Below are 72089 nucleotides of genomic sequence, written 5' to 3'. Positions count from 1 at the left end.
ACCAACAAACAAAGGCCACTCAATATCTATGAGAGAATATATAGTCTTAAGCTTATACCTCTTTAATGTTTAGAACTTAAGTATTTACCTCAACTTTATTTCTCTCTATTACTTTGGGAAGCATTTAAGATCTTTATAACCACCATAACTTAATACAAAACAATCACTCATTACCCCGTGGACGTAGATGAAAGTCGAACCACGTAATCTCTTGTGTCTCATGATAACTTAGCAACGTTTATATTATCTTTGCATTCTTAGTTGTTATTGTGATCTTGAGTACCCTTTATTACTTAGCACTATCAGTTCAACAGAAGCATCATTACTACTTAGTATTTGATTCTCTGAGATGTACACGTTACGTAGACTACGGGAAAACGAGTAGTCACATTTATAAACTCCTTGATGAATGCATTTAGCTCCGGCTATATGATTGCATCTAAACAAATTTGAAATGTGGTTCTCTTTTGGTCATAAATTATCTCTACGGAAATTTCATTAGGATCCCACTAGTTTTCTTACCTTTGCCAATTTATATTGACAGTTCACACTATAAATACACATGCTTTATGGATCATTATATAAGGGGGTAGTTTTTGTTAGAGCACTGCTTGGTCGAACTCGCAAACGTTGCTATCTCAAGCTTGTTTGTCAATGTTAGTGATCAAAACTATAAGTCTTGATTTCTAGTCTACTTATAGTGATGTCTCGGACTAGGATATATTGTGTAGTTGAGCATTAGACTTCACGTCGTTCATCAGTTGAAGACGAAGAACTACTAAGGTAAGATTGTGGAACTTCATCAACAAAAGGTATGTGGAGACTAAAACTCGTCTGTCACTCGGAAAGTTTATTTCTACTCTATCTCCTATATTGAGACATAAGTCGTATTACTATATGGTTTTCGTTTATGCACATTTGAGATTTCGAGATGAGTTTAACTCGCTTACATATTTATCGAAATATGTGTTGGTAATCTTTCGCTTCAACCAAGTTCATCTTATATTCTTGAAGAAAGTCAAAAGATGATCATGTGAAAATCGCCGAGTAACATCTTACATGGTTTGTGTGACACAATCATTTGGTGTAGACTTGGAATGTTTCGTTATGATTATTTCAATAACTTGAAAATTGCTTTGATGCTAATAGTGTGTGAAAATGGCTATTGTCATCCTCTAAGAAAGTTTCAATGTTTGAAATAGAGTTTAGAACACTTAACCAACATTGGACTATAAACATGTTATGCACTCCTGCATATATGTGATCCATGTCTGGGAACCATAGTATGCATACCCGTATGCGTACCTGTTGGTTTGAGAAGTCCGGGAACCTAAGTACGCGTACCCATACGCATACTGGCGTAAGGTTCATGTCCGGAAAATTCTGCTGGGTTTGGAGGTATGCGTACCCGTTAGCATACTGGCGAAAACCAAACTTGGTCCGGCTATTCATGTATACGTACCCGTTTGCATACTTGAGTGGATAATGTTCTAAAATAAGTTTGTTCATGAACTAATACATTTATATAATAAGGAATGCAATCTTTTGCAAACCGTGTCTATAATGTTCATGACTTGATTCAGGTGAATCAAAATCGATTTTTTTTCAATTGTGTCTTGTATACTTCTATGAGAATATAAACAATTGAACAACTCTAGAACTAGCTTCATTTGAGTCATTTGAACTAGTTATGGTTAAGATGAACATGGTTGATATGAAAGTGTTCATATGGCTAACTTCGGTTAACTATTGTTGACCTAACAAAGGTGCACACGTTTAGGTACAATTACTCATACCTAAATGAAGTCACTTTTAATTTGTGTGTAACAAGCTAAGTTCGATCTAACGATTGAAAGATATTAGCTTGAGTCTAATTTCATCTAACAATGAATATTGAATGCTTTGTTACCAAGGTAACATCGATTGCAAACCTTGATTTGAAGACTATATAAAGGAGAACTCTAGAAACTGGAAAGCTAATCCCACACCTCCTGTGTGATACTAGTTGCAACTAGAGTCGATTCTCCTTTAACCTTAGGTTTTTCACGAAACCCTGTAGGTTAACGACTTGAAGACTTCATTGGGATTGTGAAGCAAGACCCAACTATTTTCACTGTAGTTGGGTGATCTGATCTTGCTGTTTTCTATTATGATTGAGTACTATCTTCTCTAAAATTGGCTCGAGATTTAATCTCCAATAGGCAAGATAAAAAGTAGTCACAAACATCTTCGTCTCATCGTTTGTGATTCCACAGTATCTTGTTTCGCTACCATACGATTAAGATTACTGTGAGGTGATTGATATTACTAGGTTGTTCTTCGGGAATATAAGTCTGATGTATCAATTGGTTCATGTTCACCTTGATCTACCAAAAGACGGAACAAAACTCATAGGTTTATCTGTGGGAGACAGATTTATCTATACAATAGACTTTTCTGTGTGAGACAGATTTGTATATCAAGTCTTCGACATTGGGTCGTAGAAACTCTTAGTTGTGGGGTGAGATCATCTAAGGGAATCAAGTGTGTAGAGTCCTGCTGGGATTCAGAGACGTAAGGGGCGCAACTGTACCTTGATCATTGTGAGATTGGTTAGGGATCAACTACATTCCAGTCTGAAGTTAACTTGGAGTAGGCTAGTGTCTGTAGCGGCTTAATACAGTGTGGTGTTAAAATCTGTACTAGGTCCCAGGGTTTTTATGCATTTGCGGTTTCCTCGTTAACAAAATTTCTGGTGTCTATGTTATTTCTTTTCCGCATTATATTTGTTTATATAATTGAAATATCATAGGTTGTGCGTAGTTCCATCAATTAGATAATACAACCTTTGGTTGTTGATTTAAATTGATTGACACTTGAATATTGGTCTTTGGTACCATTCAAGTTGTTTCACATAATAATCAGGCGCACGGATTTCTATCTGTTTGATTTGCTGATTACATTGTGAAACAAAGATACAACTCTTGGATATATTTTCATTGATTGAGTATGATTGTCTAGTTGATTCTCTTGGAATTATATTGGAGTTGTCCATATAGATTTCTAAGTGAAATATTGGGTGCGGTTATTGTACCCCCGCTTTTTCAGGTGATCTCCTGGGAAGTTGCAGCCAAATGACCACAACGATGCCCGTTGAGAGCCCCATACTGCTGAATAAATGCAGTGTCTAAGTGGGGAAAGTAGCGGTGGAGGCAATGGATCATACCAAATGGTATTAGAGTCGACGACGGGTCGCCTACCTAGGTAGAAAGGTACGCTGGATGGATTTGGTTCAGGTGCTTGTCTCATGAGGGGAAGGGAACGTCGGAGATCTAGGTTTGTTATATATTTCGGAGTCGAGGACGTCTCCAATTTAAGGTGGTGATAACATATGTTAAGCATTGCCCGGTCGAACTCACAAGTGTTGTTATATCAAGCTTGTTATGAAATTTAGTTGACCAAAACTATATCTTGATTTCTAGTCTACATTTAGTAAAATCTCGAATTGGGATAGAAATGTGTAGTTGAGGACCAGACATCACCGCGTTCTACCATTTGAAGACGAAGATCAACCGAAGCTTTTGGAGAACTTCATCAACAAAAGGTAAGTGAAGACTGAACCACATATTTCTCAAGTTTTCACCTTTCTATCTATGAGACAATATCGCACGACTAAATTGGACTTTACATACACAACAGAAATTTCGAGTCAAGTTTATCTTGTTAATCATTCTCGAAATATGTTGATTAAGCTTAAGAGCATTTGTTCATACTTGATGAATTCAGAACAATTTATCGTTTATGACCTAAATCGTGATTCAAAATAATCATTTGAAAATCCTGGAATAGTGACATGTGTCATTGATGTTATTCGGGAATGTTTCAAATTGATTATTAGAGACTGGACCACCTATTTCTCAAGTTTTCACCTTTCTATCTATGAGACAATATCGCACGACTAAATTGGACTTTACATACACAACAGAAATTTCGAGTCAAGTTTATCTTGTTAATCATTCTCGAAATATGTTGATTAAGCTTAAGAACATTTGTTCGCACTTGATGAATTTGGAACAATTTATCGTTTATGACCTAAATCGTGATTCAAAATAATCATTTGAAAATCCTAGAATAGTGATATGTGTCATTGATGTTATTCGGGAATGTTTCAAATTGATTATTAGAGATATACAAAACCATTGTAAATTTGGATACATGACAGCGCATGTACCAGCTTACATACTGGCGCAACTGCTATATGTCCGGAGCCGTAGTACATGTACCTAGTAAACGTACCGGCGTAGCTATAGTTCGGAAACAACTTTTGGTACAAGTACCAAGTATGCAAACCCAAAAAGTCTTGTTAACTCGTGAACTCATGTTGGTACACATACCTAGCATACTTACCGAAAAAGTTCTTTGGACTCCTGAACTCTTTTTTGTCTTAAGGGTATACAAACCCGGTACATGGAAGTAAGTACACGTACATACCCTATTGAATATTTTCAGATGCATCAGAATTATTTCTATGAGATAATCGGCATTTGAACAACTCTCTAAAAATACCTCTAGACATGTTTGATCACATTATTGTGACCTAAGATTAAAGTCATAAAGTGTTATATCAAAATGGTTAAACTTATAGTTCGTCTGGCTAGTTTCGGCTAACCTTTCATGAACAAGTCATTGTACACGGATCGGTTACGGTTCATCCTAATCAGAGTGTATATTTTGTTCTTAAATCTAACGTTGAATATTGATTTCATCTAACGCTGAATATTGATTGCTTGATTCCAAAACTACTTTATCTTAAATCTAAAGGAAACTTGATCTTGAAAGTCCATATAAGGAGAACCTCAAGAAACTGGGATTCTTGAATCCTCGATACTTTTCTTGTGTGTCCTAGTTGTAAACTAGAGTCTTCATCTCCTTTGAACCTTTTTAGGTTTAACGACTAATACTTCGCTTAGGGATTCGTGAAGCCAGGTCCGACTATCTTTATTTTAATAGTTCGTGTATCCTGATCTTGCTACAAATTATTGAGTCTCACACCGATCAGGCGAGATAGATAGAAATCGCAAAGTTTCTTCGTCTCAGACTTTGTGATTCCACATGTATATTCCTCTATAACGTTTCTTTATTGAAACCGGAGTAGGTTTTACTTGTGAGGTGGATAATAATCTAGGATGCTCGTCGGGAGTCGTAAGTACCTAATTTTGAGGTTTTCTATACTTTATGTATTTCAAATGATTTCCTATTTCACCTTGATCTTTGATCAAAACGGAAATCACATATAGGCTTATCTGTGGAGGCAGATTGGTTTAAAGTCTTCAATTGAGTTGAAGAAACTCTTAGGCTGTAAAGGACGTCAGCTAAGGGAATCAATTATACAGAGTCTTGTGGGATTCAAGAGGTGTAAGGAGTGCGACTGTAACTGACTTACCGTGATGGTTGATTCAGTCTCAACTACATTCCAGTCAGAAGTAATTTGTAGTAGGCTAGTGTCTATAGCGGCTTAATACAGTTTGGTGTTCAAATATGGACAAGGTCCTGAGATTTCTCTGCTTTTGCGGTTTCTTCGTTTAAAAATTTCTGGTGTCTGTGTTATTTGTTTTTCCGCATTATACTGTTTATCTTTATAATTGAAATATCACAGGTTGTACGTAAATCAATCAAAGTAGATACATCCATCGTAATTATTAGATTCGACTTGATTGATTTGGATATTGATCTTTGGAATCGTCCAAGTACTCTCACGGTATAATCAGGTTCACGGAATTTTCTTCGTTTACATATTGATTATGAGAGAAAGAGATGTAAACTCTTCATATAATTCCTGATCGAGATTCATTAAGTTGTAACTCTCGGAATTGTATTTGAGTTTAGTCCATACAGGTTACCTAAGAAAAAATCGGTGGTGTATTTTGGTACTCCCGCATTTTCATTATAATACCCTGATTCGTCAAGTAGGGTTCGTCGATTGGAATATAGGTAATGGTTTGTCCTTTCATAAAATATATGCCTTTTTTCAGCACAATTGGTTCCAGAGTTGCCAGAAAACTCTATAATTAAGCGTGCTCAGGGTGGAGGAATCCAGGAGTGAGTGACCTCGTTGGAAGTTTCTACCGGATGACCGCACCGATGCTTGTTAAAAACCTCACATTGCCGGAGAACCGCAGTGGATAAGTGTGGACAGTATCGGTGGAGGGACGGATCATTACAATCCTAGTTGAGGACAGGTTGTACAAAACAAAACTACTCATGTGGAGTTAATTCTTGGTGCTTTCTATGTTCTGGTTCTGTTTTTCGGCATGGGGAGAGGACGTCATCTAGCTCCTCGACCGGGCATGGATTCATATGTTTGCAGGTGTGGTAATCTTGCTAAGCGGAGATCCAACCAACACACAAGAACCAAAACACCACTCATACACTATCACGTATTATCCAACAAGCAACAACTATTTCGAATAGAACTAACAACACAAGATATTTAAGGCAAGGGAAGCACGAGCACCACAGATAAATTGTTCCAATTAACACACCATGTGTATCAAATTTTTAAGTGGGGCCATCAATTAATATTGCTTTCGCAATCTTTTGGATTCAATATTTGCTTTAGATATTCTCTGAAATTCTTACTCGCTCTTATAGTTACATAAAATCGGTGAGAGGCTAAATTGGGATTCTAGGGTTTTTGAAAGTGAGTTACGGAAGGTTGAGCACGAACAGTCTTCGCCTAAACCACGCACAGTAGCCGTTCAAAGGATGATTCAGTCACAAGAGAGGTTGGGGCTGGTCTTAGGGAGGGGAAGCAGATGAAGAGAGAGATCAGTCTAGGGTTTGAAGAAGAATTTCTCTGAGAGGTTATGAGAAAGATCGTGATAGCTTGGAGAAATAAAGGACCTATTTATAGCTGAATTCTCTAATCTGAGGTCGGTGAAGATAAGGATTTCTTTCCGTGCCGTGCGGAGCAATTCTCACGTCTCTTCAGGAATAGATATAGATAAACTAGGTTGAGTTTATCTCATTATTCCACCGCTTTACTCTCTTCTGCAGTAAGAAATAAGCCGGGTATTTCTCACACGTTTCATAGACCCCAAGACCAAAACCCTAATTGTTATCCCCCTATTTGTGTGAAGTTGAGTCAGCCATTGTGATGATGTGCTGAGAGAGAGAAATATTCTCTTTAGCCGAGTTGGCCAAGATAGAGAGGTATTCTCTCATTTGTGAGAATGACTAGGATAAGTCACGTGAAAAAGCATGGAATGCCTCAGGAATCGTGTGCAAAGAGGAGCTGAGGTTGATCTACCTCTATCCATGGCCGATCACGTATGTCATGTGGAGATCGTATTATTTCTTTTGGCCCTTTGTTGAGCATGTAGAGCTCAATAGAGCTTATCCACATTTTTGGATAGACATGTATAGTTCAGGCTCAATTTACTAGTCGTGAGTGTGTTTGAGAGGCTGAGAAATAGTCTTGAGCCATAGGTAAGGCGTGTGCCTATTATGGGGAATATTCGACCATGTCCCCAAGACATTTAAATATCACAGAGATTTTGCGTAGAGATGTAAATCTCTCCTGGATTGTGAAAAGAGATGTGAATCTCTTTTAGATTTTGTGGAGAGATGTGAATCTCTCCGGGATTTTGAGAAGAGATCTGAATCTCTTTGAGATTTTGCAGAGAGTAGTGAATCTCTCCAAGATTTTGCGGAGAGATGTGAATCTCTCTGGGATTTTGCGGAGAGATTTGAATCCCTCCAAGATTTTGCAGAGAGATTTGAATCTCTCTGAGATAGATTTTTTAGAGAGATGTGAATCTCTACGAATATTTTCTTAACAGATCCAAATCTCTTTGTGGTCAGATGGGACTCGTCCTGAAGGGAGAGAAAAGGCTTTGTATGCCCAATTGATGTCACCGCGCGACTTTGGCTCACTTTTCTTTGACCAGCATATCTTGCAGAGATGTGCTAGGAATCAATTGTGTTCGTATTTATGGGGTTGACAAGACCAGTGTATCTCGAAAGGATGTTCTAGGAGTATTTTGAAAGGGCCCGGAGGAAGAATAACTAATGTATCTCGCGGGGATATACTAGGAATTATTCGGAAGCCTCGGTAAGTCGAGTCAGAGCCTAAAGTACACATGACCAGTGTATCTCGCGATGATGTACTAGGAATCAGTCCTTGAACTCAAATAGGGTGAGTCGTGCTTACAGGAGATATATATGTCTCCGCTCTGGGTCATAAGTCCTTCCTGGACGTTTTTACCTACAGAGCCTACATGACCGGCAGTATCTCGTCGAGGATGTATACTAGAAATTATGGCATCACAATCAGCTGCGTCTCTGGAAGACATGCGGGAATTTTGGTTGTTATGGTTCATAAGTCTACTGGGGACGTTTTACGCTCTACAGAACCTACGTTACCAGCAGTATCTCGTCGAGGATGTGTGCTAGGAATCATGACATCACGAACAACAGTGTCTCGTGGGGACGTATACTAGAAATCATGGATATGGATGCCTTGAGGACCAATGGCTTAATCTCTCCCGTGAGAGTTGAATTTTGTCTATGGTATTGAAATAACACTTTTTCCCCTTATCCAAATTTCACCATCTACAACTCCAAATTTGGAGCCTTGCTACTTCAATAGAGTTTTTGTAAACAATAATTGATGTTAACTTCAAAAGGTCAAAATTTGCTACTTAAATTGGAATTTTGGGAAACAACAACTAGTGTTGACTCCAAAATTGGACCAACACCGACTACCGACTCTGGTTTGGAGTCAACAAGAAATGTTGACTTCACTGTTTGGAGTCAACATTAGTTGTTAGTTGGGATGTACCTCGGTAAGCTTTCAAACTTGGTTTCAGAAACCAAAAAACCCAAAAAACGAGAAAAACTCTCACTTTATCGTGGTTGGTTTTGAATGTATTTACAAACAAAGTCATAAAACAGATAAATGTATAACTGCATGTTTATATACGATTAGTTCATGACATACCTAAATGGCTTAATCTTCCAAACTTTTGTTGGATGATCGTTTACTTTTGAATAATTATGTACCCATAATTATATTTGTAAATCTTGTGCCAAGATTCAACTATTTATGTGTATAAAACATATTAATTCTTTTTGGATGTTGGATTATTACTTTTTTTTACTTATGTTATTACATGCATCGTTCATCCATAACGACATAACCATCATAACATGTGAAAATGAGAGGATACCAAGTTCACCATTAACTTTTTCTCTCGGCAACCTCTATGGACAAAACCTAATACAATCACAAGTAGGTCAAATTAAGCAAAGATTCTTGAAGAAGACTGTATATAGAGGTTCTCTCTTTCTCTTCCACGGTCAATATGTATAGACCAAAGGTCGGTATACCTGATTGTGTAGAAGAGTTCTTGTAAGATCTAAAAAATCAATATCCAAGATCATTCTAGTCGTATCCGAATTAACATGATCCGAGTTCTAACAAGTATAAAACTTGCAACCTATCTTCCAAGATATGAATTCGACGAGAACAAGTGTTGTTTTTGTTCTCAAATAGTAAGGACTTAAACTGTCTAGATTGATTAACGTACTACTTGTGTTATTCCTATTATAAAGATAAACAATATAATACGGAAAAGGAAAAACACAAGGCACAATAAATTTTGTTAACGCTGTAGAAAAACCTCGAGAACTTGTCTATATTTGAACACCACATTATATTAAACCACTACAGACACCTGCCTACTATCAGACTTCGTATTGGAATACAATTGATACCGAATAAACCCTCCAAGCAATTCAGCTGTAGTCGTGTTCCTTACTTCTCTTGAACCTCGCAAGATTCTACGTACTTGATTCTCTTAGCTGCATTTACATCCTAAGAGTTGCTTCAACCTTAGTGAAGACTTCTAATACCAATTTGCCTCTAACAGACAAGCCTATTCGACTTCTATTTTGATATATTTCAATCTATGTTTGGAAATATGTTTGCAGTAGGCAATGTCCAACAAACATCACGAATCCAGAACACTTACACTCAGTTAGTTGAGAATCCCGGATCATTAACTACCTCTCAAGAACAATCCAAAAAAATCAAGAGTTTAGATATCTATCTTGAGGAATCAGAAAGTCTAATACGAAGAGAGCTTTGTGATTTCAATTTATTTTGTTCCCGATCCAAGATTATGAAAACCTCAAAGATCAATAAGAAAAAGATCTGAATTCATGAACTATCAGGTAAAAGATATCCTGACCGGGCTTCACGAATCCCTAAGTAAAGTTTTCAAAGTCGTAACCTAGAATACAGTTCTATAAGAACCTAGGTATATAGGATGACTCTATCTTAGAAACTAGGACAAAACAGTGCCAGGGATTAAAAAATCATATTACAAGAGTCTCTCTATTTATTGATTTTCAAGGCTCTAGATAACTTTGAATTCAAGCTAGGGTTGCTTGGAATTCAAGCAACAATTTCTCAGTTCAGATGAGATTCCTATTAGGAATTCATATAAGCATGTGAGATGTATGCCTTGAAAATACACAAAAAGAATATGCACTATTTTCCAGGGTTTTGGAACCGTGCACAATGATGGTTCATAGCAACAAAGTAGCCTTTGAACTTACAAGCACAAGCGATGTTCAATAATACTCAAGACGAACCAATGATCCACAATCACAAAGTGATTTTGTGAATAAAGTTGTCTTAGAGGTGTCTATTAGAGTTGTAGCAAAAGCAAGCAAGGTCATATGATACGGTTCTTGTATCTTGTATCTGGAACTGGAAATGTTTGAATACCTTTTGGTAGTTCACGAAGTAAGGCTCAAGGGGTACGCAAGTTCCTAAAGTAAAGATCCAAGGGGTGTGCATACCTCCCCCGTTCCCAAACTCAGATCCGAGGGATATACATATCAAGTATGAGGCTACAGTTTGAGGAGTATTTAGATCGAATAGGTATGAATACTAGGTATGCGTACCTTGCACCAAACAGTTCTGAAATCTCTCATTCATAGATTTGAAACTTTCCCAATAACCATAGACAAAATGCATTATTTTTGGGGCAATTTCCACCCGGCAAACCTTAAAGTTGGAACACACTATATTTAATTTCTTAACTCAAACTTATGTTTGTAATGGTTGAGGTATGGCCTTAGAAAGGGTTGATACCCTTGTCCATATACTATTGTGTATATATGAAAACGACAAAGACTATGCACGACTGGACAAAGATAACCTACCTAATCTAGATCACGTTGGGGCCTACTAGTGAAAGAAACTAAACTTGTTAGCTAAATCAACCTAAACTTACGTGTGGAAATTAAAAATATATCCTCCCTTTTAGTGGACCTTCATAATTATCCCTCCCAACAATAATAATATCCCTCCCCTTTATAGAAGGAAATAATTATATTTTTAATATCAAAAATATCAGTGATACTTACAAAAACAACGTTCCTTTATATTTAATTTCAGATCTAAAGTTTCACTTTGTTTTTCCTCCCAAAAACATCCGCTACCATCACTGTTGTTTCTCCTTGTTTTCTTTGCCTTCATTAATGGTGATGACGTTGGTGGTGGAGGATATCAGATCTTTTTTCTTACTGAATTTCATAAATATCTATTTTAATAGCTGATTATGATGATGGTGGTGGCGGCGATGGTGGTGGTGGAGTCGAATATTTGTACTTTGTTCCGCCAGGTGTTGTTGATGATGATGGCGACGATGATAGAGGTGATGGTCATGGCGGTGGTGGAGGAAGATATAAAATCTTTATTCTATTAGATGATGACGACAGTGGTGGTGGTGGTGGAGCAGGAGGAGGAAAATATCAGATATATGATTAGAATGATGGTGGTGACAGCGGCGATGGAGAAGGTATGCATTTCAATCCATGATTGTTTCAATTGTATAATGAATTGTTGTTTCAACAGACAAATGAGAACTCCTTCACTGGTCTCACTATTACATATTATGGATTAGCTTTTTAATGTTGTAATGGAGTTTTTATATGTTTATGAAGTTGTTGTTGTTTATGAAGTTACATGTGATGATCAATTATTTATATGTTTTTATGGGATCAATTGTTGTTGTTGACCCAATTTTTATGGATCAATTACGGCTGTTGATCCATTTATGGGATCAACTCCTGTTGTTGACCCAATTTTTTATGGGATCAAGTACAATAGTTGATCCCATTTATTGGATCAATTTCTGTTGTTGACCCAATTTTTTATGGGATCAACTATTGTTGTTGATCCTTTCAACTCCTATTGTTGACAACATTTCCTTGGATAAGTATAATCATGCTTGTAGTTTAAATCATGCTTGTAGTTTAAATCATGTAATTTTCTTCCAATGTTGAACTTGTGGTGCAATGGAAGCATGACTGACTCCATGTCAGATGATGCCTGTTCGACTCACGCCAAGTTCACTCCACTTACATGGATCAACTTCTACTGATGATCCTTTTTTTTTGATCAACTACCGTTGTTGATCCCTAAATTGGATCAACTTCTATTGTTGGTTCTATTTTTTATTTGGATCAACTCATATTGTTGATACAAAAATATCTGAACCAGTGGTGGCGGCGACGGTGGCGGTGGACTAGTGGTGGTGGCGGCGACGGACTAGTGGTGGTGGAGGACTGTTGGTGGTGTAATGGCGGTGATGAAGGAGTGGTGGTGGAATATTGGTGGTGGTGTTGGTTGGTAAGTCGTGGTTGTTGAACGATGGTGGTGGAATGGTAGTTGAATGTTGGTGGTGGTGGTGAAGTGGTAGAGGAAGAAATTTGTTGCATTTGAAATAAAGAAAAATATTATATGGGTGAGGGTATTAAGGTAATCTAATTTTAAATGAATAAGGTTATTAAAAAGTAGGGACATATTTATTGTTATATAAGGACATATTTATTGGGTGTCAAAAGTAGGGACATATAAATAATGTAAGGGAAATGTATAAAAAGGGGCTACTATTAAGACCCGATTCACAAAAGGGTCATACTGTTACAAACTATTTACAAAGTAGTCACACTTTCGTTTGTAGCAGGGTTATATCGCTGGGGCCCGCAAAATCAGAGTTAAATCAGGTGATTAATTTACCTGTTTGTCCCTCACAGGCTTGGCCTCGGGTCGGGTTAACTATCATCAAGATATATTTACATCTCGGAGAAAAATGGACGGATGGATGAAAAACCTAGGAAATTTTACTCTTTAAACAAAATCGATCCCCTTTTCCTTCTCATTTTACCACCGCCTCTCTCTCAAACTTATTCTCTGCAACTGGTTGAAGAGGGAGACCTAGATTTCGTATAAAGATAAGGTTTTAGAGATGATGTTATTACAATGAATATTAGTGGTTTATTGTGTTTTCTGAAACACGTAAAGAGAACTGGTTGCTATTACTTTCACTTGGAGCAAAACGGGAGATTGGAGATGCAAAACTACTGCAGACATGAACAGGTAACTATTCTTTCACCCTTTGAAGCAGTTTGAATCGTTTAAAACTTAGGTATTTTTTAAGAAATCTTTCAATTTGGAGACCCTTTTTTAGAAACCTAATTTCGATTTGGGGATTTTTCAGAAACCCTAATTTCTTGTTGATGGGGAAAATTTGATTTGTGCGATGGTGTTTAGTATTATAATTAGGGTATCCTGTTAACATTGAGAGATATTAACAATGTCTGAAAATGGTTGTTTGCTTTTGTTTCACTGTTTTTGCTGGTGTTGGAGACTGAAAGATATATGGGTTGATAATGGTTTATGTTTTTTTTCCCCTTTGTTTAGTGATTTAATCTAGTGGCTTTAAAGAGCTCGATGGAGGTGGAAATTAAACAAGCTGTTAGCTTCTGTTGTTGCTGCTGCAGTGATGGTTTTGAAGATGTTGGTGGAGGTAGTAATGAACCAAATGGTTGTGGTGGTTTTAAATGAAGTTGTTGTTGGTTTTGAAGATGTTCATGGAGGTGGTAATGGAACAAATGGTTATGGTGTGGTTTTGAAGATGCTGATGGAGGTGAAATGAACTTATTATTGTTGTTGTTTTAGTGGTCCATGGCATTCAGAACATGAGAAATTGATGTCTCCTAAAGGTTCGCCATTCCAGTTTCAGGGTCTACATGGTGGCATCTCTCTATGGTTAAAAGGGGCACCGGAGGAAGAGTAGCTGCATCATCTTCATCTGCTGCTGATGCAACATCATCTGCAGTGATGGTTTTGAAGATGTTGGTGGAGGTAGTAATGAACCAAATGGTTGTGGTGGTTTTAAATGAAGTTGTTGTTGGTTTTGAAGATGTTCATGGAGGTGGTAATGGAACAAATGGTTATGGTGTGGTTTTGAAGATGCTGATGGAGGTGAAATGAACTTATTATTGTTGTTGTTTTAGTGGTCCATGGCATTCAGAACATGAGCAATTGATGTCTCCTAAAGGTTCGCCATTCCAGTTTCAGGGTCTACATGGTGGCATCTCTCTATGGTTAAAAGGGGCACCGGAGGAAGAGTAGCTGCATCATCTTCATCTGCTGCTGATGCAACATCATCTCCACCCACAAAGGGTGTAACACCATGTCCACCTGCAAAGGCTTCAACTTCACTGGTAACACCACCAGCTGCAAGTTCATCTATGAGTGGAAGAGGATTACTGAGGTGTGGAGGTTCAAGACGTGGTAGAGGTTCTAGGGGAAGAAGGTATGGTGGTGGGACTACAAGTGTATCAGAAACCGTCTCAGGCCATTGCAGGTGAATGAAAGAACATGAAGATGAGTAAATGGTTTTCATGCTCTATGGATATTAATTTTTTTGAAGTGGTTGCTGCAGCAGGTTGAAATTGCAGTGTGCAAGTGATGTTGTTAAAGACGTTGTGGTGTTGGTGTTCAAATGGTTAGGAGTTTGATTGAACCGCAGGAATGGTAATTCAGATCGATGGTGTTCATTGTGGGGTGTGTTCGAAGGTCTAAAAGTATCGCTTGAGTGAATTAAAGAAATGGAGGAGCTGAAATGCTAGATGTATGCTTAAGAATGGATTGCAGATAAGGATATTGCACCATGATGATGCGAACTGAAGCTGTATTGCGCCATCTTGGCGCAACATTGAGTTCAGCTTGTGCAAAATTTCTCAAGCAGTGCAACTCAGCCCACTCAGTCGAGTCAGATAGGTTAACTGCAGTTACATAACTAGAGTTAAGATGGAGGGTATTTTGGAGAAGTTTGACAATGTTTTTTTCATTAGCAGTCATGTCGGCCAAAGTATGACCAATTTGTAATCCAATTACAAAAGTATGATGATTTTGTAAAGCAATTAACAAAAGTATGACCATTTTGTAATTGGCCCTAATGGTCCTACTATTAAGACCCGATTCACAAAAGGGTCATACTGTTACAAACTATTTACAAAGTAGTCGCACTTCCGTTTGTAGCAGGGTTATATCGCTGGGGCCCGCAAAATCAGAGTTAAATCAGGTGCTTAATTTTCCTGTTTGTCCCTCACAGACTTGGCCTCGGGTCGGGTTAACTATCATCAGGATATATTTACATCTCGGAGAAAAATGGACGGATGGATGAAAAACCTAGGAAATTTTACTCTTTAAACAAAATCGATCCCCTTTTCCTTCTCATTTTACCACCGCCTCTCTCTCAAACTTATTCTCTGCAACTGGTTGAAGAGGGAGACCTAGATTTCGTATAAAGATAAGGTTTTAGAGATGATGTTATTACAATGAATATTAGTGGTTTTTTGTGTTTTCTGAAACACGTAAAGAGAACTGGTTGCTATTACTTTCACTTGGAGCAAAACGGGAGATTGGAGATGCAAAACTGCTGTAGACATGAACAGGTAACTATTCTTTCACCCTTTCAAGCAGTTTGAATCATTTAAAACTTAGGTATTTTTTAAGAAATCTTTCAATTTGGAGACCCTTTTTTAGAAACCTAATTTCGATTTGGGGATTTTTCAGAAACCCTAATTTCTTGTTGATGGGGAAAATTTGATTTGTGCGATGGTGTTTAGTATTATAATTAGGGTATCCTGTTAACATTGAGAGATATTAACAATGTCTGAAAATGGTTGTTTGCTTTTGTTTCGCTGTTTTTGCTGGTTGTGGTGACTGAAAAATATATGGGTTTCTAATGGTTTTTGTTTTTTCCCCTTTGTTTAGTGATTTAATCTAGTGGCTTTAAAGAGCTCGATGGAGGTGGAAATTGAACAAGCTGTTAGCTTCTGTTGTTGCTGCTGCAGTGATGATTTTGAAGATGTTGGTGGAGGTAGTAATGAACCAAATGGTTGTGGTGGTTTTAAATGAAGTTGTTGTTGGTTTTGAAGATGTTCATGGAGGTGGTAATGGAAAAAATGGTTGTGGTGTGGTTTTGAAGATGTTGATGAAGGTGAAATGAACTTATTGTTGTTGTTGTTATTGTAGTGGTCCATGGCATTCAGAACACGAGCAATTGCTGTCTCCTAAAGGTTCGCCATTCCAGTTTCAGGGTCTACATGGTGGCATCTCTCTATGGTTAAGAGGGGCACCGGAGGAAGAGTATCTGCATCATCTTCATCTGTTGTTGATGCAACATCATCTCCACCCACAAAGGGTGCAACACCATGTCCATCTACAAAGGCTTCAGCTTGACTGGTAACACCACCAGCTGCAAGTTCATCTATGAGTGGAAGAGGATTACTGAGGTGTGGAGGTTCAAGACGTGGTAGAGGTTCTAGGGGAAGAAGGTATGGTGGTGGGACTACAAGTGTATCAGAAACCGTCACAGGCCATTGCAGGTGAATGAAAGAACATGAAGATGAGTAAATGGTTTTCATGCTCTATGGCTATTAATTTATTTGAAGTGGTTGCTGCCAGGCTGAAATTGCGATGTGCAAGTGATGTTGTTAAAGACGTTGTGGTGTTGGTGTTCGAATGGTTATGAGTTTGATTGAACCGCAAGAATGGTAATTCAGATCGATGGTATTCGTTGTGGGGTGTGTTCGAAGGTCTAAAAGTATCGCTTGAGTGAATTGAAGAAATGGAGGAGCTGAAATGCTAGATGTATGCTTAGGAATGGATTGCAGGTAAGGATATTGCACCATGATGATGCGAACTAAAGCTGTATTGCGCTAACTTGGCGCAACATTGAGTTCAGCTTATGCAAAATTGCTCAAGCAGTGCAACTCAACCCACTCAGTCGAGTCAGATAGGTTAACTGCAGTTACATAGCTAGAGTTAAGATGGAGTGTATTTTGAAGAAGTTTGACAACGTTTTTTTCATTAGCAGTTATGTCGGCCAAAGTATGACCAATTTGTACTCCAATTACAAAAGTATGATGATTTTGTAACGCAATTAACAAAAATATGACCATTTTGTAATTGGCCCATAATGTAACAGGCCCCGGTTAAGCCGGTCACAAAAAAGTTGAGCCCGGCCCAGGTGATCCATTACGTTGATGAGATAAGCAGCGGAATAATTCTTAAGATTTGTTATTTCAAGCGGAAGCGTTAATTTTCTTGTTAATCATGAACAATGAGGCTATGCTCATTTAAACTAATACCTTCTGTTGGGAACCTAATTTACAGTATGCTCGATGAGAACAGTATTACCATGTATACTACTGTTACAAGATTAACGTGTAAATTCAGCCAGCAATTAACTAATTAATACTGCTCGAACTTGGCCATCCTCGCCAATTCATCAACAGCTTCAACCAAGTGATCAAGTCGAGCCACAAACTCAATCAATAATGAAGTGAAGGTTGCAAGTGACAACGCTGCAGTACTCTCTAGAGCTCTCATCCTTGGTAGAAAATCCTTTTCTATGCCACCCTCTAATTCAAAATCATCAACTTCTCTTGACGGCCATGAGTACAACTTTCGTTGTTGTTTCTTCATTGTTTCATGGTATGATTCGCCAGTTTGAGTTGGTGCAAGAGTGGGAGTTCGAATTGCGGTTGGTTCTCGACAATCATAACCATCATTTTCGCTTACGTCAGCCAAGCATTTGGAGAAGTCACTGCTAAGAGTAGATGAAAGAGTGTGAGAGATTTTGGAGGCTACTGGTTTAGATGAGTACTCTGCCGAGGCTTCTTGATTTGCTGCCGTAAGGAGATATGAGTGCATATCGATAGCACGTTGGAGGCGTTCCGTCGAGGCGTGAAGTTTTATGAGTAAAGTTGTTTGGAGTGTGTGTTTCATATCGTTGATGTCTTTGCCTAAACATCTCACTACTTCTGCTGCTTGATTACTTACTTCTACAATCTCTGATTGAAAGGCAATTCGAAGATTATATGACGCCTGAATCTCAGAATGTAGAACACCATGGAGAGCCATAACTTCATATGCGCAATACCGTACAACCGCACCAACTCTAACGTATTCTGACCAAGGATAGAAAAAATGGCAGAATCTCCCATGCGGTGGCTCCCATTTTGCGGAATTGGCCTATGAAAGAAATATACGATATGGAATCATTTGATCGAACACAATACTCAAAACCTTTTTTTGTCTCATAATGGAAGGTTTGATGAAATTATACATTACCAGTGTTTCAAGTTTCGCGGATGAGTTTAGTGTAGCTCGGCATTTTCGATAAGCAGGTTCATCTGGAAATTCATCCATGACTGTCTTGGAGAACTCTGGGTGATACGATCCATCGTCCTCTAAATATTTCTTAACGCATTCTAATGTCATCACAGAACATTGTTTATTTAGCAAAAAACCAGACACTACGGCAGACACAAACTCGAAAATAACACGTACGTGTTCGTCAAAATACTCATAATATATTAAGGTGATGGTAATGGAAGCTGACCTTGGAGGGAATTGGCGACAGAGTCAAAGTGGTTAACAAGCTCCTTGTGTAGTTGTTCCCCAGCCCATATAGGGAAAATGAGGACATTAACTAAAACCGCTACAAACGCTCCGATAGCAATAGAATAAAGTCGTTCCATAGCAGTTCGAACTGGATTTCCCATACGGTAACCAGAGACTACGATCAAGCAAAAGGTGAAGAGTATAACCCGAAACCCATACTCATATGGTACCAGAGATGGCCATAGCTTCATGAACGAAGTTAGAGCTCCTGAATATAAACATAAATTAATTATGATAACAGAATTTAAATTATTATATTTAATGAAATGAATAAAACGTGTACATACATACCGATAAGAAAAATGCTGATGCCAATGATGTAAGGCTCGGCAACCCGGCCACTGGACAGTGCTGCTTGAGCAACAATAATTGCGAAGACTCCAGCAAGTAAGCTTCCAAGAGCTCGATTAAATCCACGATTAAATGTCGCACCTAAAAAGAAAATATATATAGCAGAATGAACACAATATCAAAAAATATATTCATAAAAACCCTGGCCTGAAGCTAGCCCGTGCTTTTTGCATGATAAAGTATGTAAAAATAAGTTTTGGATTCACACGTACCGACAGTGTATTCGAACATAATGGCGACGGTAAGGATGGACCATATTATGTTGGTACCGAATACTGCATAAGGTGCTTGGAACAGTATAAGCAAAGACACCAGCAATACAGCCAATCCTACTTTGAGTGAGAATATTACTCTGTTCATATCTTCTTTAGCGAATTCCCAGACATCAAGAATCCATCCCATACAAGCAGCAGAAATAGATGATAAACCTCCATCCCCGCTTGGATTTTTTTTTCCTCTCTCTTTTGTTTCTTTAGCAGTGATTTTTGAAAAATCCTGATTTTGTTTATGATCATAACAAGGAATGTTGATCTCAACAGAGTCAACACTACCCTTTTTTCCATTCATTTTGAAAAAAAATCAATAGTATTTTATAATTATTCTTTCGGTTTCCCCTTGGACGGTCAGATGTTTCGGCCTCCAAGCCGTACCTAATTTCCTGGCTGGTAACCAAATTAAGGTGTTTAATCTAGAACTCTGGCTAGATGATTCTTAATGGTGTTCAAAATATATATGACCTAATATATAGAAGTTAATGACAGAAATTCTCTATTAGGGAGATATGAAAGAGCTAGAAAAAGATAATAGCTAGGGATCGAGCTGAGGAAGGAGATGTGAAAGAGTTAGAAGAAGATAATAGGGTGCTGCTAGTTTACGTAATAGGGTACTAGTAGCTATTGATGAGAAAACAACGGTAGGAATAGGAAGATATATAATAGTTGTTGAGGGAATTATCGCACTCATTCATGCATGCATGCAAGTAGTTAGCTGCTGTTGAAAGCGTGTGCAAACAGACAAGATACTGTACATAATTGAAGCGGTAAAAGAATCATATGCAGCAAAAGAGAATATAAATGGTGTGTTAATCAATTTGGAAATGGATGGAGTGATTGGATCATAGAAAGAGGGGGAGAGAGATGCTTACAATCAATAATGTTAGATATCTGGAGAATTAGAATCTAATTACATCATGCAACTGTTTTTTTCGCCGCATATGACATATGGTTAGTATTCAAGAAATATATCCGAGGGCCAAAACCAGATAGTTGAAAGTTCCGCGCCCAAAGTTATTCACTTGCATAAAAATTTGCATCTTGGAACGTGCAGACAACTTGCGCTTTGAAACTCGCATGTGAAATTCACTCCACGAAGAATAATTTCCTTGATATGTTAGTTACCAATATGGTTTTGCTTCTACAACATGTGTTCCCATGTAAATAATCCTTCAGTTTCATAAAAAATGATACTTTTACTTTGTTAATTTCACGATTTATAAAGGGGATACCAGTCCTACTAAGTGCTGATACCATTTCATCGATCCAACGGCCAGGATCGGTGGGAGCTTTTTGTCCTATATGAAACGGTATCAGCACTTAGCAGAACTGGTATCCCCTTTATAAATCATGGTTAATTTGGTTACTTTTAGGCAAAAATAGAAATATCATTTTTCCTGAAATAGTGGTAGTAGGCTAGTATCATAGGGATGCAAGTGAGCATAATGATTACGCGTTACAAAGTTGCAGGTCAAGTCAGTGTGCAGCCAGGATGGTGCGACACTGCGTAGACTGTCAAGTGCTAAGAATAGCATAACCCCATAGGGACAATGAAGTGCAAGAGTAGCACTACATTGTAAATACATTTGGCTAAGTAATGAAGCTGGTTGGCCGACACAATGAAGCTTCATTGAGGAAAAGGCAAGGCAAAGCCAAAGTTGCAAGATGCAACATGCGATGTTGGCATTTATGCATATCCTTGGAATTGATTTGGCCCAAAATCAAGGATGATGCAAGAGTGAAGAATAGGCCAGGAGTTGGTCTATGGCATTAGTTCAAGGTTGACCAAAGCTTGAACAGTGCAAACAAGTTGGTAATGCAAGAGTGGCATTACTGTTGTCAAGCAGATTAGCTAAGTGAAGCATATGGCGCCAGATAATCAGATTGATCTAAGGAGTCGTCCATGGTGATTGAAGCACAAGGATTAACCATGCATTAGCGTAGAACAAGAATAATGCAGGGCCAAGGTGGTTGGCATCATATGAAGGCTAAAATCAGAAAAGCGCAGGAAATGTGCAACATGGCTAAAGTGACGGTTAGGAGTTGGTTATTGGTTTTGAGAGCATGCCAATAGTGTGAGACAAATGTGAACGGTTATAAAGTGAGTTTATAACCATATGAGAGTATCCAAAACCGTTTGGGACAAGTGTGGCATGCGGTGGCGCAAATCAGAAGAGGCTAGTTAGTTATACACACTTTATGCGGTTATGGAAACTACTTGGACACTTGGATGTCCAAGGCTTGTGCAAGCGGTTGCACGGAAGTTTGGCCTGATCATTAGCTTGTATAAATATCTTAGGGATCAATAAGTTTAGTGTTGTTCGTTTGGGAGAAGAACCACTAATGTAGAGAGAGTTTTAGGCATTCACCAAGAGGGTGAATGGCATGTTTTGGTCCACAAGTTGGACGAGTTTTGTAATCTTCCTTTAGTGCAATAAAATGGGTTTTTTGCGGTATCCTTTGTGTTCATTATGTTGCTGATGTTGTGTGAGGATTGGTTAAGTACATGGCAGAACCTCTTATGCTTATGGGGGCATGAAGAGTTAGAGAGAAAGAAGAAAAGACTTCCGTTGTGCAATGCCTTATGAGTGAAGGCAGATGCGTACTTTGATGCAAGTAAGCAAGGCTGAGTGATTGTGGGTGAATATGATTCACTGAACCACAATCATTGCCGGTCATGTCCCATGAAAATTTTAGGCGATTAAATGGGCATGTGACAACCGGTATCAGAGCTGTGTTAGGGGACACGGTTGCTGATTTTTCTCTCTTATACTCAAATTAATGTCATTGGTTTGTCAAATTCAGTGGTGAAGTGTTTGGGTTTCACTAGTATGGAGACTAGAAGTAGTCGGTCTTGTGTGGAAAGATCAATTGGAATGAACTTGAAGCTTGAAGTAGCAGTAGGCCATGAAAGTTTATGACAAAGGTGTCAAAATTCCTTCCCAAAGTGTTAGACAAACGTGCAAGAGTCATTGAAAACCGGGTTTTCAAGTGATGGCATGACAAAAATAAAGAGTATGCTGACTTCTATGGTGCAAGTCAGGTGTTAAAGTCCATTTTTCTCACAAGTATGCAAAGATTACGCATTTGGAATGCATATCTTTGTGGTGTTATCAGTAGCGAGTACATTACAAGTGGTAATGGGAATTTTGCAAAAATTCCATAACTCAAAGAAGTTGATGGCCTTTGCAGTGGAAAAGTAGATGAAGAACATGTATATGCGATAGATTGAAGGTGTTTTCATCGTAGCCAGTTGGATGGAAGATTAAAGTTATCTCTCTCGAATGCATGTACCTTAGTGGTAATGCAAAGTCTGGTTGCGAACCAGCATGTATGTGGCAATGTGATGCCATAAAAGAAGAATTGGATGGCCAATTATTATCTAGCATAAAGCTTATGAAAAGGCTAAAGGCAGAAGCGCAAGTTAGGGGAAAACCGACACACCATGGTCTTACGTTTGCAAAGAGTTCTTCGTTGATGCTATATGCGCACAAGGAGTGTGCTTGCACCTAGTTTTTTAGTGGGATCAGTATGCTTGGACAAGGGTGTCCAAAGACATGCATTTGATCATAACCAAAAGCGGATGTTCTTGTCAACTACAAATCAGTATTGCAACAAAGCTGATTTTGGGGAAGGAGAAAGACAAGAGTTGCCAGATGTGCATGGGCATTAAAAATGGGTTCCAAGTTTGAAGAAGAATGCAGCATTCTTGCTTCATGGAACGTAGGAAGTGGCGCCTCATTTGCAAGGACTATGGCCTTGTTTGCAACTGTCCAAAGTGTTTATCCGTGGAAGTCATTGAGTCATATGACTTTGTTGAGATCTATGGTGATGCTCAGAATCACCAAGTTAAGTCTGTTCCAGTTGTGCAAAGGTGTACAAGTTTGTGTCAAGATTTGAGTGCTAATTGGCATAGCATGTATGCAACAATAGCATGCTCCAAATAAGATTTGGGCATGGCCAAGATGCATGATGCGGTTGGAGATGCAAGTTAGACGAATCAATGATGCATGGAAAAGAAGGACAAAGTAGTGGTGATGCATAAAGATGGCATGTGGCCATTATTGAAGAAATCTTCATGAAAGCTAAAGCAAAATGATAACATTAGTCTAAAAGGAGTATTCAACTAATGTCAATTATATTGTGTTGCGTTATGGGAGTGGCGTAAGAACGTTGATAGTTAGATGAGTGCATGTGGCAAAGTGAATTGCTACATTAGGGACAGTAGGTGTTGTCTTGATTCCTTTGTTGCTTAGAAGCGAATTTGAAGTCAGTATGCAAGTCTTGTTAGGTCTTACAAGTTGCAATCAGTTGACGCGAGTATTTGCTCAAGTTTGAGTATACTTTCATTTTGGGTCGAGTGGACCTTGGTGTTGGAATTAAGTATCTCTATGTAAGGTAATAGTGAATGAGGGTATTTGAAGTGAAAGATTTTGACTCTTTTGTTCAAAGTAAAGCTAGTTCGCGTGGAAGATGTTACACAACATATTAAGCCAAAATATGCAATAGAAGACATTGAAAGTGAAAGAAGCTAATAGAGGAGTTGGTGGCATAGTCGAGTTTGCTGTTGAGAGTTATGTGGAAGTGTGAAGGCATTTGGCAGCGAATGCATGGAGTAATGCAGCAAGAAGGAACATGTAAGTCCATCAAGTATATGAGTTAAGAGTAACTCATTGTTAGGAAGAACATGATGTTGTTTTTCCGCCACGTTAAAGCGTAGCAGTTCAAAAGAGCAAGTGATGCTTAAAGTGCTGGTTTCAAAGGCGCGTGAAGAGGAACCTGTCTAGTTAGACAACCGTAAAAACCCGGGTATCCTAAGTCATGGCTAATGTCATGCATTTCATTCGAGTTTGCACAAGAGTGTTGCAAAAATATTGAAGAACACTTAGTCTACAGGCCTGTTGAATTGCAAGGGTGCAATGTCAGTTGGAATTGAAGGTAGTAAGCTAAGTTATGCATATCAGAGTGATATGTTGGTTGTTTGAAGTGTACACTTAGGCACGAAATGGCTTGAAGAAAATATTTTTGATGAGGATGCAATCGAATGAGGACCATTGGTTTAGGGTTAGCCAAAAGAGTACTGTCGAATTTCAGAAGAGTTTTGAAAATGCATGGTGCAATAGATCACAAAAGCATTTGGGTATTTATATGCAGCTTGAAGAAGAGTTGGAACGTATGCGCAATGTATCAACAAAAGTTCAAGATCAGTAGGATCAATGGCAAGGCAGTAAAACTAAGCGATGGCATTTGGTACTAGGCATAAAAGTTTTGGCAAGAATGAGGGCCAAACAAGTTTGCTGAATTCTGAGAGTGGCTCAGAAGCGTACAAGGCCGGAGAACAAGTATATTGAGTATACTTGGTTGTGTTCAACGAGGACGTTGAACAGATTAGGTGGGGGAGGTCTATAACAAGGATGCAAGTGACGCATAATGATTATGCGTTACAGAGTTGCATGCCAAGTCAGTGTGCAGCCAAGATGGCGCGACACTGCGTAGACTGTCAAGTGCTAAGAATGGCATAACCCCACAGGGACAATGAAGTGCAAGAGTAGAACTACATTGTAAATACATTTGGCTAAGTAATGAATCTGGTTGGCCGACACAATGAAGCTTCATTGAGGAAAAGGCAAGGCAAAGACAAAGTTGCAAGATGCAACATGCGATGTTGGCATTTATGCATATCCTTGGAATTGAGTTGGCCCAAACTCAAGGATGATGCAAGAGTGAGTAATAGGCCAGGAGTTGGTCTATGGCATTTGTACAAGGCTGGCAAAAGCTTGAACAACGCAAAGAAGTTGGTATGCAAGAGTGGCATTACTGTTGTCAAGCAGATTGGCTAAGTGAAGCATATGGCGCCAGATAACCAGACTGAGCTAAGGAGTCGGCCCTGGTGATTGAAGCACAAGGATTGACCATGCATTAGCGTAGAACAAGAATAATGCAGGTCCAAGTTGGCTGGCATCATATGAAGGCTAAAATCAGTAAAGCGCAGGAAATGTGCAACATGGCTAAAGTGACGGTTAGGAGTTGGTTATTGGCTTTGCGAGCATGCCAATAGTGTGAGACAAATGTGAACGGTTATAAAGTGAGTTTATAACCATACGAGAGTATCCAAAACCGTTTGGGACAGGTGTGGCATGAGGTGGCACAAATCAGAAGAGGCTAGTTAGTTATGCACACTTTATGCGGTTATGGAAACTACTTGGACACTTGGTTATCCAAGGCTTGTGCAAGCGGTTACACAGAAGTTTGGCCTGATCATTAGCTTGTATAAATAGCTTAGGGATCAATAAGTTTAGTGTTGTTCGTTTGGGAGAAGAACCACTAATGTAGAGAGAGTTTTAGGCATTCACCAAGAGGGTGAATGGCCTATTTTGGTCCACAAGTTAGACGAGTTTTGTAATCTTCCTTTAGTGCAATAAAATGGGTTTGTTGCAGTATCCTTTGTGTTCATTATGTTGCTGATGTTGTGTGAAAATTGGTTAAGCACATGGAAGAACCTATTATGCTTATGGGGGCATGAAGAGTTAGAGAGAAAGAAGAAAAGACTTCCGTTGTGCAATGCCTTATGAGTGAAAGCAGATGCGTACTTTGATGCAAGTAAGCAAGGCTGAGTGATTGTGGGTGAAGATGATTCACTGAACCACAATCATTTCTGGTCATGTCCCATGAAAATTTTAGGCGATTAAATGGGCATGTCACAGCTAGTATGACATGGTTGTAAGTGACGCATAATGATTGCGCGTTACAGAGCTGCAGGCCAAGTCAGTGTGCAGCCAGAATGGCGCAACACTGCGTAGACTATCAAGTGGTAAGAATGACATAACCCTGCAGGGCCAGTGAAGCGCAAAGTTAGTGCTACACTTTAAAGACATCTCGCTAAGTAATGAATCTTATTGGCCAACACAATGAAGCTTCATTGAGGAAAGGCAAGACAAAACCAAAGTGGCAAGATGCAACATGCGATGTTGGCATTAAGGCATATCAATGGAATTGAGTTGGCCCAAACTCAAGGATGATGTAATAAGGTAGAATAGGCCAAGAGTTGGTTTATGCATTAGTTCAAGGCTGGCCAAATCTTGAATAAAGCAAACAAGCTAGTAATGCGAAAGTGCGCATTACTATTGTCAAGCAAATTGGCTAAGTGAAGCAAGAATAATGCATATGAGCATATGGTACATATTGGCATCAATTGGAAACCATGTTGGAATGAATTTGGATTAATTAAGGAATCTTAGCAGGTTCAGATCAAGACCATATGCAGTGGTGCACAAAACTGGCGTAAGTGGCGCATTATGGCTCAAGTGTTGGTTATTGGCTTTGCAAGCATGCCAAAGGTGTGAGACAAAGGTGAACTGTTATAAAGTGAGTTTATAACCATACGAGAGTGTCCAAAACCTTTTGGGACAGGTGTGGCATGAGGTGGCACAAAGAAGAAGAGGCTAGTTAGTTATGCACACTTTATGCGGTTATGGAAACTACTTGGACACTTGGTTGTCCAAGGCTTGTGTAGGCGGTTGCACAGAAGTTTTGGCCTGATCCTATTTAGTATAAATATCTTAGAGATCAATAATGTTGGTGTTGTTCAATTGATAGAAGAACCACTAATGTAGATAGTGTTTTAGGCATTCACCAAGAGGGTGAATGGCTTGTTTTAGTCCTTGAGTTGGACGAGTTTTGTAATCTTCCTTTGATACAATAAAATGGGTTAATTATGTCATATCTTTTGTCTTTGTGATGTTGCTGATTTGTGTGAGTTGGTCAATTGGTTTGATGCATGGCTGAACCTCTTATGCTTATGGGGGCATGAAGAGTTAGAGAGAAAGAAGAAAAGACTTTCGTTGCATATTGCCTTATGAGCGAAGGCAGATGCATACTTTGGTGCAAGTATGCAAGGATGAATACTTGTGGGTGAGGTTGATTCACTGAACCACATAGTATTGCCGGTCCCATGAAAATATTAGGCGATTAAATGGGCATGTGACATCTAGTATCAGAGCTGTATTTGGGGACACAGTTATTGATTTTTCTCTCTTTTACTCAAGTTGGTGTCATTTGTTTGTAAAATTCAGTGGTGAATTATTTGGGTTTCATTAGTATGGAGAATAGAAGAAGTTGGTCTTGTATGTAAATATCAATTGGAATGAACTTGAATCTTGAAGTATCAACAAGCCATGAAATTTTATGACAAAGGTGTCAAAATTCCATCCCAAAGTGTTAGACGAACATGCGAGAATCACTGAAAACCGTGTTTTTTCAAGTGATGGCATGACAAAAAATAAGGAGTATGCTGACTTCTATGGTGCAAGTCAGGTATTAAAGTCCATGTTTCTCACAAGTATGTGAAGATTATGTATTTGGAATGCATTCTTTCGTAGTGTTATCAGTAGCGAGTACATTACAAGTAGTGATGGGAATTTTCTGAAAATTCCTGAGCTCAAAGAAGTTGATGGCCTTTGCAATTGCAAAGAATATGAAGAACATGTTTATGCGATAGATTGAATGTGTTTTCATCGCAGCCAGTTGATGGAAGATTATAGTTATCTCTCTCGAATGCATGTACCTTGGTGGTAATGCAAAGTATGGTTGTGAACCAGCATTTTTGTGGCAATGTGATGCCATGAAGGAAGAATTGGATGGCCAATTCTTATCTAGCGTAAAGCTTATGGAAAGGTTGTAGAAAGAAGCGCAAGTTAGGAAAAAACCGATACACCACGGTCTTGTGTTTGCAAAGTGTTCTTCGTTGATGCTAGATGCACACGAGGAGTGTGTTTGCACATGGTTTATGAGTGGGATCAATATGCTTGGACAAGGGTGTCCAAAAACCTGTATTTGATCATAACCACAAGCGGATGTTCTTGTCGACTGCAAATCAACAATTGTTGCTACTGAAGTTGATTTTGGAGAAAGGGAAAGACAAGAGTAACCAGATGTGCATGGCAGTAAAAATGAGTTCCAAGTTTGAAGAAGAATGCGGCATTCTTGCTTCATGGAACGTAAACAGAGGCGCCTCATTTGTAAGGATTATGGCCTTGTTAAGATTGTCCGAGAGAATTATCCGTGAAAGTCGTCGAGTAATATGACTTTGCTGAGCTCTATGGTGATGCTCAGAATCACCAAGTTAAGTCAGTTCCAGTTGTGCAAAGGTGCACAAATTTCCATTAAAATTTGGGTGCTAATTGGCATAGCATGAATGCAATAGTAGCATGCGCTAAATGAGATTTGGGCATGGCAAAGATGCATGATACGGTTGGAGATGCAAGTTAGGAGAATTGTAGATGCATGGAGAAGAAGGACAAAGTAGTGGTGATGCATAAAGATGGCATTAGGCCATTATTGAAGAAATCTTCATGAAAGATAAAGCAACGTGATAGCATCAGTTTGAAGGAGTATTCAACTATGTGTCAATTATATTGTGCTTCGTTATGGGATTCGCATAAGAACGTTAATAGTTGGAAGAGTGCATGTGGCAAAGTGAATTGCTACATTGGGGACAGTAGTGTTGTCTCGCTTCCTTTGTTGCTTAGAAGCGAAGATGAAGTCAGTATTGCAAGGCTTGTTAGGTCTTACAATTTGCAATCAGTTGGCGCGAGTATTTACTCAAGTTTGAGTATACTTTCAGTTTGGGTCGAGTGGACCTTGGTGTTGGAATGAAGTCTCTATATGTAAGGTAGTAGTGAATGAGGGTATTTGAAGTGAAAGATCTTGCCTCTTTCGTTCAAAGTAAAGCTAGTTCTCGTGGAAGATGGTACACAACATATTAAGCCAAAATATGCAATAGAAGACACTGAAAGTGAAAAGAAGCAAATAGAGGAGTTGGTGGCATAGTCGAGTTTGCTATTGAGAGTTATGTGGAAGTGCGAAGGCATTTGGCAGTGAATTCATGGAGTAACGCATCAAGAATGAAGATGTAAGTCCATCAAGTATATGAGTTAAGAGTAACTCATTGTTAGGAAGAACATGATGTTGTTTTTCCGCCACGTTAAAGCGTAGCAGTTTGAAAGAGAAAGTGATGCTTAAAGTGCTGGTTTCAAAGGCGCGTGAAGAGGAACCCTGTCCAGTGAGGCAATAATAAACCCCGGGTATCCTAAGTCATGGCTAACATCATGCATTTCAGTCGAGTTTTCACAAGAGTGTTGCAAACTGATTGAAGAACACTTAGTCTACAGTAAGGCATGTTGAATTGCAAGAGTGCAATTTCAGTCGGAATTGAAGGCAGTAAGCTAAGTTATGCATATCAGGGTGATATGTTGGTTGTTTGAAGTATACACGTAAGCACAGATTGGATTGGAGAAAATATTTGTGATGCGGATGCAATCGAATGAGGACCATTGGTTTAGAGTTAGCCAAAAGAATACTGTCGAATTTCAGAGGAGTTCTGAAAATGCATGGCAATAGATCACAAAAGAATTTGGGTGTTGAGATGTGAATGAAGTGGAGATTGAAGCATAGTCGATGATGCGACAATGATGCTGGATTTCATAGGTTTAATGGCAAGGCAAACAAACTAAGTGGCGGCATAAAGTACTAGGCAGAGAAGTTTTTGCAAGGTTAAAGGCCAAACAAAGTTGTTGATTTCTGAGAGTGGCCCAGATGTGTACGAGGCCAAAGAAAGTTCAGTAGAGAATGAACTGACGTTGCATTCAACGAGGAAATTGAACGGATTACGTGGGGGAGGTTTATGACATGGCTGCAAGTGACGCATAATGATTGCGCGTTACAGAGTTGCACGCCAAGTCAGTGTGCAGCCAGAATGGTGCAACACTGCGTAGACTATCAAGTGCTAAGAATGGCATAACCCTGTAGGGCTAGTGAAGCACAAAGGTAGTGCTACACTGTAAATACATTTGGCTAAGTAATGAAGCTTATTGGCCGACACAATGAAGCTTCATTGAGGAAAGGCAAGACAAAGCCAAAGTGGCAAGATGCAACATGCGATGTTGGCATTAAGGAATATCAATGGAATTGAGTTGGCCCAAACTCAAGGATGATGCAAGAAGGTAGAATTTGCCAAGAGTTGGTCTATGCATTAGTTCAATGCTGGCCAAAGCTTGAATAATGCAAACAAGCTAGTAATGCGAGAGTGCGCATTACTATTGTCAAGCAAATTGGCTAAGTGAAGCAAGAATAACACATATGAGCATATGGCACATATTGGAATCAATTGGAAATCATGTTGGCATAATTTGGATTAACTAAGGAATCTTAGCAGGTTCAGATCAAGACCATATGCAGTGGTGCACAAAACTGGCGTAAGTGGCGCATTATGGCTCAAGTGTTGGTTATTGGCTTTGCAAGCATGCCAAAGGTGTGAGACAAAGGTGAACGGTTATAAAGTGAGTTTATAATCATATGAGAGTATCTAAAACCGTTTGGGACAGGTATGGCATGAGGTGGCACAAAGCAGAAGAGGCTAGTTAGTTATGCACACTTTATGCGGTTATGAAAACTACTTGGACACTTGGTTGTCCAAGGCTTGTGCAGGCGGTTGCACAGAAGTTTTGGCCTGATCCTAGTTAGTATAAATAGCTTAGAGATCAATAATGTTGGTGTTATTCAATTGAGAGAAGAACCACTAACGTAGATAGTGTTTTAGGCATTCACCAAGAGGGTGAATGGCCTGTTTTAGTCCATGAGTTGGACGAGTTTTGTAATCTTCCTTTGATACAATGAAATGGGTTAATTGTGTCATGCCTTTTGTGTTTGTGATGTTGCTGATTTGTGTGAGTTGGTCAATTGGTTTGATGCATGGCAGAACCTCTTATGCTTATGGGGGCATGAAGAGTTAGAGAGAAAGAAGAAAAGACTTTCGTTGCGTATTGCCTTATGAGTGAAGGTAGATACATACTTTGGTTCAAGTATGCAAGGTTGGATACTTGTGGGTGAAGTTGATTCAATGAACCAAATAGTATTGTCGGTCCCATGAAAATTTTAGGCGATTAAATGGGCATGTGACAGCTAGTAGCATGCATTCTACTCTTCTTTCTTTTAAGCAAATATATTAATTTTACTTTTAGGTTTTCATTTGATTCCAAAATCATTTAATTTGAGCCAGTTTCGCTCAGAGAGTAGACTGAAAGTTTAAGAATAAAGGGTATAACGGGATGTTCGGACACCCTACCCATATATTCGTTTCAAAATGGGGTGACAGTAAGTGAAATAGTTCTCTACAACAAGTAATGAAATAGTTCACTACCGGGAAAGCTTTGCGTCGTTCATCAAACGACACAAAATGTGGTGTATATTTTTTTTCCTCAATCCATATAGACGGCTGAAGTTTATCTGATTATTAGAAAAACTTATAAAAATCAAAATCAGAATTGCGCAATATGCATAATTGTAAAAGAAAAACACCATATTCTCTCTCAATGACCGTTTTTCCCAAATAATATCCTTGTTTTTATCAGGCGATTCAGGCCTAATATTCTCCAGTTCTTCTCAATCTAATCTAGATTTGTGCGGTTTTGGATCTGAGTATTCAGATCTATCGAGAAAATTTAAGTGATATTAACTAGTAGTTTTTTGTTTTGAATAAAAAATTATAGGGTTTTGCAATATTAGGTTTTAGGTTTTTGTTTTCTATTTGTTATTTCCTTTGATAATCTATAGCTACTTCATGTTGTTTTGTTACGTTTTTACATCGGTTTATCGTAGCCCGGGCGTTTTTGATGGAATATGATGATAAAATCAAATATATGGATAAAGCCGATTTTTTTTCAAATATTGTCTCAATAATCTTATGTTGGATGAAATTTTGTTCCGGTAATCTCTCCATAAGTAATGCAACATCGGGCATCAATGAAGTTCTATGGAAGAAATTTCGGAGGATCTCAAGTATATTACTAAGGATTCAGCTATTTGTGTGAAAGTATATTCATGCAAGAAGAACTTTGGGATACCCGACTATTAATTTTGATACAACTTATATGATGGTTGAGCAAAAGGTATGTTAATGGAGAACTCAAGCGACAAAATATCTAAATCACTGATATGATAATTGAAGGGGATGCAGATAACATTCAGCCAGCCATTTTGGAGAATGATCAAGGGGTTCCTTGGAAATTCAAGGGGTCGGTTAGTTTCTTCCATGTTATTTGGTTTCATGTAGATCACAAAAATCTCATTGTAGATTGGTTGTATCAATTATCAATGTATAATGATGAATCTACCATGTCTTGTATGTAATTATCCAAACCATAATTTGAACGAGGTAATCTAATAGATAAAATTTAGAAAACCCCTTTTTCCATCAAAAAAAAAAGGCAGACAGTCTATACAACAGATTTTGATTATAAAGATAATAAGGTAATTTAAAAATTAAAAGATAACTTAATTGGACATTTGTTAGGTCCTAGATACCCCTTATCCCACCACCCAATATGGGAATAACCCAATCACTTGCCAAAACAATTGAGCAACCCCTATAAATGCTTTCTAATTCATAGAGAGGATTTGCTCTATGTGTGATTTATCATCTAGTTCTCACTTTTAAAAACTTATTGTTTGGTTATACAAAAATATAGATGCATTTCCATAGGCGCATACACTCAATTTAATTCATAAAGTGGTTTCTAGGATTTAAATTTTATATATACAAACCCGTAAAATGTTGCACATCATACTCAATCAACTCGTAGAAGTTGTTTGGTTGAAAAAGTTCCAAAATCTCTTTCGACTTATATCATTTTTATTAATCTTTCTTAACCTTCTAATTAATGCATGTATTCTTTCATGACAAAATTAAGACTGACAATGGATGAAGAAGAAGAAAAAAAACATAAAAAATTTTACTTTTACATAGGCCACATGATGTTCTTCTCGCCGTTAGAACAATAAATTTTTCTGATGAACCGCTACAAAGCTATCTCAAAACTATGCACTTAGATGAAAAATACATTTTCTGGGTCTCATTAAGGACTCAATATTGTACCCCAAAAGGGTTTTCTATTCTCCTTTTGGGGTATATGGATCGTTTTTAGCACGATATGTTTTGCGGGGACATGTAGAATCAATCATGATTTGGCATGTATTATAATTTGTTTAGTAAAACATCAAATAATATTTCTAGTAGATTAATACTTACCCAAAATTAACAAATTTGTAGAAAATATTTTTAATTTTAGCGAACTTTTGCATTCTGATCGGTTCCACATAGCCATATAAAAAATTGACCCACATAAAAAATTTAACTCTTTAACAGATTTGAGATAAAGAAAGTGTTGAATCGAAAGAATCTTATTTATCCTTTTATCGATAATAATAGGATGATAATTAATACTATACTCAAATCATTTCAAGTTACTTCTACGTGTTTTTAGACCATAGACTTTCAACGGGGTTTAGAAATTGCGAAAAAAATATTTTACCACAAACTTGTAATAAGGAAAGTTAAACGTTAAAACAACTCCAAAATTAAATAGCATATCATACTTACCACGGTTTCAACTACACACCTAGATATTTATAAGGGAAACTCGTAGCTTCAATACCTATGATCCGCAGTCTTTCTCTTCTTAGCATTACAACCCCCACCATAATAGATTTGGTTTTTTGTTTGCTAACAGTCTGATATGAATAAACTTGACACTGACCCATAAATAAATAAATGCATCAAGCTCTTCATATAACCTTTACAAAGTAAGATCTTATTGGTGTCGTACCTTAGTTGTTCATTCCCTTTTTGTATTGGCGCTTCTTCTCCAACGAATGAGAGCATTTAGGCATACTCTTTCTTTTATTAAAAGTTTTAACTCTTCGCATCTACGTAGTTTTGAGCTCGGTCCTTGTATCTGAACGACTATGACTACTCTTCCTAGAGGAACGAAAATGTGCTCATGGTTTCAATAATCAAATGGGATACCTATGGACTTGAACCCTAAACTCTGAGTAGCTAAGACTTTATAGCTTGAGTTACGTGACAGAATCTCGATGGACTATATGACTACGTTGTTGCAAAAGAAAAGCGACGATCCTCAATTGAAGAACTTTTGCCGAGGAAAAGGGTTAAACAATGCTAACTTTAGTTTTTTGACATAATAATAATCAAGGAATGCTTACAAATTACCATGAGATACGGCGGTTTTGGTCTGAGGAATAACCGATAGGATGTTAATATGGTATATCATTTTATTAATCTATTTTTTAGTGAATAGATTCCTCATATATAGTTGTTTATCTAAAAGAAAATAAACATGAAACATATATGATTGAATCAATGAGGTACATGGGTGTTGGAAAACGGGTTGGTTGCTACTACAAACTGTTTTATATTTTATGTTAAGATTACTAAGGTAAAAATCTATGTTTTAGTTTCTTTTTTTTATTTATTTTTTATTTTTTATAAAGAACAAACAAAACAAAGTATTTACAAGAAGCTGGTTGGGAGTCTCGCAACAAGCTGAGCTCCAACGCCTTTTTGAATAACAATACCTAACCTGTGAAAAAGAGACATATTCCTCTAATTATTGATCCTAGTCATATTCCTCAACCAGAATCATAATCCATGATATTTATTTAAAGGTGATTTTTTGGATAGACGTAGAGGCACCATAAAACAAAACCAAACGTTAAACACGGTCGTTTGACCAGAGATGTGAAGCATGAAAGGAACATAATAATTGAGACCTTTCGAACAAACCAAAGAAAATAGAAGAGGTCCGTGTAAGATTGTTAGATGATATGGTTATCCCCTTGGCTATTGTCACTGAAGTGGTTTTATCTTTCCTTTATGTTAGCTCTGTTAGTGTAAAATTTACTTTTGTAGGTTTCTGTTAGCTCTAACTCCTTGGCTTATGCTATCAATGCTTAGGTGACTTCTTGTAGTGAAATTACAATAATTACTATTAATTAGATAATTTATTTCATGGTATTAAGACTTTAGGTTTTTCGATCCTCACAACGGCTGTCACCACCATTATCGCAACACCAGCCGCCATCACCCTCAGTTTATGCATGCTCCAAGAACATCTCACATGTTGCTTGGTGAAAAGAATTTTATGTTATCTAAAACACTCTATGAGTTCTGGAAATGCTATCTCTGCTGGTGATGTCATTTTTTTTATCTGGGTACTGTGATTCGAATTGGGTCGGCTGCCATTATACTCGTAAATCCACATCTGACTATTATGTTTATCTTTGATTAATTCTAATCTCATGGCAATCCAAGAAGAAAACCACTATTTCCAAATCTCACAAAACTTTTTCTTCATTGTCCACTCATTTTACTCTCTACTGTGACAATGATGGTGCTCGAGCCTTTCTTGTCAACCATGTGTTCCATGCTCGTACAAAACATATTGAAGTTGATTATCATCTTCTTCGTAATCTGCTTGAAGGTGAATTTATGTCTTTCACCTATGTTCCTTTTTCACTACAGCTGACACCCTTACCAAGGGTTTAACTTATCCTATCTTTCCTAGTTTACGTGATAATTTTATGCATTTCACTGCCCCTACATTAGATTGTGAGGATATGTTAAGATGATATGGTTATGAATTGGATACCGTTTTTTCAATAAAGCTTGTACCTGGTAATTATATTTCTGATGAAGATGGAAATTTTATGACGGTTATGAAGATACAGACATTATAAATACCATTTTTTTTCAAGACTAAACCATATAAAATTAGTAATCACAAAGGGAGATTGAGGGGAGTTCGGACTAGACGCAGATAACTTCTCTTTTTCTTGTATTTTATTTGATGATATTTTTATTTTTTTTTATGTTATTTCATTTACCCCTTTGGTTTATGGGGTTGGGGTGCCTATGAGCCCCCTTATAATTCTTGTAATTAGGGTTTTTGCTTTAAACTAGTGAACTTAGCTAAAAAAGAGAAAAATAGATATGTTACCTACGTCAGTGTTAAGTTTAGGTTTCTGTTAAATTACAATATAATAATCACTATCAATAGACATGTCTAATTACTTAAAAATATTAATTAATGATGTCATATTGGTAATAGACATATCTAATTATCGAGAGAGATCAATGAAGAAATAGATCGCCCATAAACAAGCATATGGGTAGCGGATTTTCATTAGAACCAGATGCTTACTAATACAAGTTCTGATTTTGATGTGTTCCCTTAGAATTTCTCATCTTACATAAAAGCCTTGCATTATTGCGGGGCTTTTTTCTTCCACCAAACTATTCTTCTAATAAATATACTCAATTATGAAGAGTTTAAACGAAACCTGTAATCTTGTCAAGTATACTTGTTTTCGAAGAAATTTATGCGTCTAAAAGTATAATTTATTATCTTTCCGAAACAGGGAAAACATGTGGTTTTCAATCAAAAGAATAAAAACATATTCTTTGAGATCACATGTGTGTCCATGATGAAATTTGTGGTTAACACTGCTTTTATAAGAGTAGAGTGGCTGCATGAAGGGTGACAACCAGGTAATTGGATCATCCGCCGTGGACTGAAACTGGATGCTTAGCTAAATTTCATCTGTGTTGTGTTACACATATTCCTTTACCCTACATTTGTCAATGAAATATCACAATGGCACACCAAAAGAATCCAGTTTGCCAATGGATAGCATTTTACCTTTTAAATTAAAAGAACATTCACAGATGGCATGAAGGAAAGGAATAAATAAATTTATCTGCTAGATCTGCTCTGCCTATTTTATGTTCTTTTCAACGGTACTAGATCTACGACCACCTCAGCTCCAACTTCCGGTCTGTGGCAATTTGTGTTATGTTTTTGAGTAAAAGGACGCCAGCATTGTTTTCTTGCCCTGTTTTCTCATTTGGGACTGTTTGTACTCAATTTCCTGTCTGCTGAATTTTGGGTCACTGAGTATAAGGATGCAATTGTTTGGTTGCTCATATTTTTTCTTGAATGAAATAATAATGAATTAATAAGGAGAACTGATTACCAAGTAATCAAGAAATGGAAAAAGAAACTAAAGAAATATACATCTTTACAACACCCATCAACATCTTCATTGACCAGATAAAGATGCAAATATTACACACTCAGCCAGCCCATCCTAAAATACAACATCAGGCCTTAGCAATGCTCACCCTTTTCTGACAAAAAAAATGAACTACAAGGAAATGAAAATAAAAAGAATTATGGTAACTAAACACTAAGGTCAAATACCAACCACACTCGATTCCGTGAAAAGCCTTCTATTGAAGAGCTGTTGAATTTGAATCTACTTTATCCTCCTCCGGAGTTGGTTTCACGTATTTACCTATTGCTTTTTGCCGCACCCGTCTCCTCATTCTTGATATCTTGTCTTTACTTTGTTGCTTCTTTTTTTCTTTTTGACGATTTCTAATACTTCGTTCTCTTTCTAAAATGCCCTGCCAGAAAACCTCACCCGTTGACGGCCAAAGCCACCGTCTTGTTGGGTTATCAGAATCTGACTCCTCAGCCAAGTCTTCATCCATACTCTTCAGAGTGGTGTCTGAAAACCATTTGATCCACATCTGTCCTCTTCGGGTTTTTAGTTTATGTTGTTCCTGCATTTCACCATTCTCAGGATTCACGTAGACCATTCTTCTTGCACTATGGTATGCCCAGACGTTCACCATAAGCTCCAAAACACGGGAATAGCAATGCCGGTCCTGCGAATACAAAATAACCATTGGAAAACCAGTGCTAGCTGAATAAGTCTCGAACTAATCCTGACAACAGGTGGACACTTAAGTCTCCAATTAATCATGAATTTACATCTATACTTGTCACCCCACCACTATGGCAACATATTTATCAGGCTGTTCAGATGAACAATCACAAAGAATATTTGCACCGTCAGCTTTACACAATCTCCAAGATCATTTTTGTAAAAAAGGAAGCACACCAGGAATAGAAAGTTGTACAATACAAAGAATTTTGGACCAGGTGTCCAATACCTGGTCATTTCTTTTGATATTCAATATTCTTTGCAAGATTGTGCTTAGGGTCCTGAACCATTTAAAATTCAGGTACAAGTTTATTGTTGATCTTCTTTTGATTACAAATGTGGCGCAGTGGCAGATTGTCGGCTAAAAAGGAGATGATCTTAGGGCGGGCAAATTTTCGGCGAGGCTGTACTCCTCACCATGTAGACCATTCTTACATCTCACCCAAAATTAGCCGTTCCGAAACTTCTAACCCTTAATAATGTGATTGGGAATCCGAGATGTGGCATTCATTATGTATAGTTGTTATGCAATCAACGGATACAGGGTTAGAAGTTTCAAAACTAATGTGATGGTTGATATAACATCCACGTCCAAAACCAACCCTTGGATCATCTCCATTTGTCACAAAACTCAAGTCTCAGACCATCATTGTTATACAGATTAACTTTCTTAACGGTCAAAGAGGCTTACAGTCGGTAGACTACTTGAGACCCAAGGTCAAGTTCCATAGGATCCTTCTCCAACTTATGTAATCATTGGATCATCCCCTAGCGTCCCCAAATTCAAATCTCAGATCAGTATCTTTAATAGATTTAACTTCCTTAATGGCCAAAGAGGTTCGACAGTTAACTTGATACTTAGAGCCTAAGTTGGAAAATTTAGGATGATACCCCTCTTTGCAATGTATATAAAACCCGAAATCTGTATCTCCTTTTAGGTGAAAAGATTAAGCCGCTCCCAAAAATTGTGTATTCTTTTAAGAAATCACAATATACTGCCCAAGTCACGTAAGAACAGAAATTAAAAATCAGGGAGAAAACGTCAGTTACCTTCAATAGACTCAGATAACAACGTCCACTTTGATGGTGCTCGTCATACATCTGCGCGTCCAACGCATCTACGAACATTCTGCAGATACCATGTGATAATAATGTAAATATTTGTGTGCAGGCCAAAAGAAAATAGATGAAGGAATCTAGAGATGCTGACTGTAAATCAACATGGTATGTTACGTACCTCGAAAACATGACAAACTCAAGGAAGGATCTAGTTGGCAAAGCCCAACTGTGCATAACAGACCATGTGTCTGCATTCATAGGCATGGGTGGAAGAGACTCCAAAGTAGGTTTAATACCATACATCCTACGAAGAGCCTCAGAAACCGCAAACCTATATTCAGCAAGAAGCGGGATGAGTTTAGTTCGATACTACTTAAATAACCATGCTATACTCCTATCTTCTGTAAGACCAGATGTGCACACGTCACAGCACCATAAACAGGTCCCAACTCTTTAGAATAAACTTTTTATAGTTGTATAAACAGAAAGTTGTGAATCTATTCTTCTCACCTACAATTTCCAGCATTTATAGCATCGCAAAAAGACCAGAAATCCTGTTGCAATGCATTTCTTGGATCTGTATCCATACGAGCCCAAAAGTAAAGAGTGTCCCCATGCTTTTGCCGCTCGATGGCCTCTAACAACGAACTTTCAGCGAACTTAGACAAAGAAACCTGATTCAGGGATATTGATATTAGAAACAGAAACCTACACAGGAACTAACATTGGCATGTTTAGTAAATTGCATTCCACTTAACATGAGTTTTAATTTACATATGAATATACTTATTTGTAGAAGTTAGTAAGGAGAAAGAAATTTTTCCTCACTTGTTTATTACATAATCTTCGTCCACGATTGTCAGTGTACAACACTTAAAAAGTTATATAGATAAATACCTTTCTTGCTGCTGCTCTCCAGGATTGAAATCCTATCCAGGCATTCTTGTGTACCCGATCAACCCGGTTAGCAATAGCAAAGAAGGCTCCATATTCACTGAGCGCATCACGGTAATAAGGATTGTTCAGAAGGGCAAGGCGAGAAGGAGCATCTACATCATCTGCTCCTGGCCTTCTACCTTTACTGGACTACAATTAAGACAAAAGAAATGCAGATATAAACACCGGACGAGAGACAACAGGGGTTTCCTAGAGTGATTATTAACATTATATTATATGAAGATTAATAAATTAAATTAAACTAAACGCCGTGATAGAACCTATTCCATCCGATCTCTTACATAGTGTAAGTAATTAAGCTTATGCAAGTATACTACTTTAACTCATTCTAGGTTTGCAAGCCCAGAAATTGTTGAGCTTGTTTCTTGCAGTAGTGCTACATGAGAGAATCTTTCTTACGAGGAACATCCATATCCATTTGTGCGCTCACATGAAAATGACCGAAATCAGATCTGGAGGCCAAATGAAATCTAGCAAAAGAGCAAACCAAAAGCAGACTTTGATCCACTTGATTTTAAGATCACAATTAGCTTTAATCATATCCATGCAGATGCCTGATCAAGTGTAAGAAAATTAAGATACGAAAGTGACCATAAAAAAACTCACCAACCCAATTGCACGATAGAGAGAACTATTATGAAGAAACGGCCAGGCCCCTTCCCCAAAGTAAGGTTCATAGATGACCAATGGCTGGCCAGTTCTCTCAAGCTCCCTATCATCTCTTTCGCGCAAATCACTCTTGGCTCTATCAGCCCTCTTAGCACCTCGATAGACTTCTTCCCAACTTCCATGACGCTGATCTGATCTATCCTTGAGCTGCAATAATTTTACGCATAAAAGATTTTCATTAACAAACTACAAAATGTAACCATAAATGACAAAAATGTGAAATTACTAATTATGACGCCTTGATTACTTGCCTCTTCCTCTTCCCGTCTCTTTCTAGCATTTACCATCTCAATGGATTTCTCTTCTACCCAATTAGTATAGGAGAAGGCTTGACTTATCGCATTGGTGGAAGCTTCCAATTGGGTATCATTCCAAAGCTCCTCAACCTTATCTAAATATCTGTAACTCCTAAAAGTTCTATTTACATATTTTTCACCTTTAATTTCTTCAAAGAGATGCCACTGCCATTCTTCTCTCATTCTTGGCGGGATATCAGCAACAACATTGGGTTCTGCAACTTCTGATGGGAATTTAAGAACTTTTTCAAGAAGAGAAGCATACCCTTCAATTGTTTCTGAAACCATAAGGTCTCTTGCAGGATCTTTTGCTATTGATGCAATATTGCGAGCTAAGGGGGATAATTTTGCATCTATGATTGCTTGGGATAAAACTTGCGTCAAAGCACCAATATTATCCTTCGGAAAAATATATCCATTCACTCTGTCATCAACCTGATTGTAAGACGCAATGTTGTTAGTCCATTTCAAAGCATATTCATGGAAGATAATAGTAATGTTCAATGAATAGGTCTACAGGACATGTGAGGGACATGCTCATCTAAAAAAGAGAGAGACAACTAGATTCAGAAAGTATACATATTTCTTAATCATGGCTAGGTCCGGAGCTACAATTGGTTTCCCGAAGCACATGGCTTGAACCAAGATTTCAGGAAAAGATTGCTCTTCAAGGAAGGAACCATAGATCACAAGATCAGCCATGCCGAGAAAGCTATTCACGTCGCCATTTATGCTAATCTGCTCTGCGCTTTCCTTTGGATATCCTAAGTTAAGAGCAATGGCCTACAAAACAAGGAAATGTCATGATGCACTTGTTAAATCAAAAAAGATAAAACCAATTTAACAAAATAATAACATTGAAACAGGGTCAATATGGGAATGGTTACACTATACCTGTAAAGCCAGCTCGTAGTTGTTAGTAGAATTCCTGCTTAAAAAGCTAATTTTCAGATGAGAAACTGAACTAGTTTCTGAATGAATTTGGGAAAAGAGCGGTAGTAAGGCTTGCAAAACAAAGGCATGCTCCAACCACAAACCACTGTACAAAAATTCACTTCCGGCAATGGAAATAACAAAATCATCCGTTCCATAGCCCATCTTGACTCGGAATAGGTCCCTATTATATGACGCCATAAAATTATCTGCATCCCATGCTTCATCTGGAGACCCCGGGATAACAAAATAGTTTCCAGCATCAAATGCGGAATACATCATCTGTGGGGTGAAAAAACAAAGGCACATTACAAAACAATATCATGATATATTGTTGATAAAGTGGTAATACAGCAAATATGCACTCATATAAAGGAGGACCATTGCACCCCATTCATGGAGTAAGATCTAAAATGAAACTAGGTCTGGCTGAGGATGATCTCCAGCCCATCTAGATCATAATATCCGGAAATCGCAGATCTGCTAACCTCTTTAAAAGAACTAAAGAAATCATAGTCATCTTACTGCCCCCTTAAAGCAAGCATCAATACTTTGGGGCACATCAGAGTACTTTCAAGAATCACTCGGCAACTCAGGTGCAGCTTAATTGGGAGGAAATTATCAATTTTTATTGTGTTGTATTTTGATTTTGAGTGCGATTAGGATCATTTTGTACTTCACCCAAAAATAAAAAAATAAAATAATTGTGCCTCTTGATTTCCACTCAGTTTTGATGTATGTATTAGGAATATTTAGACTGGGTTAATTTTAATGGCAAGACAGCCTGCTACACGGTTATAACTCAATAAGAACATCCTCGCAAATATTAGCTAAAGTGAGACCGATATGATCTCCATGACCTACATGATGAGATGTAAATTGAGTACGTATCCGGTATCCCTCTTAATATATAATATTTTAATAACATTACCGGCAAGAAATAGTTAGGGAAGACCACGACACTAGCTCGGTTAAATGCTCGCTTCCAATCACTGACAAGCTGAGTTTGTCCGCTAGAAACATACTGCCGCAACCGGACACCGAGGGATCTTTCATGAACTGTCCATATAATATGTAATGACTTGAAAGGTTCCTGTGCAAGACTGTAATAAACATAATTATTCTCATATTGAAATATATATTTTCGGACAGTCTATCATCAATTATGTTCACGAAGACAGATAATCATTCACTATTAATCGTCAAGAAATTTATGCTTCTCTACATAAAAGATATGAATGAGGAAATATGAAAAGATGTGTTGTTGCTCATGCGCTAGTATACAAATGCAAGAGATGCTACAGGACAAGTCACATAAAATCAATAACTGGGACTTTAGACAGATAGAAAGTATATAAATACCATAAGATCACATCTCTGGCTTCAAGGGAATTCACAAGTATCCCATCATAGCTGCATAAAGCAAAATCTTCATCAGATACTTGACCGGAATGCACTGGTTTAACTTACAAAAGATTTACAGATATTTTTCAAAACAGAAATGAGGTTAGGACATATTGACCATCGTATTCCAATGATCTAAAAGGTTTGATGCACATATATCTGTGCATGAATGATATGCCAACTCCAGAAGTTAGCAATTGGAAAAATCAAGTGTACTATAAGACATTAAGATAAATTGTAAAGCTATCTTAGTCTCTCACTACTATTTCAGCAAATCAATGTAAAATTAGTCACTTCCAGAAGAGGAACACTTCGGTAAATAAAGTTTTACATACTTTAACCAATCCACGGCAATCTCTGGCGTATTTTTGTTCTCAAGTATCGTAATAGGGACTCCTAAATTTTTCCAAACAGCACTTGCAGGACCATCTTCGAGAATATAAACCTGAAAAGTATCGAAATAAAAATGCGATAATAATCATATGTATATTGCATTGGTAGCTCCTCCAAATTAGTGAATCCTTAAAGCAAATATAACTGTGAATGCAAGTTGGGCAAGAAACATATATTTCAATTGATTTGTGGACTGTGTTGATGTACTTATGTGAATAGCCACATTTCTCAATCTTTTGGACATGAAAATACCATAATCATAAAGATGAAAATGAAGATGGAGTGTCATTTTTACCTACCTAGAAGGTGGGTGACGAAAACCAGACATCCTAGTATGGTTTGTGCTAAAAAATCAAAGAAGGATGGGGCCAACTGCTGCAGAAAACATAGCCAGGACTGTAACTTTTAAGTTACCAGTCCCGGCAATGTAATGCCATAAAACTCAACACTAACAACTAACTGAAAATAGAAAACTCAAGACAAGGAAGTATGTCTTCGAGTGCTTATCCAATTTGGTTTTGTTTTTATCGCTAGTTGGTTCTTGAATAGGGAACAAATTGTTAGGGGCCACTAAAAACCAAAACTGAATCAGTACCCACTTTGCCTACAACCTGTCATAATCTAACATGATATTCTGAGCAAATTCGCTTCTGGGATGACTTGCACTCTTGTATCAAGCTGATAGAAATATCATATGAAACGTCCACCTAATTCTCTAATGTGCTTCATTTTGCCACTGTACTGCCAACTAAAATTTAATATTCTGTGATTGTCATTCTCTATTGTTGTTGATGTTTCTCTACATAGGAACTCAGTGATAAAACCATAATGCCAAAAGAAGGGACTTAAAGTATACATGTCAAGACTGAACATCTCTGAATACACCATTGGCACTCTCTATAAAGCTTTATCAAAAAGAAAAATTCCTGATATGAATTCTTTTCTTTTGATTGATTCTTCTTATCAGATAATGTAGCTATCTGCGGCATCTCAGTTTCTTGACTAGATTAGCTTACTGAGCTAAAAGAGTGCATCATTTAAATCCCAGATGAATTGAGCCAGCAAAACTAGTTAACCTGAGTAAAAGTACTTAAAACTGCAGAGTTTATCCATTGAATACATAGTCCCACTACATTTTAGAAAAACAACTATAAACCTTGCATGACTTTAAGGAACTGTTAGTAATATCCAGCTGAGTACAAGAATTATCTGGCTATCTCAACAGGTTCCACCTTATAGTCCTTATCTCCTATATTCCTATTAGTGTATAGTTGTCTATGGCCATGAATTGTCTCTAGATAATCACACAGATAGTACTAAGTTTACATACCACACTTGAGAGTCTTTGAATTTTAGAAATGGCTAACTATTTAGTACCTGAATTGCATACCCAATCTCTATCAAAGAAACTGCTACGCTGGTCATTAACAATTGCCCAGGTTCCAACAATAGATCACCAAAAACCTGCAGGATATAAAACATCGTATCCAAATTAAACCAAAAAAAAAAAAAAACAGATAACGAAGGATCCAAAAAAGTTACATCACAAAAACTTTTCAACTGAACAGAATTAATTAACTAAAACCAAAATTCAGTGCTATAAAATGAAACAAATTATGAAAAAACAAAAATTAATGTGTACCCACCAAAGCAAGCTGTGGTTTCCTGATCCCTGACCTGACCAATGGGCGGCTCAAAGCTGAAGATAAATTCAAACCTTTCTTTTCTCTGTCTAACTTGTCTAAGAGTTTAGAAGGTTGAAAACGAATCCCATCCCCAAATTCTAACCCATGAAATTCTTTGAAAACCATTAAGTCTGTTGATACCAGCTCATTCTGTTTTTGCTCTACCAAATAATCACCAGATTTCTCCATGACTGAACCAGGTAAGAAGGCTTGGAAAAGAACAATAACAAATAAAAACACAGCTATGGTACAAATCCATTGTAGATAATCAACTTTTTCAAATAACAAAAAGCGAGCAAATCTCGATCTGGGTCTGTACCCAAAAGACTGTCTACTATCACTACTACTAGTTCTACTTGAAGGACGAAATAAAGGAGCTCTTTTTAATGGAGGAACCCCATTTTCTAAAGAATCCATATCGATTTACATCAGATAACATCTAAAAAAAAAACACATCAATGTCAAAGGACCAGAAGAAGAAGAAGAAGATGAACCCCCCAGAAAAAGAAAAAAAGATGAAAACTTTCTACATGTGTTTTTCTTCTTCTAATACATATGAATGTAGCTTAATTTGGATTTGGACAGATGGATAGGAGAGATATTAAGATTCGTCTGATCTTCTTTCTTCTGCCATTAAAGAATTCAAGAGGTCTGTGATGAGGTGGATGAGTAAGAAAGAAGAGAGAGCAGCAGCAGGAGTAGTGGAACTGTTGAAACAAGGAAAGAATTGAATTGAAAGGGGTGGGGGTGGGGGGACAGGTTAACAAAGGTACATGCGCACCGGTACCTTTTGTTGACGTGTCAGTGTTATAGTCATTGATCGTCAACGTTTTTGTTAATGAAGATTTGGAATGTAAGAAAGGAAGAAGAAAAAAATGGAAAATTTGTGATAAAATCTCTTCGGAAAGAGTAAAACACCATCATTACTGTCTTTTTTATGAATTTCTTTTTTTCCTTTTTTCTTTTTTGTGTGAGCTAAATATTTGGGAAACTGAGAATCTTAAATCCCCTAATTTATAGTAGGTCTGTCTGTACAGTTTCTCTACCTTCAATGACTCGTACACCCCTCCTCAATTAATTTATTTCGGGTTTGACATACTTCTTTCCAAGACCGTGATGCCTTTTAGTTTCCGTCAAGTTTTGAAAAACAGGTCACGACTCAAGTCACGGTCACTGGATGTGACTGTTATAACGCGTTTTGACTGGTGTGAGCATGTTTCAGGCAAAAAACACGTTATTTAAGAAAAAAACATGGTTTTTATACGTTATTCTAAAATAACTGGCGTTATAACAGTTAAATAGAAAATAAAAAAGAATTATGGTTTGAAATTCCTATCTAACGATTACAATGTGCGCGGAAACAGCTATAACGGGTCTAATAACTTTATTATAACGTTTTTTATATATTAGTATTTTATTATTTTATTTTTAAAATATTAATTATAATTTTTTAATCTTTAATTTAAAATATAAAGTGTCAGAGCATAGCTCGGTTGAACCCACCAAGCGTTGGTATGTCAAGTTTGGTTGTCATATTTTAGTGAACCAAAACTCATCTAAGAGTCGCTTTATTAAGTGCTAGAGACAACTTCGTATATATTAGACTAGAAAGTCTAGGATTATGAGATATACAAGTATTACTCGAAGACCTGAAGAACGTGAAGAAGTAATGAGCTACAACGACGACATCATCCTTCCTCTTGATGTTAGTAATATTGACTTGAATTGTTTCATTCCTAAGGTATCTTTCAAGTCATGATATATTGAAAACATAACTGCGAAGCTGTGAATGATTATACTCTAGTAGTGAGACATGATCACATGATCATAGTGTTAAGGAATTAGATTTTTTTTGCTAGGTCAAAATGGTTTATTGAAGCAAAAAAACGTAATTACAAGAATTACAAAATGGGAGGCTCGAGGCCTCCCCACCCCCATAAACCATAGGGGCAAAAAAATAGCAACAAAATAACACTAAAAGCTCAAAAAATAAGCTTCTAAACACAAATAAATAACAAAAAGAGGAAAACTAGGAACATTAAAATCGTTTGCGCCCCTTATTTCCAACTCTAAAATTCCTCTTCTTAGGAAGAAGACCAACAATTATTTGTGTCAAATCAGGGTCTTCATAAGGCTCCTTGTGTTCATCATCACAAATATCATCATATTCGTATTCATATTCATCTTCATATGAAGCATAATTACCACCAGGAACAAGCTTAATAGGAGATTGAGCTTTTTTCTTAGTTGACATTCTATCCATTAGCTCCTTTTTTTCCTTGTAGTCTTGTCTAAAGGCTGGATTTCTAATGAAATGAGCACGCACTTCATCATTCTGAATTTTGCTTGCCTCCTCTAGTTCTTCTTTAGACAAAATATTCTTCATATCAAAGACCATATCCTCTAAACCGAGTTGTGTTTCCTTGTTATGATCCGCGTCACGGCTTGGAGTTTCCTCATTGGATTTGGAATCCTTACTGAAAGATGATTCCAAATTAGCATCAGATTGCAAGGAATTTGTAGCCATGATTTTTGCAACTTGCTTGGCCACTTTTCTAGCTTGTTTCCTTGCTAGAATATCCGCATCTAACCAGGCAAAGGAATTTATTAGATTAAACGAAAGAGCCTTTGCATATGACTTGAGATATCTTTATCTTGAAGAATCAATAGAGTTGTTACCAAACAGATTTGTTGTTCCTTTACTGTTTGGAATACGATCCAAAGAAATTGTTCTAGTGCGTGCACTTATTGAAGAAACTAAGTGAACTAGGTTTAGTTGCTTGGTCTCAACTATACGAAGTTGGTTTAGATTTTGTATACCGACTTAATTCTGAGAATATTCAATTCTGGACTAGGTCCCGTGATTTTTCTGCATTTGCGGTTTCCTCGTTAACAAAATCTTGATGTGTCATTACTTTTATTTTCCGCAATTATAGTTGTTGTTATTATAATAATTTAAAGTAAATTACACAAACGTTAATTATGTATTACTTGATAGTGATCCTATAGAGTTTGGTTAAGTCCAACCTATTATCAAGTAATCACACTTTGATTGTTGTATTGTCTCGATCTTGTATCCATAGACGATCACACAAAGTGTGAACACCGATTTGTCGTATTGTCTCGACTTTGTCCATAGACAATCACTTTCAGTAAGAGGACTTATAGGTGGATATTTTAAAGATCGTGGTGTATTTGGGTACCCTCGTCTTTTCATAAAGAATTGTAAAAAAATATTTCTATATTATTTTTTCTTAAAAAAAGATTAAAACTGACGTGAAAACAGGAAAAATGATCTAAAAAACTTGCGTTAAAATGTTATTTAGAAAGAAAAAGCGTAAAACTCAATTTTAGAAAAACAGTTATAACATGCGTGAAAACGATTATAACGGGTCTAAATAACGCCGTTATTTTCTATTTATCGGTAATATATAGACACGGGTGTCGGTGACCCTCACGGACACGCTACATAGCGTGACCGTTTTAACGGCCGTTTTTCAAACCTAGGTTTTTCTGAAAGGTTTAGTATTGTGGGAATTAACTGTTTTTCCCTCTCCTAACTCTCTCTAACACTAGTCGTTTGGGTTTTAATATTTCACTAAAAGAAATCTTTAGACTATCTTATTTAGAGAATCATATTATAGAGTTCTAAAAATTTAGTTTTGAGGGCTTCTATGGATACAAATGTCCTAAATATAGATAAGCAGAAACCTTATCTATAACAAAAATACCTTTTAAGTCTTCATTTTTTAATTTAAATCGAGTCTAATTAAAAACAAAAACCAAAAACTAATTCAAAACAAACCGATTCTTTTTCTTCTCCATCCAGCTTCTTCCTCTTCTTCCATTTTTCTTCACCAACGACAATGGCTATCCTCAATGGCTATCCTCAAATTTATTTATCCGATTAAACTTATTATAGGGGCACCAATAATGACTTTAGTCAAGTGAAAAACGAAAAAGCTATCATTTTTCGTTGGTTTTTACTACATGAATACTGTAGATTTAATCAAATTACTATTTGGAAAGTATTGCTTTCCCAACTGTAAGGGAATTTTCAAGGAAACATTCAAACCAAAGTTTCTCCATCGTAAGTGCTTATTTCCCAACTGTAGGTTATCTTGAGTTTGCCTACGGTTGGGAGTTTCCAACCGTATATGTCGCTTATGATTTGGTTTCTACATCGTAGGTTAAGTTTTCAAAAAAAAAATGAACCTAATTTTCCCGATCGTAGTCATCCTTATTTCGCAACCGTAAATGGCCCTGAGATTGTCTATGGTTGGGAAATCTAGGGATTTCCCAACCGTATGGTGGTTACGATTGGATTTTCCCACCATAAGTGTTTACGGTTAGAGTTATACGATCGTAGGTTAAATTTTAAAAAACCAAAAAAAAAATTGCTTTTCAAACACTATTTATGAATCAAATTATTAGTTCTAATTATTTAGTTTAATCTAATCATCAACCGTATTTAGTTTAGTAAATCTAATCACTAGTTCTAACTAAATAAGGGTATTCTAGTCATTAACAAAATTAGTATGAGAATGGGTTTTAGAGATAACTATTTGATGACCCAATTTTGTCATCTTGTGAGCCCTCGGAACCAAAAACTTGAAACTCGTATAATATGATTCTATTAAAATCACCCTTTAATAAGAAGAAGGGTCACATGAATAATTATATATCCTTATGTCATCAATTAAATGATTATAATGGCAGGATAAATATATATTCTATTAAAATGACGATGTCATCAAATATAATAAATAATATATAAACTCTATCCTTAAATTAGCTGACATATTTCATAAATAATACGTAAGAATTTGACAAAATTTATATATTCGGAAAGTTTCTTAGAAACCTATCAAAGAGCATAAATACAAATATCAAATTTTCGTTTTCCCGTAAAAAAATTTTCTCGAAATAATTTTCTTATCTCTCTTCATATTCTATGGTTTGCACCTATTATGCACAAGATTTCCTGGGGTGCATCTATTATCCATAGTTTATTTTTAGAGTGCATCTATTATCCAAAGATTTTAAGAGTGCATTTAATCCACGATTTTTTTATAGTGCAACTATTGTCCAAAATGTTAATTAATCTTCCAAAAATGTTTGTTATATAGGATGTGAAAAGGAGAGGGTACCAAGTATACCGCTAACTTTTTCATTCGACAACCTGTATGGACAAAACCTAACACAATCACAAGTAGGTCAAAGCAAAGACCCATGAATAAGATTGTATATAAAGTTTTTTTTATTTCTCCTCCACGGTTATTATGTTTAGACAAATCCATAAACCTGATTGTGTAGAAGAGTTCTTAGAAGATCTCAAAAATCAATATCCAAGATAAATCTAGTCGAGTATCCAAATCAAGAGGATCTGAATTATAACAAGTATGAAATTTGCAATTTATCTTTCAAGACATGGATTCAACAAGAGTGAGTCTTGTTTTTTATCTCAATTAATAAGGACTTAAACTATCTAGATTTATTATCACAACTTATGTTATTCCTATTATAAAGACAAAATAATATAATGCGGAAAAGGGAAAACATAAGACACCGGAGTTTTGTTAAAGAGGAAAACTACACTTGCAGAGAAACCTCGAGACCTCGTCCAGCTTTGAACACCACACTATATTAAGCCCTATAAAAGCTATCTTACTATCAGACTTCAGACTAGAATGTAAGGCCGAATTAACCATCCAAGCAATTAGGATGCAGTCTTGTTCCTTACGCCTCTTAAACCTCGCAAGATTCTGATTCCCGTAGCTGGCGTCCTTTACATCCTAAGAGCTGCTTCAACCTCGGTGAAGACTTTAAATACCAATCTTCCTCTAACAGATAAGCCTATTTGATTTCTGTTTTGATTTTGAAATCTAGGTTTGGAAATTTGTTTACAGTAGACAAAGTCCAACAAACCTCACAAATCTGGAACACTTACATTTAGTTAGTTGGGAAGCTTAGATTACCAACTACCTTTAAAGAACAATCCAAATAAGTCAAACAAGAGTTTAGATATCTATTGTGAGGAATCACAAAGTCTGAGATGAATAGAACTTTGTGATTTCTATCTATCTCATTCCTTATCTAAGATTACAAAAACCTCAAAGATCAATAAATACAAAATCCGAATACACAAACTATCGATATAAAAGATAGTATGACTGGGCTTCACTAATCCCTAAGTAAAATCCTTAAAGTTATAACATAATTGTGTTTCTCAGAGGAAACCTGGATTATCAAGGAAGACTCTAGCAAGCAACTAAGGCACAAAAGTTCTAGGGATTAAAAAATCATGTTGCATGGGTCTCTCTATTTATGGATTTTCAAGGCTCTAGGTAGATTTTAATTCAAGCTAAGATAACTTGAAATCCAGGAAAACACTTTCTCGGTTTAGATGAAATTCTTATTAGGAATTCAAGTAAGCATGTGAGAAGTCCGCCTTGAAATTATACAGAAGAATATACACTACGGTCCATGAATCTGGAACCATGTACAATGAAGGTTCATGTTGGGAAGTATGCCTATTGAACTTAAAAACATAAGTGGTGTCCAATTTACACTTAAGACTTAAAGTACGATCCACAAGCTCAAGATATTTTGTGAACAAATTTGTCGTAAAAGTGTTTATGAGAGTTTTAGCAACGCCGGACTATTTGTAAAATAGTTTGTGAGTTGATGCTTACAGAACTGGGTAGGTTCTATCGGGTATGCATACTTATGGACATTCCACAAACTCAGGCTCCAAGAGTATGCATACCTTGGCCAGTTCTCAAACTCGGATCCCAGAGACACGTGTATTCGAAACATTCTCAAAAGCCATAGGCAATATATATCATTTCGTAGATAATTTCCAAATGATCAACTTGAAACAAAAATAGTTCATGAACAATAAATTGGTATTAACCAAGATTTTTAAGGATCTAAGAACGTTCAATGCTTGAATCATATTTCAAGAAATTTATCAAGACAAGCTTAACTAGAAATTTCTTCTTTGCAATATTAAATATACTAAAATCATACGAAATGGACTCATAAGATATAATGGTAACATATACCTCTTTGTTAATGAAGTTATCACGAACGTGTTTGTTTGTTCTTCAGTCTTCAATCTTCGAGAGTTACTCTGTGATGTCTGATACTCAAGTACCCATACTATAATCCTAGTCTAAGACTTGATTTTAGTAGACCAGAAATCTAGATATAGTTTTGTGCATCTAACACTGATAACAATCTTAAGATAGTAAAACTTTCGAGTTTGACCGAGCGATACTCTGACAATCTCCCATTTTTCAATTTTAGGGACAAAACTATTACTCTCTCTGTCTTATTTTATTAGTCCGCTTTGACTAAGTCAAAATATTAAGGAGACCGGAGGAAATATCATGATTACCCTTATTAAATGCTAGATTATTACTAAATTAAACTAACATGTGCAGTATATATAAAAAAACATACATCCTGTAATTTTATTATTTTTGAAAATGTTTAAAATAAGACAAAAACAGATAGTTCCCCACTAATTCTGGTTATATTATCGATCTTGCATTTATTTATTTTAAATGAAACGAAGATAAATAGGATATTATGAATATGATTTGATTCCTATTGATGAAGATATAATTTAAGATTTTACATTGGTTATATTAAAAATAATTTTATAATTATAAAATGTTGAAGGATATATTTGAGAGTTTTACTAGAAAATATGACTATGGCCAGACCTTGGGCAGTATTTTAGGACAAACGAAAATAGAATAGAGGACGGAAATAAAAATATGAAGGGTGTAATACATATGGATTCAATAAAATAAACCTTTCAGCTCAATATCCATCATGCTTGGTTTCTTGAATCTTCAACATCTTCTTGAATTCTTCGTTCCTCAAGTTCTTCAAAGGTTCTACATATGATCGTTTCAGCATCTTTGTTATGGAAGATCCGTAATAATAACAAATTATGAGGATAATCGTTTAGAGATTTTCTAGAATGACAAAGGTAATCTACTCAATGGTTGTTACAGCGGTGCATAATATTACCCACCTCATAGTCTAATTATACCAAAACTTGGAAGCACTACTAGAGTGAAATGTTCTCCCCCTTAGTCCCTACTTATCTCTTTTGCATAATAGGTGAAACCTACGCTTGTAATTCACTCCCCCTTACATAATGCTCCGAAAAGCATATGTTACAGTATAATACTACTAAACAACTCTCCTACTTTTTGCCATAAAATTGGCAGAGGTGAAAAATAAGGGATCGTAATGAACTACATGAAATAGTTATCGAGACTAAAGATAACATTCCAACTTTTTAAGAAAATTTCACTAAGTAAAATTATCATCTACAGTCATTTCCTATAATTCCAAAGTCGCACTCCCAACAAAGATAGACAAATTAAGCACAAATTCAAGTTGAACTCTCCCATATTTGATGTCTTTCTCAAGAAAACAACATGAGCGATCTTTCTCTAACTACAAAATGAAAAAAAGGAAAGAAAAAAAAAGGATTTCTTGGACATTAAAATTTAGTTGTAAATTTGTTATAGGTGTAGATGGGAAAAATGATTTGCTGGTTTTTAAGAAATTGAGGAGACGGCCGTACGGAGAAGACTCCTCGAACCGAGCGAAATGTTAAACCTCACACAGATGCACCGCTGCAAAGGGGGTGCTTTAGATTCGAGAGATCAATCTGTAGTACTCCGGCCTAAATCAAGACAATGACCGTTCCAGAGTAAATTCGGTCACAAGAGAGGATGGGTTGATCTGTAGGAGGGAAGCTGGAAAATGTGTTGAATCAATGGTAATCAAAGATTGTGGGTGTGTGAATTCTGAATATGATAAGCTCTGAATGATTGAAATTGCTCAATTGAGAGTAGTTACTCAATTGATGAGTTCATGATCTCGCGTTGTCGATGAGACGTGAGATTGATGATACTGTTGATGCTGATGATTCAATCATGATTCAGAGACTTATTTATATTGCTGGAATTTTAGACACCATGATCCCATGAAGTGTGACAGTTGATGGAATCAAGGAGTGGGGAAGTGGAGATCGTGTTTGAAACCAGTTGCTCAATGTGTGGAGACTTGGTCGATTTTCCACCCACTACCTCGTGAATTCCTTCAACTGATTGCACGACTTGCTCACATTCCATCGTGTGTTTGAACACACGTGCCGTAGACCGCCAGACCAAAACCCTAAGTGATATCCCCCAAAGTGACACGATTGACGTCTCGTGGTATGTTAGTCAATTGATGACTTCGTGGTTTGATGGGACGACGAGTCCATGTAGTTGTTGAGTTGAACATGATGTTCTGAAACTCATGAGTTGAACATGTCATGAGACAGAGGTATAGTTCTTACGATGAAGTGAGCAAGTATTGCTCATTCGATGGATCGTTGAATATTGATTGTTGAACCAATATTCCTTGGTTTGAGCAAATATTTATCATCTGAGCAAGTGTTTCTCATGTGATGAATTGTTGAATATTTGATCGTCTGAGTATGCGTTGCTCATTTGATGGATAATTGGCAGCGTAACAAAAATATTAATTAGAATACTGGTCATTGAACCGAGCATAATTAATAAAATTAATGACCATGAGGTCGTCGTAAAATTATTAAGGTTGGAATCTGGAATGATGATCCTTGGATTCAGAAACCCTAATTTGATCAATTGATGATCAATTCATGGTTCGTCAGAAGTTTAACCATGGGACGAAGGAGGGAGCGACTACATGGGACCGTGGATCAACCATGTAGTGTCCATATGCTCACGTGAGCAAATACAAAGAACTCCTGAAAAGTTGACGATTTGTTGGCGAAAGAATGATTAAATGCTGGTTTAATCATTTATTCGAAAATGCTCGTCTGAGCCTTAGGTGAGAAAACCTAATTAATTATGACGGAGTGAGGGACCGACCATGGGGTCATGAAACCGGCCCTGGGTAGTCACGTGACCGCCTGATGATCACTTCATGAAAATCCAAAGTATTTGGAAGAGTCTTGGACCTAATGCGTGCAATTGTGCAAATTAGGTCAAAACTGTGAAACTTGGTGGGACTGGCTTCTGTAAGCCAAAGAGCCAATATTGGTCGGTCAAGATAGCGTGCTCGTGTCTCCAAGGCGTCCGCGTCTCAATCCTGAGAATTTTGATATTTTCTGGCGTGCAATTGAGCATCCATTCGAGAAAATATGCCAAAATTAGGGTTTCGACGAAACTGAGGAAAACACCATGAGATGATGGAAAATAATTATAAAATAAGGAATAAGGAGGCATGGGACCGCTGAGGCCAAGGCATGGTCGGCCGGTCGTGACCACGGTCCCGTGATGCCATTTTCCTTAATTTTATAATATTTTTGATGATTTTATGAAGAATTCATGAATTTTAAGAAATTTGATGAATTTAGGGAGTTTCCATGAATTGAAGGAGTTTTCATGAGTTCAAGGAAGAAAAAAAAATTAAAATAATAAAAACACGGGCGTGTGGGACCGTGGGGGCGTGGCCGGCTGGATAGGGGCCCGGTCCCACGAGTTTTCATAATTTTTTATATTTTTAAGTATTTTTCATGATTTGAGGGAATTTTTCCTAATTTGAGAGAAATACCATGAAATCAAGGAATTTGATGAATTCAAGGAAAAATAAAATAATAATAAAACAAGGGGCGTGTGGGACCGGCTAGGGCATGGCCGGCCGGCTAGTGGCCCGGTCCCACAAGTTTTCATAATTTTATTTATTATTTGATGATTTGTGCAAAATACCATGAAATCAAGGAGTTTTTTCATGAAATTAGAGAAATAATAATAATAAAATAATGAGGAACCGTGGGTGTGGGGCGGCTGGGACCAAGGCATGGCCGGTTGGCACGGTCACGCCCCACTCTTTCCTTAATTTTATATTATTTTTTATGAATTTATGAAAATACCATGAAACCGAGGAGTTTCCTCGAGACGAAGGAGATTTGATAAATGAGAGAATTTTCAAATCATGGAAAATAATAAAAATGCATTAAAAATATAAAACTGGCTGGGATTGACCACGACAGGTCGGTCGGTCGTGTGTCCGTGCTCCCAGCACCCTGGTCAATATTTTTAATTATTTATTATTTTCTTCCCTATTTTGCATAGGTTCATCGTTTCGTTGTATTTTGAAATACTCGTTCGTGCGGTGACTGTTAGTGTATCGTCGTTGAATACACCTTCACCATTTGAATCGGGGCTTACTTAGAGGTAGCTCAGACGCCCGGTTGTTGATTATTTATTACTAATTGTGGAATTCAGTGGAGAATAATTCACAAAACTGAGTAATAAGATGTTTATTATTAATTCATAGGATCAGCTGAGGATTCGACTACGAATTCAGAATAATAAAGTGAGCATTACCATTCCATGGGATCGTAGATTCGACCATAGAATCGAGTAATTAATTTATCTATTACCATTTATGAGACCAGTTGTGGATTCGATCATGAAATCGGAGTAATGAGATAATATAGTTATTGTTATTCTATGAGATCAAGCCGTGGATTCGATCATAGAATCAGAACAATTGTTTATTGCCATTCCATGGGACCAGTCGATGGAATAGGAGCAATTGTTATTGCCATTCCATGGGACCAGTCGTGGATTCGACCATGGAATAGGAGCAATAATAGATTATTCTGGGAATTCAGTAGTGAATGTCACGGCAGAATTAATCTTAATTAGGAATAATTAACTTTGTGGCTCTATACTAGCAGAGCAAGCTGTCTAGGAGCATTAATTATCCCGATATGAGCTTGTCGGTAAGTCATATCCTTTATATAGTCAGGGTAAACTCGTTGTTTGTTCCTGAAGACGTTATCGCTCTATACTAGCAGAGCAAGCTGTCTAGGAGCCGTCCATCTCGTGATACTATATAGAAATAATCACTGAAAGTGTTCAGTATTCATGAGATATGTCGTTGTCCAGTCGTGAGACTACATATCTACATGTACTCTGAGAGAAAGTACTCTCCGTTGAGAATTCGATGAGAGACCCTGTCTCAATACTCACGTCTGATTGCTGGATCAGAGCTTCGTATAATTATGAGTTTACGATTTTAGCCCTTGTCGAAAATCCACCATCTACATTAAGTCCCCTTACTGAGGAAAGTGTGTTCCTCAGTCAGCATTAAATGGTGATTTTCCGGCCATAAATAATAATACCAGTAATTGAACTTAGTCGTAAGTTGAGACGTTACCGGATTTAGAGAGCATGAGCAAACCACGACTTGATGAAGGCTTCAATGTCATGATTGGAGCGTCGTTTGATGAGCATAAATTGGTGTTGAACCGCTGGTTTGGACGACGAGTCCGTGCGGTTAGGATTCGCGGGCCGGGCCCAATAAGGAAATCCTTGTTTTATGAATAGACGCTCGTTCGTTCGTTAGTTTAAGGAACAAACAAAATAGACCTGAGTCTAATGATATAAAATTCGTCTATGAGCTTTCACGAAAACCGGAATTTTATATTTTAAATATGTGAGATTTCACAAAGTGGAATAAACTCTCGTTTCAAAGGTGGATGCTCGTACGAGAGAAAAGTTTTTTTTTTATAGACGTGCGTCTGTTAGTAATAAAATTTTGTTTATGAGCCTTCATGAAAATTTTTATCTTCGAGCTTTCGGAAATCTTTGAAAATATACTCTCGCTTCAAAGACAGATGCTCGTGCGAGGGAGCAAAAATATATAGATATATTTTTCAAATTTACGTGAGTTTCACGTTGAATATATATATTTTGTAAAATCAATGTTTTGATTTTGAACAACTGTTGAAAGTAGACAATTATACATGGTGAAATAATGTCTATATGTGAGTTTTCACAATTGTAGAATGGACGTCTGTACAATTTTTGAAGATCAGTGAGTGTTCACATAGTAAAAATTTACGTGGGTTGTTCACGGCTTTATGAAAATCAAGTCATGATTTTTGAGCAATTGCTGAAAGTAAGCAATTGTATACGTGATGAAATAATGTATGTATGAGTTTTGCGATTTTATAGTGTATGCACACATGTATAAAATCAGCGAATGTTCACATGAAAGGTTATGTGAATTATTCATAGTTTCACGCAAAATCAGGTGTTGACTTTAAATAATGAATTTTGCTCGTCTTGGCAAGCTTGAAGAAGCGAGCAAGTTTTTCGAGGTTTTTACGTTATTATCACTAGGTTCTTGAAACCGTAAATAAGTAAGAGTTGAGGATTACCATTTTTGTTGCGTGTTTGTTATTGGTATATCCATGACTCCATGCCTTGCGCCTCAGATAGTGGTGACTTCTGGTTACAGCCACTCTTCGGGATCTTCCATGGAGCGCTCCAAAAATATCAAGTCAAAGATGAAGACTTCTGCAGATACTCATATTGAGGAAAATCAACCTTTCAGAGACACTGGAAGCTGACATATTGTATGTCTCTTGATCATCCGAGAGTCGTCCCTCATTAGCAGAAGCACCGCCGACTTCAGCAAGTGAGATTATCGGCTGAAGATGAAGTTCGGCTTTGTGTTGATGGTGTAGCTCCTAATTGGATGAATGAAGAATTTCGTCATCAGAAAATTCAGAAGTTCGGTCTTCGTTGAAATTGTTGTAGAATCTTCGTCCGATGTCGGATTTTCGCGGTCGACCCATGTATCCTCATGCCCGGGAAATTTTCAAACTTTCACACAGAAGCCTTTTGAGTTCTGAGCATGTTTAGGATGTGAAATCGACGAAACAGTAAACTTCTAGGAGACCTTCAGAAAATTTTCAGCTGGCATGTGGTCTAATGTTTTGGCTACAACTCTTTGCTCGTTTCTCCAATTGTTTTGAATTTTGGATATGTTGTGGAGGACCTTCATACGAAGAGAATGGTATATGACCCATCCCTCGATTCTTCACCAATTGCTCCCAGCTCGTCGGTTTGTATAGGACAGTGTAAAATCATCTCAGCCGAGCTTGCGGTAAAACACTCATGTTGTGTTCTTAGACCATTCGCTTGTGTCTTGAACAGTTGGTGAAGGATTTTAATGTCGTTGATTCGTTTGAGATCAGGACCCCTTGATTGATACATGATCATGGTGCTTGCAGCGCCATCTTGCTTCTGTCAGTCGTAGAAACATCGCTTCTGAAACCCTGGTCATGGGACCATAGCCGAGGTTGCTCTTGAGAGGGGATGATGTAATGACCACGGTTTCATGTCCCGATGGTAGCATTACTTTTATGATGAATGATTAGCACATGAGAGTCTGGTTCCACGAGTCTTGGACTGTGAAACTGGTCGTCATGATCAGTGGATCGTCAGTCCCCAGTATTTTGGTTAGATCTATCCTCTTCGTTTTCTCTTCTTATGGAAAGACATGGATAGAGGACCCAGGTAGAAAAATTGATGTAAAGACCTAGATGGTCGAAGTTGGAGGTACCTTGATGAAGTACTTAGTGGAAAGACATGGTGGACACCGATCGACTGTGGAAGTCATGAATATCGTCTAACAATTGCTGCTTGCATATTGTACGCTCTGGAAGATGTAGGAACCTCATACGACGTCGGAATTTGATGCTTGACCCCAACTTTTGAAGCTAAGAGACTGAGTTATCCCATGAGACAAAAATCACTCAATTTGGAGTTGTAGAGGTCATCCAACGAAGCGTGCACATTTGTAATTTTTAATCCCGTACAAAATTTTCAGATTTCGTAGACCTGACGGTAAAGGCCATATCTTTCATCTTGTACGTCCGATTGGTGCGCCCTTTTGGTAAGTTATATAAGAGACATAGACGAACATATTTTGTTGAGGAAGTATCGTCTCATTCCTCACTCGTTGGTACTTTTTTGTAAACCCATTTGCTGAAGTATGTTGTATCTCATTTGTAGAGGTGATGAGAACATCTTGTAGAAGACTTTGGTGTTGTGCCCGCTCATCGTGCAATCTTCAGAAATACTTTCATGTGAGCATATTTCATGTCTACACGCCTTGATATGAATCATTAGTTCTTCGAGAAGTCTGTTTCCTCGAGCAATACTTCAGAGAATGGCCAGTTGATGGAGTCTTGTCATGAGGATGTTGCTCCTGAGACCGTTGTTGGTGCTGAGACCATGAATTATTATGCTCCAGATATCCTTTTCGATGCTAAGATCATGGATGGTGTTCCTCTAGAGATTATTTTTGATGTTGATACCATGGTTCAAGTTGCTCTAAAGACCGAAAAGGTTAGAACTATGATTATAGATATAATTTTTGTTCCTTCATCCAGTGAGCCTTTTACGTTCACGAACTAGTTAGTGAGTTGAGAATCCGGTATACTGGGAGTTCAACCTGAGTGCTCTTGAAAGCATGACTATATCGTGAAGCGGCTTTGTAAGTGAATCCATGTTGTTGTGGAAGATAGCAGCAGAAATCTCCGTTCTAGATCGGTAAAGGGAACAAGTTCCTTAGTCATGTAGGGTTTTGTGATGTAGAGAAGTCCCGTCGATGAAGTTTCACGGAATCACCTCAGGTTTCCCAGTGTATGTTGAAGGAGTTGGTAACATTCATGTGTGAATGATGTTGCATCTGCTTCAGAAGTCTTATAATGAGATAATGAAGACTTATCGAATGTAGTGTCGTGCTGGTGTTGAATCAGTGTCGAGATATTTGTGTTGAAGCCAGAGGCGCCATTATCGAAAGTGTACTCTTTGATTGGGAGTACAATTTTGAAGGCTTCTTAGATGATTGAGCGTTGAAGCGTCATACCCCTTGAGCATGTCTTAGGTTTGATCGTCTGGGCCCCGACTTTCTTCTGTTGATTCAGCATTCCTTTCGTTGCAGCAGTGGGATTCAACACTTGTGCAGAAGTCAGAGCTTTCTAATTTTGTGGCACACATGGACGCTCCTGCAAGGCTATGTAGAAACTCCCAAAGTGTTCTTTGCCATGTTTGGACATCATCTCAGCAATGAACGTCTCAGTGATCGATTCAGAGAAATGTCAGATTCAACCACTTGGTAAAATACTAATGCGGTGAAGTTACCATTCATAACGTCTTGCAGAGTTGCTAGCAGAATTAAGTCCCCATGCTACATAGCATGTGAGGAAATAAATGACGTAGACACGGGAGGAATGAGACTTGCCTGAGTGTGGAACCTCTTGATGAATGTCTATGCATTTTTGCAGGTTCTTGCTTCAATCTCGTCAAAGTTCGAAATTCCTCCAAGTGCTCTGATGATGGAATGTCCGTCAAATCTTCTGGATCAGAACTTTCTTTGTTGGAGAGATATGTAACCAAAGGCGCTTTGTAAGTACCCATCTTTTCAGCGTGGATCCACGCTCTTCTGAAGGACGTGTCATATCCTGGATCTTCCTGATTATGTGAAACTTGGTTTCTGTCCAGGTTGAACTTATGTTCACTTTGAGAATGATGTAGCCATAAGTATTTCCGAGCGCTCCTTCAAGGTCTCTGATTAAGATGGAGCATGAGTATCTTCTTGTCGATTTATGCATGTGGATCTGATGGTTTTCAGTGGAATGTTGTTGATGGCGGTGTCAGCATCGATCAACGTTTTTCCCAATTCGTTTCTTCTGAGATTGACTGTGGTAAGCAGTCCCCAGTTGTACACCTCTTGGTCCGTGGATGGAGGCTCAAGAAGTATTTTTGGAATGGACTTATTGACATGATATGTTCAGTGCTGTGAACATGTCTCTCCTTCGTTCCTTCGACAGATAGAGCAATTCACGTTCGACCAAGATTGAACTGCCTCTTTGATAGGTTGTTCAGAGAGAGTGTAAAGCTTTTGATTGGGAGAGGACTCTTGTGTACTCCTTCAGTTCCTCGTTGAAGCTATTGTGGATCAACCTTCTCTTTGAAAATTTGCTTCAAAATATTGCAGTTACTTATTGGATGATTTGATGAATCTATGAAGGTGACAGTACCTGGGTTTCTTCATTTTTCTTCAGTTGGATCTCTATGATGAGCAGCGATTTGATTGCACCATGTTGAACCCAGACTTCTAGTAACTCGATCACTGCTTCATGATAAGTTTGAGTATGTCCGATCATCTCCCCGTTCGTTAATGCCGGATCGAGGTTTGTGTAAGATTGGTTATCCTTTCTTGATGCTTTTGTAGGATGAGGTGTTGGATGTCTCATGTTTGAGTAAGAGCTTTCCTTTTGCTTGAGCAATAACGTTCATGGAAGGTTGGACATTGTATTGTTTGTTGATCAGGCATTGGCTGCTCCGAGGTTCCTCGACCTTATAGACTTTGCTCAGCAAAGCAGGTGTAGTAGTCGCTGGTCGTTTGGTTGCTTCATGAAGTTTTGAGAGAGTCTGGAGTCGCAGAGAAAGGCTCTGTAGATTGGGATCATTTCGTTTTGTTCATGCTCTCCTAGTGCCTCCAGGGATAGAAAGACGTGTTCTCGAGCGCTCCATGTTTCGTTATATAGTGCGAACATTGGGGAAGTGTAGCCCTTCGGGAAAGAAATTATTTGCGTAGCAACAGTGTATGAAGGTTGATAACGATGAACAGATGATGCTTTGTCTTTTCCTCGATCCTCCATGAAGCGTTCCAGGTCCTCACGAGCGATGAAGCCTGCAAGTTCCTTTGCTGGAGAGTCATCTGCATCTTTGCGAAATTCTTCATCTTGTACAACATGGTTTGGAGAGATTTCAGGATCAGCAGTTGAAGATGTTTCTTTAGATTCTCCTTTTTGGCGCTGAGGTTGAGTTCATTCAGACGCAAACTTGTCTGTAAGAGTTTTGAGATAAGCATACAACTCTTTCTGTGTTGCAGCCACGTCAGTCTGAACCTTCATGAGATCAAGCTGATTTCCTCTGGTTTCTTCGGGAGACCAACCGAAGAGTGGATTGTTGATGGCGCCAGTGTCGTCACTTGCAGGGGCGATCTCTGGAGCACCAGTGCTTGGAAGAGTGATAGTAACATGTGACGTGATATTGATGGCCGAAGGAGTGGTGTTGGCGCTACCACTAGATCCTGCAACGTTAATAGGAGTAGTACTTGCTGGGAATACCACTAGGACTTGCAATGTTAGAGTTGGGTGTTGAACCCGGATTGATAGCTATACCTAAGACCGACCATCCTGCCGAATTGAGATGGCAACCGAGAGAATGATCTCCCACTGTGGTCGCCAATCTGTAGATGGGGAAAACGATTTTCTGGTTTTTAAGGAATTGAGGAGACGACCGTACGGAGGAGACTCCTCGAACCGAGCGAAATGTTAAACCTCACACAGATGCACCGCTGCAAAGGGGGTGCTTTAGATTCGAGAGATCAATCTGTAGTACTCCGGCCTAAATCAAGACAATGAACGTTCCAGAGTAAATTCGGTCACAAGAGAGGATGGGTTGATCTGTAGGAGGGAAGCTGGGAAATGTGTGGAATCAATGGTAATCAAAGATTGTGGGTGTGTGAATTCTGAATATGATAAGCTCTGAATGATTGAAATTGCTCAATTGAGAGTAGTTACTCAATTGATGAGTTCATGATCTCGTGTTGTCGATGAGACGTTAGATTGATGATACTGTTGATGATGATGATTCAATCATGATTCAGAGACTTATTTATATTGCTGGAATTTTAGACACCATGATCCCATGAAGTGTGACAGTTGATGGAATCAAGGAGTGGGGAAGTGGAGATCGTGTTTGAAACCAGTTGCTCAATGTGTGGAGACTTGGTCGATTTTCCACCCACTACCTCGTGAATTCCTTCAACTGATTGCACGACTTGCTCACATTCCATCGTGTGTTTGAACACACGTGCCGTAGACCACCAGACCAAAACCCTAAGTGATATCCCCCAAAGTGACACGATTGACGTCTCGTGGTATGTTAGTCAATTGATGACTTCGTGGTTTGATGGGACGACGAGTCCATGTAGTTGTTGAGTTGAACATGATGTTCTGAAAATCATGAGTTGAACATGTCATGAGATAGAGGTATAGTTCTTACGATGAAGTGAGCAAGTATTGCTCATTCGATGGATCGTTGAATATTGATTGTTGAACCCATATTCCTTGATTTGAGCAAATATTTATCATCTGAGCAAGTTTTGCTCATGTGATGAATTGTTGAATATTTGATCGTCTGAGCATGTGTTGCTCATCTGATGGATTATTGGCAGCGTAACAAAAATATTAATTAGAATACTGGTCGTTGAACCGAGCATAATTAATAAAATAAATGACCATGAGGTCGTCGTAAAATTATTAAGGTTGGAATCTGGAATGATGATCCTTGGATTCAGAAACCCTAATTTGATCAATTGATGATCAATTCATGGTTCGTCAGAAGTTTAACCATGGGACGAAGGAGGGAGCGACTACATGGGACCGTGGATCAACCATGTAGTGTCCTTATGCTCACGTGAGCAAATACAAAGAACTCCTGAAAAGTTGACGATTTGTTGGCGAAAGAATGATTAAATGCTGGTTTAATCATTTATTCGAAAATGCTCGTTTGAGCCTTAGGTGAGAAAACCTAATTAATTATGACGGAGTGAGGGACCGACCATGGGGTCATGAAACCGGCTCTGGGTAGTCACGTGACCGCCTGATGATCACTTCATGAAAATCCAAAGTATTTGGAAGAGTCTTGGACCTAATACGCGCAATTGTGCAAATTAGGTCAAAACTGTGAAACTTGATGGGACTGGCTTCTGTAATCCAAAGAGCCAATCTTGGTCGGTCAAGATAGCGTGCTCGTGTCCCCAAAGCGTCCACGTCTCAGTCCTGAGAATTTTGATATTTTCTGGCGTGCAATTGAGCATCCATTCGAGAAAATATGCCAAAATTAGGGTTTCGACGAAACTGAGGAAAACACCATGAGATGATGGAAAATAATTATAAAATAAGGAATAAGGAGGCGTGGGACCACCGAGGCCAAGGCATGGTTGGCCGGTCGTGACCACGGTCCCGTGGTGCCATTTTCCTTAATTTTATAATATTTTTGATGATTTTATGAAGAATTCATGAATTTTAAGAAATTTGATGAATTTAGGGAGTTTCCATGAATTGAAGGAGTTTTCATGAGTTCAAGGAAGCAAAAAAAATATATATTAAAATAATAAAAACACGGGCGTGTGGGACCGTGGGGGCGTGGCCGGCCGGCTAGGGGCCCGATCCCACGAGTTTTCATAATTTTTTATATTTTTTAAGTATTTTTCATGATTTGAGGGAATTTTTCCTAATTTGAGAGAAATACCATGAAATCAAGGAATTTGATGAATTCAAGGAAAAATAAAATAAAATAATAAAACAAGGGGCGTGTGGGACCGACTAGGGCATGGCCGGCCGGCTAGTGGCCCGGTCCCACAAGTTTTCATAATTTTATTTATTATTTGATGATTTGTGCAAAATACCATGAAATCAAGGAGTTTTTTCATGAAATTAGAGAAATAATAATAATAATAAAATAATGAGGAACCGTGAGGTGTGGGGACGGCTGGGACCAAGGCATGGCCGGTTGGCCAACGGTCACGCCCCACACTTCTTTCCTTAATTTTATATTATTTTTTACGAATTTATGAAAATACCATGAAACCGAGGAGTTTCCTCGAGACGAAGGAGATTTGATAAAATGAGAGAATTTTCATCAAATCATGGAAAATAATAAAAATGCATTAAAAATATAAAACTGGCGTGGGATTGACCACGACACGGTCGGTCGGTCGTGTGTCCGTGCTCCCAGCTCCCTGGTCAATATTTTTAATTATTTATTATTTTCTTCCCTATTTTGCATAGGTTCATTGTTTCGTTGTATTTTGAAATACTCGTTCGTGCGGTGACTGTTAGTGTATCGTCGTTGAATACACCTTCACCATTTGAATCGGGGCTTACTTAGAGGTAGCTCAGACGCCCGGTTGTTGATTATTTATTACTAATTGTGGAATTCAGTGGAGAATAATTCACAAAACTGAGTAATAAGATGTTTATTATTAATTCATAGGATCAGCTGAGGATTCGACTACGAATTCAGAATAATAAAGTGTGCATTACCATTCCATGGGATCGTAGATTCGACCATAGAATCAGAGTAATTAAGTTTTATCTATTACCATTTATGAGACCAACTGTGGATTCTATCATGAAATCGGAGTAATGAGATAATATAGTTATTGTTATTCTATGAGATCAAGCCGTGGATTCGATCATAGAATCAGAATAATTGTTTATTTCCATTCCATGGGACCAGTCAAGGATTCGACCATGGAATAGGAGCAATTGTTATTGCCATTCCATGGGACCAGTCGTGGATTCGACCATGGAATAAGAGCAATAATAGATTATTCTGAGAATTTAGTAGTGAATGTCACGGCAGAATTAATCTTAATTAGGAATAATTAACTTTGTGGATCTATACTAGCAGAGCAAGCTGTCTAGGAGCATTAATTATCCCGATATGAGCTTGTCGGTAAGTTATATCCTTTATATAGTCAGAGTAAACTCGTTGTTTGTTCATGAAGACGTTATCGCTCTATACTAGCAGAGCAAGCTGTCTAGGAGCCGTCCATCTCGTGATACTATATAGAAATAATCACCGAAAGTGTTCAGTATTCATGAGATATGTCGTTGTCCAATCGCGAGACTACATATCTACATGTACTCTGAGAGAAAGTACTCTCCGTTGAGAATTCGATGAGAGACCCGTGTCTCAATACTCATGTCTGATTGCTGGATAAGAGCTTCGTATAATTATGAGTTTACGATTTTAGCCCTTGTCGAAAATTCACCATCTACAGTAAGCACCAAGAAACATTACTTTCATGAGAAAAACAACATGGGAAAAAACTATTCTCTAGGACATTTACGAACAAATAGTGTAATTTTAGTGATATGACTCGACATAAATGTTAAACATTTTCTCTAGCCACGTACGAATATTGAGATTAAAATTCTCAACTTATTCTCTGCCTATTACGGTTTCGGGAGGAAATACGGCCAATAAGACCATCTTATGGAATACATGCAATATATTCACAAAGTTTAATCGTGGGAAGATCAATATTGCAATTCTCAAAATAATCTACTCCTCTTTATCCAGTTACGAACACAAAGAGTTAAAAGCTTACCTGGATTAACAAAAAACTTTACATTCAACAGTCGAGCCAAAGACCTTGCAACACAAGGGGTAACATCATAAGAAAAATAATACTAGACATTTGAAAAATTATTAAAAAAGATCCAAAAGATAAGAAAAAAAGAGAGAATAAGTTTCCTTCAAGAGACGTATGCTGTCATTAGCATAAAAACTATGATAAATCAAAAGATCCCACCTACAAGCTTTAAATTCAAACAAATAATTAATAGAAACAGCATAATACAACAACAAAAACAAGAATTATAAACAAATAATGAGCAAAGAAGGGGATAAGGGATCTCCATGACAAAGGACCCTAGAGGGAAGAAAAGTGGAAGAATGATAACCATTAACAAGAATTTGAAAATAAGAAGAAGAAACACAAAACATAATCCATTTTATCCAGATGGGATGAAAGTTAAAAGCTCGGAGTGCAAGATTCAAAAAATCCCATTTTATCATGTCATAAGCTTTTTTAAAATCTAATTTCAAAGCGAACCACCCAGATTTTTATTTCTTATGTTTAAAGGAGTGATACCTTTAGTTATCAAAACTAAATTTAAGATAGATCCATTGTTGATGAAAGCAGAGTGAGAGGAAGATATAATATAATCAAGAAAATAAGCAAGTCTAGAAGACAAAACTTTAGATATAATCTTATAACAAAAATTACATAAACTAATAGGCCTAAGTTGATGGGGAGAACAAGGATTCTCTAACTTAAGAACTAAATTTTAAAAAAGTCTTTCTAAGATCAAAATGCATTAAGCTGTTAGCAAAGAAAGACCTGGTTAAACAAGAAACGTTTGTACCAACTATATGCCATATTTAACAAAAAATTGGCCTTGAAAATCATCAGGTCTGGGGATTTCAAAGATCCCGTAGAATGTAAATCAATAACATGATCAATATGTTAGAACACTTCTAGGTCGAACTCGCAAGTTTTGCTATCTCAAGCTTGTTATCAATGTTAGATGTACAAACTACATCTTGATATCTAGTCTACCAAAGTCAAGTCTCGGGCAAGGTTTAGAGGATGGTAGTTGAGTATCAGAAATCACTGATTAACCTCCGAAAATTGAGGACTGAAAATCAAATGAAGACATTTGGAGAACTTCATTAACAAGAGGTATGTAAAGATTGAACGATTCTATTTACTCAAATAAATTACCATTCTATCTGTATGAGACTATATTGTATGACTTCTAGCAGATATATTATTGCAAACAAAAAATTTCGAGTTTAGCTTGTTTTGTTAAACATCTCGAAATAGGATTCAAGCAATTGATGTTCATAGGGCCTTAACATTCTTAGTTCGAAATAATTTATTATTGGGATATTTTGACTTTGGTCACAAAAAAGTGACCAGAATTGGATTTAAGTCACGATTTTTTTAATTAGAGTTTGGGTTACATGACTCAAGTTGACCGTCTTAATCGTTTAATAAATAGTTAAATGGTTGGAATTACCAACTTAAATTCGATCTCTAGTTTATTTACTACACTGCACCTCATCTTCTTGTACAAGTTTGTCCTTGTTCTTGCCGACTTTAAATTAATTTCTTATTGGTTGATTCATTAGTAAGAAACTTGTTTACTGAAGTCTCGAAAAAGATTTTTTTCGATTCGATTTTTTTATCTTCCTAATTCTGTTTTTGGTTGATTCATTAGTAAGAAACTTGGGTTTTTTCACTTGTTCTCTTTCTCGAACACCTTGTGTGCATCTTTTTTTGGTGGTGGTGATATATTTTGATTGTATGTTTAGGTCTTTTTACAGCTCACCCTTCCCTGCAAATTCGGAAACAAAACAAACCCAACGATCTTAAACATACACAAAATATTAAAAATTCTCTCAATACCCAACAACCATCACTGAAATCCCTCTGCAACAGATCCTCTTGAACTGTTTTTTAGGCTCAAAACTGTGTCCAAACCATGTACAAACCTGCATCACACTAATTTTTTCGCTCTGAACTTAGAATTCTAAAAACAACCCAAGTTCTATGATCATACAATCACCACATTTCTCTCTTGATTTTCTCCTTTGATCATATATTTGTACGACATCAATTCCCCCTTCTTCTTTATTTTCTAGGATACAACCCCAAGTGTTAACCAATTTGTACTCGAACTAATTCGTTGTGTTAGAACATAGCTCGGTTGAACTCACCAAGCGTTAGTATATCAATTTTGGTTGTCATATTTTAGTATCAAAACTCATCTAGAGTCGCTTGATTAAATACTAGAGTCAACTTCGTTTAGGTTAGACTAGAAAGTCTAGGAATGTTGCAATGATTGAGAACATATGTTTTTTTATTGTTAAGGCTACGGATCTTTAACAAAAATGAAATTGAGTTGAACATGTTCAGAATCGCTGGAGTACTTGGAGTAACGAATAATTCAAGGAATGTTGAAGAGCCAAGGAAATCAAGCATGATGAATGAGAAGCTACAAAGTTTATTCATGTTGTAATCTATATGTATTGATAGTTTTGTCACTAAAATTGGCAAAGGGGGAGATTGTTAGAGCACTGCTCGATCGAACTCGCAAGGTTGCTATCTCAAGCTTGTTTGTCAAGTTTAGTTGATCAAAACCATAGTCTTGATTTCTAGTCTACTTATAGCTATGTCTCGGATTAGGAGAGAATGTGTAGTTGAGCTTTAGACTTCACAGCGTTCATCGATTGAAGACGAAGATCTACTGAGGAGATCTTGGAGGAACTTCATCAGCAAAAGGTATGTGGAGACTAAAACTTATTTATCACTCAGAAGTCTATTATATTCTATCTTATGATGATTCTAAGTCATACAAATATATATCCTTTTACATTATACACATTTGATATTTCGAGATGAGTTTATCTCTCTTATCTATTTCTCGAAATATGTGTTAGAAGCTTTTTGCTTTAACTATGTTCATCATATTCTTGACGAGTTTAGTTGGAAACAATTTATTTGTTGGAAACTAAATATTAAGTCAAAAGATGATCATGTGAAAATTGCCTTGAAACATCTTACATGAATTGATTCTTGTATAAGTACTTTGTACAATTACGAATCAATTCGACTTTGTATCAATTTGTTCATTTATATTTCTATGAGATAGTGAACAATTGAACAACTCTATTTGAAACACAATTATATTCATTTGATTATCTTTCATGATTGATTGATAATCATGTTTGATCTAGAAGTGTTGATGAATGTGGTTAAGACAAAAGTGTTCATATGGCTAACTTCGGCTAAATGTTATTGAGCCAACTCAATATACACATTTAGGTACGGTTACTCATATCTAAATGAAGGTATATTTCATTTGTGTGTAACGAGATAAGACCATCTAATTATGGAGATTGATTTCTTTATTTTAAAAGCATACTTAGCTTAAATTTTAAATCAGGAGTTCATCTAACGATGAATATTGAATGCTTTGTTTCTAAGCTATCTTAGCTTTGATTGTAAGAAAATCCTGGTTTGAAAGACTATATAAGGGATAACTCTAGCAACTGGAAAACCTAATCTCGGCACTTTAATGTGTCCTAGTTACAAACTAGAGTCGATTCTCCTTTAACCTAGGTTTTTCTAAAATCCCTATTAGGTTAACGACTTGAAGACTTTATTTTGGAATCGTGAAGCCAGATCCAACTATTCTCTGTAGTTGCGTATTCTGATCTTACTTGTTCTATCGTGTTGAGTACTCTCTTCTCTAAGATTTTCTCGAGATTTATCTCCGATAGGTAAGATATAAAAAGTAGTCACAAAGTTCTTCGTCTCAGACTTTGTGATTCCGTAGTAACTTCTTCTACCACCATATAGTTATGTTATTGTGAGGTGATTGATATTTCTAGACTGCTCTTTGGGAGTATAAGACCGGATTATCAATTGGTTCCTGTTCACCTTGATTTATCATAAAACGGAACAAAACTTCATAGGTACTTCTGTGGGAGACATATTTATCTATCGGAATAGACTTATCTATGTGAGACGGGTTTGTTTATAAGTCTTCGACTTTGGGTCGTAGCAACTCTTAGTTGTGGGTGAGATCAACTAAGGAAATCAAGTGCGCAGAAACCGACGTGGTTTTAGAGGCATAAGGAACAAGATTGTACCTCAATCAGTGTGAGACTTGGTTTAGGATCAACTACATTCTAGTCCGAAGTTAACTTGTAGTAGGCTAGTGTCTGTAGCAGCTTAATACAGTGTGGTGTTCAATATGGACTAGTTCCCGGGGTATTTCTGCATCTGCGGTTTCCTAGTTAACAAATTTTTTGGTGTGTGTTATTTCTTTTTTTGCATTATATTTGTTTATATAATTGAAATGTCACAGGTTGTGCGTAGTCCAATCAGTTGGTAAATCCGACCTTGTTTGTTGGATATAACTTGATTGACACTTGGGCATTGGTCTTTGGTACCGTCCAAGTTATTTCTCTTATCAATCAGGCTCACGGATTTCTATCTGTTTGATTTGCTGATTGGATTGAGAAATAAAGATAAAGTTCTTTGATATATCTCTTGATTGAGCTCGCTTTTAAGTTGG

The 72089-nt window shown here is 37.4% G+C and overlaps 2 protein-coding genes across 2 annotated transcripts; both read right to left on the bottom strand.

Moving 5' to 3' along the window:
- Nucleotides 1-17412: 17412 nt before the first annotated feature.
- On the bottom strand, nt 17413-20048 carry LOC113299186 (aluminum-activated malate transporter 6-like). The gene is made up of 5 exons (XM_026548148.1): nt 19384-20048; nt 19112-19252; nt 18759-19028; nt 18488-18627; nt 17413-18388 (listed from the first exon to the last, which is right to left on the bottom strand). Exons 1-5 carry the CDS (start codon nt 19736-19738, stop codon nt 17606-17608), a joined length of 1689 nt encoding a protein of 562 aa, XP_026403933.1. The 5' UTR covers nt 19739-20048; the 3' UTR covers nt 17413-17605.
- Nucleotides 20049-37306: 17258 nt separating this feature from the next.
- On the bottom strand, nt 37307-46392 carry LOC113299185. Its single transcript, XM_026548147.1, has 14 exons — nt 45443-46392; nt 45174-45260; nt 43739-43848; nt 43362-43412; nt 42931-43102; nt 41961-42281; nt 41646-41849; nt 41022-41501; nt 40708-40917; nt 40042-40230; nt 39655-39818; nt 39323-39475; nt 39136-39214; nt 37307-38026 (listed from the first exon to the last, which is right to left on the bottom strand). Exons 1-14 carry the CDS (start codon nt 45896-45898, stop codon nt 37586-37588), a joined length of 3117 nt encoding a protein of 1038 aa, XP_026403932.1. The 5' UTR covers nt 45899-46392; the 3' UTR covers nt 37307-37585.
- Between the last annotated feature and the right edge of the window lie 25697 nt (nt 46393-72089).

Source organism: Papaver somniferum, chromosome 7, assembly GCF_003573695.1.
Source record: "Papaver somniferum cultivar HN1 chromosome 7, ASM357369v1, whole genome shotgun sequence".
NCBI lineage: Eukaryota > Viridiplantae > Streptophyta > Magnoliopsida > Ranunculales > Papaveraceae > Papaver > Papaver somniferum.
Note: the sequence above shows the minus strand (reverse complement) of the source record. Positions and strands in the feature narration are given on the sequence as shown.

Bases quoted from the DNA above. Each gene is read 5' to 3' on its own strand.
- LOC113299186 (XM_026548148.1), bottom strand. From the start codon at position 19,738: ATGAATGGAAAAAAGGGTAGTGTTGACTCTGTTGAGATCAACATTCCT. The intron at 19,253-19,383 runs GTACGTGTGAAT...TTTTCTTTTTAG, and splicing joins TATGTTCGAATACACTGTCG to GTGCGACATTTAATCGTGGA. The intron at 19,029-19,111 runs GTATGTATGTAC...GTTTATATTCAG, and splicing joins CATCAGCATTTTTCTTATCG to GAGCTCTAACTTCGTTCATG.
- LOC113299185 (XM_026548147.1), bottom strand. From the start codon at position 45,898: ATGGATTCTTTAGAAAATGGGGTTCCTCCATTAAAAAGAGCTCCTTTA. The intron at 41,850-41,960 runs GTATAGTGTAAC...CTTGTTTTGTAG, and splicing joins ACTACGAGCTGGCTTTACAG to GCCATTGCTCTTAACTTAGG. The intron at 38,027-39,135 runs GTAACTGACGTT...TTGTATTCGCAG, and splicing joins GTTATCTGAGTCTATTGAAG to GACCGGCATTGCTATTCCCG.